The sequence below is a fragment of the Schistocerca piceifrons genome, chromosome 2 (genome assembly GCF_021461385.2).
Source record: "Schistocerca piceifrons isolate TAMUIC-IGC-003096 chromosome 2, iqSchPice1.1, whole genome shotgun sequence".
NCBI classification, from domain to species: Eukaryota; Metazoa; Arthropoda; class Insecta; order Orthoptera; family Acrididae; genus Schistocerca; species Schistocerca piceifrons.
In genome coordinates, this window is record NC_060139.1 from 680,165,698 (window position 1) to 680,237,786 (window position 72,089).

The following is a 72,089-nucleotide window of genomic DNA, read 5'->3' on the forward strand; positions in this document are numbered from 1 at the left end:
CTTCCTTTGAACTTCATCAATGTTCTTCGTCAGTCGGATCTTTTAAGGATCCCCTACCGTGCAGCTATACTTCATCAGACAAAGGACAAGCTTAGTACAGGCAGACCTTTTAGTAGATTTGTTGCATCTCCGAAGCGCTTTGACAATAAAACGCTTTGGTTTGCCTTTCCCACAACATTTTCTAAGTGATGGTTCCAGTTGAAATTGTTCGTAATTGCAATCCCTAGGTATTTCGTTGATTCGACAACCTTTAAATTTGTATTTTGTATCGTGTAACCGAAATTTAACGGATTCTTTTTAGTACACATGTGGAAAACATTTGAACTCTGGTGCTTCTACTTTCATTTCAGGGTTATATCCATGCTACATTTCTTCAAGGAATGGAATAGACTAGTGGTCATAAAGTGACACTTACACTGAGCTATACACTCACTGATGGAAACAAAACTCTCGGAAAATAATAACGAGACAGAAGAAGACTGGTTTCAAGAAATTGGCAAATAAACGGTCGAGGCAATGGAAATAATTCAGAAATATGTCAAAATACAACAGGTTGCTACAGTATTAACTTTGATGATACCTCACCAAAGTTTTACGATTATACTTCATGTCTGTGGATAACCAACTACTAAAAACTCAGGGATCGACGACAAGCAAACATACAACAGTTATCTGATCAATAACCCGACATGTAAAATGAACAGCATAGTTTTTCCGAGAAGCTACATAATTATAATATTGCAGAAAGTACAGAAAAGTAACAGCAACAAACATTGATATAAAGGTTTAGCTACTTGTCCATGTCATTCACCAGTAGGTTCCCTCATAACTTTAAGTTCCTAATATAACAGGCTGTAGTCTAACACGATAATTTTTTCAGATATGCTATAACGCGTTTGGATATGTGCGGAGTTTCTTAATATATTACTGCCTGGCATCAAATACCATTACTTTTATCTTGTATTTACGGTCGCACGGAAGGAGTTAAAGATTAAGACTGTAGTCGATCGACTTCAGCATTTAATAATAATTAAAGCGCAATCTGCATTGTTATCATTACTATTTCCGGAACTCCCACTAGCATTTGAATCAGTTTTCTGTTGCATCTGATGCGTTTTGATGTTAACTGATATTAACAGCAAACTGCCAGTAGTTTTCTACGTTATTTACGGTAAAGTAACTGTAACTTAACGAACCCCTACAGCGTTGGACAGAGTGTACAGCTGTACTAGTGTGTAAGAAGCACTTAATAACTTTCTTCATTTGAGATGTGTCAAATATCGCATCAAAACAAAGTAATATTAGGCGAGAATACATGCAGTAGCTTACGTACAAGCTCTCCATAAATTATGAAAGCGCAAGAAGTAATTACGACGTTAGAGCACTTACGTTCAGTTTTGCGACGCATACGCATTTTCTTAGAAACTTTGAGAGTCCGCCTGCCATTTTGTAGGTATCTGCAAAAAGAAACAGAATTATATGTGAGAAACACAAATTTGTAAATGACTTTATTGCATGTACTAAATGTACCAGAAGGAATTTGTAACTTAGAATGAGCGTTCTCGGCGTTTGCATTCGAAGCAGAAAAGAGAGACAGAGAGAGGGAGGGAGAAGAAACCGTAGTAGCTAAGTAGATTACATTCATCAGCTGACTAAGCAGGCAGTGGAGCTTCCTGAACTCACCTGTGAAATCTCACTGCAGTCTCTGTGGAAGTCTATGCAGCTCTGCCAGATAAATGTCAATATATATCTTCCTGTTCGCTGCCAGTCTTAATCTTATCTGTGTGACGTGACGCAGATTCGTACAGCGTGGCTGCTTACGCCATTTCGCGTGTATCTGTTTCGATTTCGAAAGATCTGCACCTCACTGAGATTAGCAGGATACTTCCTGTCCGACATCTGTTGGCAAAGGACAGCTACTTCGTGACGAATATTTTCCAATTTTGGACTTACTGCTGAGTGACAATTTTGTAAACTCTGTATCTAGACGGTACATGTAACGAGTTTCCAGGCGACTTAACGATTGTATCGGCTGCCACTGAAAAGCGTATCAGTTGTCACCATCTCCGAAAAACCACGGAAGTCTACTTCCCTGTGATTTCAGTAGTTTACAAATCAGCCCGATATGAAATGGTAGCGTTGATAGTGATTTAAGACTCCGTCCCTTGCTTCATTTTACTGTCAATAACAGTCACAACACATACAAGCGCAAAACTCCTTATTTCCGTTACTCACAGCGACAGCACCTCGCCAAGTGGTCTACTGTGGCACCTGGCAAATGCCGGCTGCATTGTTGAATTCGTTCGCATAGTACTTCTTATAAGTGAGTGTGTAATGCTATAAATTGTAGAAACAACAAGAAAATACCATATTGGTCAGTTTTAGGTTCCCTAAAGACGATGAAACCCGCCTTCATAGCCACTACTGCACGTCCTTGAGGAAGCCGCTCAGAACACCACTATGTAGAAGAAATTTTCATCGCTAGTTCTCGGCTGGCAAGTGGATGAGGTGCGTTGGCGTACAGTTAACGATCACGACTTTGCACTCAATGTCCTGAATTAAATTCAAAGCCTCTCCACAGTATCTCATTAATGATGATGCGTCCGTCGGATGATCGTGGCTGTTGAACTCGGCGGTACCCTCACTGGTGTTCGGGAAGAGTTGGCTAAGTGTCCACAGTGTATTTCACTTTCTCTCCACCCTTCGTCCAGAACAACAGAAACACAACACTAGACGGCAAGAGCACTGATCTAATATACGCGTAAGACAACCATATATTGATGAACCAGAACATTTTAACCATTGCTCATAGCGACATTACTAATCATGCCGACCCTGTGCCGATGACGGACAAAGGAATAAAAAAAGTAAGTGTTTCTTCGTAAGGATTTTGTAGTCTCCGTTACTTGATTCATATGTTTGAGCTGCATTGAAGTTTAATTTGTAACTACACGCGTCTCCTAATACTAATATAATTAACGCATGACAGTCCAAAAACATCATAGCTGATGTGCAGGAAGAATGAAACGAAAACATAAATTTTGTACGGGAGTCTGGGTTGTATGTACTATGCCGTGTTGTAAACGTCCTTTTACTTACCATGTTCAAAAATTCCACAACGATCTCTGGGACGTACTGCAGGCAGATGTGTTGTTAATCGGAAATTATGTATAATATTTTTATTTGAGGTGCCTATAATGCTACCGGACAACTCATCCGTTATTTGCTGTTTATACTGAGTACTCTAACTTACTGTACAAAAAATGACTATTTTCCTAGTCAGATCGGCGCCTTGCAGGAAATAACGTAGCGGTGGTTTTTCTCTGAGCGTAAGTATGGTTGAAGTACTGTGGCACTGGTTGCGAGGAATTCGCAGCAGTTTCTGCGTGTCGCCAGAACATTCCAGCTCTAGAATTCGAAGGGTGATCCCATCAAAAAAATGGTTCAAATGGCTCTGAGCACTATGGGACTTAACATCTGAGATCATCAGTCCCCTAGAACTTAGAACTACTTAAACCTAACTAACCTAAGGACATCACACACATCCATGCCCGAGGCAGGATCCGAACCTGCTACCGTAGCGGTCGCGCGGTTCCGGACTGAAGCGCCTAGAACCACTCGGCCACCGCGGCCGGCGAGATCCCATCCTCAGAGTGCTTCAGTAACAGATTCTGCTAGACAATTACGAACACAGTAAGTTCCAAAGAGGTGTATCTCGCTAACTGTTGAAAGTAATGCATTTGTTTATAGGATGCCTCCCTTCCAAATAGGCCTATACTGTAGATCCATTAACATCTACAATCCTCTGTGAACTGGATGGCAGAGGGTGCTTCCCACTGTGCCAAGTTCGTGTCGGTAGCGCGTGAAGAGCAACTGCTAAAATGCCTCTTTGCACCCTGCAATTAGTCCAATCTTGTCAGGAAGTTGTTCAGTTTCCCATACCTATTACTCTGGTTCTCTGACGTCATGCGTAGGGTACCAAAGTGTTCAAATGGTTTAAATGGCTCTAAGCACTATGGGACTTGACATCTGAGGTCATCAGTCCCCTAGACTGAGAACTAATTAAACCTAACTAACCTAAGGACATCACACTCATCCATGCCCGAGGCAGGATTCGAACGTGTGACCGTAGCAGCAGTGCCATTCGGGACTGGAGTGTCTAGAACAGCTCGGCCACAATGGCCGGCCGTTACGAAAGTGTAAATGACGGCTATGTTGCATCACTCAACCGTACATGCGATATAATTTAATATTTAAATTTGTTTATTAATATTTAAGTTTGTCTGTTTTTATTTACATGCATTAATTTGTTGTAAAGTGTTATGGAAGTCTGACGCTCCGTATAAGAAATAATTATTCCATGAATTTCTGATAGAAACTTTTGAATTGTGGTCTTGAATCAAGTTTGTGGCTGAAACTGTGTGTTGTGAATGCTGTTTATAACAGAACATGTATTAATAAATCTTAAAAGACGCTACCGCTGAACACAATTTTACTAATACTTGCACTTATAGCCTTTTGTATGTATTGGTCGACTAAATCGTTCGTGAGACTTATTTCTACAGAATTGAGTAGAGAGAGGGCTATCTTGTCGCCGGCCGCGGTGGTCTAGCGGTTGTAGGCGCTCGGTCCGGAACCGCGCGACTGCTACGGTCGCAGGTTCGAATCCTGCTTCGGGCATGGATGTGTGTGATGCCCTTAGGTTAGTTAGGTTTAAGTAGTTCTGAGTTCTAGGGGACTAATGACCACAGATGTTAAGTCCCATAGTGCTCAGAGCCATTTGAACCATTTTTTTTTTTTTTTTTTTTTTTGCTATCTTGTCACCGATCTTCAAGCGTCTACCAGTACAGGTTTTTCAGTATTCCCGTGACGCTGGGCGGGTTCTAGGCGCATCAGTCTGGAACCGCACAACCGTTACGGTCGCAGGTTCGAATCCTGCCTCGGGCGTGGACGTGTGTGATGTCCTTAGGTTAGTTAGGATTAAATAGTTCTAAGTTGTAGGGGACTGATGACCTCAGATTGTAAAGTCCCATAGTGCTCAGAGCCATCGTCCTTGGTTGAATATCGGTGTATAGTAATCGTAGTTACTGGACCCACGCCAATATTCTAGGATGAATCGCACGTGTGTTTTGTAGACTGATTGATAAGGTATGTCCGATTCCCCTTGAGACACTCCATGTCTATGACGTGCGTGCTGTTACGCATTTTAACAAAATATGCACGAAACCATTTCCTCCTTGTATTACCTTTATTATTTTAGCCTTAGGTTAGTCGCTGCACGAATATTCAGATCGGCACAGGGTGCTGGTCCGGTTATAGACTAAACACTTGTCGAACATCCGAGAGCACGCCTCCTGCATCTGAATACACATGTCCTTAGTGTATTGTGATACAGTCCACCCCTGGTAGCTGAGTGGTCAGCCCGACGGAATGTCATACCTAACGGCCCGGGGTTCAATTCTTGGCTGGGTCGGAGATTTTCTCCGCTCAGGGGCTGGGTGTTGTGTTGTCGTTATCATCATTTCATCCCCATCGACACACAAGTCGCCGAAGTGGCGTCAACTCGAAAGACTTGCACCAGGCGAACGGTCTACCCGCCGGGAGGCCCTAGCCACACGGCATTTCCATTGTGATACAGTCAAACACCAAGTACTGCTTGATCTGCAAAAGGTACGTACTACTTCTGTATACGACTATACTAAAGCGAATTAGGTATCGTTTATATTATAAGAATATGGAGTCGTTACTGATCCCAGTGACTGATTCGGCGGATAGTACACTGTTCTGCAAAACTTAAGAACAAGATAGATAAAGTACCATAACATATTAACTACCCAGTGGAAACGAATTAGAATGATGGATCATGTTAACAGAGGTCTTACAGTTGTGTACAGAATGCCCGATGTCACGGAACACAACTTGTTGGTCGTTAGGCAATGAGTCCATCCCCTATGGAGTCCCTGTGCCGCTGTCAACTACAGCAGCGGATGGCCGCTACATTGTGCAACAGACAAGAAGGGACTCATTTCAAACAGCAGATGCAATTTCAACCATATTTAACAGGACTGTGACGTTCGCGAAGGTGCCAAGAGCGTAGGAACTGAACCGACGAAGAGTGGGCTCTCGTGTTCGGATGAGAGCGACAGGTGGGAGCACGTAATTCACAAAGGAACATTATCGTTTAGGTGGTCCAGGTGGTGTGGGGAGGCATAATGTATCATGAGGGCACTGGCCTCCAAATATTTGAATACGGTAACCCTCACCGGTCGGCAGTTTTGTGACGCTGTACTCCTTCCTCAGGGCTGAATTCGGGCCTGACTTCATTTTTATGGACGACAATGCGCGACCGCATCGAAAGCGCAGGCGGAGGAACTCTTGGAACAAAGGGATATTCGACGAACGGACTGGCCTGCCAGTTCCTCCGAATCAAATTCCATCGAACGCGTATGCGATGCAATGGGGAGACTTATTGCAGCGCATGAACTAGCTCCAGCGACTATCCAGCAGTTCTCAACAGCGCTGGTGGAGAAATGGAACGCTCAACCACAAAAACTCGTCACTAACCGTATGGCAAGCATGGCAGCATGTTGGAAGGCGTCCATTGCCATCTGTGGTGATTCACACACCCTCTTAAGAACCAGGACCGACTTTTTGTAATGTCCAAGGGACCAATGTAAGTCTCGGTGACTTCAATGTAATTGTTGTCTTTGAACAAAAGCGTCATATCTGAGGGTCTCTTTGCGTATTTGTTTAAATTACCTTCTGCACCATACTGAAGTAGTTCGCAGATATATGGCCCAAGTTTCATTAATTTATGTTACTTGGTAGTGAGACATCAGTTACTTTCGTCCTTACGTTTTGCACACGAGTGTACGTCAGCAGTGTGAAGTACTTTTCCGCAGACAAAACATACATACGTCGGAAATGGAAAGCGCGACCTTCTCCTTGGAGAACTTAATAACACGATACACTCAGCTGATCGACCGTAGTGAGTCACGGAGTATTTCTCGGTGTAAACAGGTTAGCCGCACAGTTCATTCACGACGAGTGATGAGGTGAGTCACCGCGCGTCAGCCAGGCGCATGCCAGCAGACGTGCTGTCTCCCGGAGCCGTGACGTCACCAGCCAGTAGAAGCTCTCGAAACTCTGCCGCAGCGCGCGTCATCGAGGTCCGCCTATACAGTGGAGATAGCGCGGGCAGAGGTCGCCGTCTGAGGCTCCGTGTCTGCTGTCAGGGAACAGACTGCGGTGGTACCTGCGGACACGTATTGGGATCACGAATCAAATGCAAATCTGCTACGTCCAGGGACTTTCACAATTTTCAGTCTAGAAACATAATTTGGATGTCTGCTTCCAGCAGCTCTTGCAGCAGCAGACAAAAATTTGGCTGTAATTGTTTTCATTTGGACTGGGTTCATTAAGTCAATAACTCGGTTTAAAAATATGAGATCATATAAACATATAAATCACTATATAAATAGTTTGAGCAGTAATTTCTGATTGTTTTGCAGTGTCCACTGACGTACAATATTTATAGATAACGAATCTGTATATATCAACTGTAGATAAAATAGAACGTAAATCAGAACTCAAAGGATATTGGAAAGCATACATCTGGATATTAGAGGGTTTACACAACCACAAATAGAATACCAAATTTTATATACGCGCTTTACCATTTCGTACAAAATAAAAAAAATAGTGGTTTGTGTATTTGAGGGTCTTTGTGACGTAATAAAATAGGAGCACTTGTTGGAATCGGAACCTTCAATTTCTCGTGATTTAGTAGTAAACTGTTTTGCTGTGCTTCATAGAAACTGTAGAAAAACATCAAATAGTTTCAATCTCTGTTTTCTTTCTCCTGGCAGCAGCAGAAAGGGTTATCCATAGGTTATCCCTAGGAAGGAAGAAATTGACGGTTGGCACGCATTTCTATCAAGGTGTGTGTATGTGTGTATTGAACCGGGGACCTAGAAACGACGGAGAGGCTTCGTCCGGCCATATTCCTCAGTGGTTCACAGCCCCACAACAGGCCACAGCAGTCCACCCACCTCACCGCCCCACACCGAACCCAGGGTTATTGTGCAGTTAGGGCCCCAGTGGCCCCCCCTGTGAACGTCTCATACCAGACGAGTGTAACCCCAATGTTTGCATGGTGGAGTAATTATGGTGTACGCGTACGTGGAGACACTGTTTGCGCAGCAATTGCTCACATAGTGTAACTGAGGCGGAATAAGGGGAACCAGCCAGCATTCGCCGAGGCAGATGGAAAACCGCCTTAAAAACCATCCACAGGCTGGACGGAACACCGGATCTCTAATCTGCCAGGCGAGTTTGTGCCGGGGACCGGCACGCCTTCCCGCTCGGGAAGCAGCGCGTTAGATCGCGCGGCTAGCTGGGCGGGCTCTACCAAGGTAGTTATCAGCCTCGTGATAGTCTGAAAGTTTCGAAACCAGGGCAGGGTTTAATAACAGGTTGGATCGCAGCATACATTAGGATATACTAAACGAATTGTCGAGGATGCACGAGATGAAGTAATTAACACAAAATGCTAAGAAACAGGCTACGGTTGAAAGGCTTTCGTAACACCGAGGACTAAAAAAATTCTTTCTTCGTACTTCCTCACGACATCTGTAGTTTTCGGTAGTCCATTTTACCAGGGAAAGGAGAGTACATGACATTGTATTTTGTCTTTGTTAAATTGGTACAAGTCGCGAAACAACGCAAACCAAGCTTATTTTCTTGAGCCATGGCGCTCCATGCGAGGGGACGTTTTCGTTCGTGACGGTCTTTGCGAGAATTTCAAGAGGTCGAGCAGAGAAACTAGCCGCGAGAGGTTGGGGTTGCGGCGCAAACGAGGAAACGGGTGCGGACGGCGGTCGCGAGATACAGTTTGGAGGAGCGCTTTGGGCCCGGACGGGGTGTGGAGACCGGCCCGTGGTTAGTCGGCTGCTGCTGCATTAGTCGGCTGCGGTTGTCTTTCGCTGAGGTGGTCTGTCGGGATGTGAAATGGTGGTCTCGTGCCTATTGATACCGCTGCCTGATGGGACCAGGTCCGGCGATTGGAAACGGTGAACCTTGTTGCGCTTCGGACAAATTTGAGTGTAACGAATGTCCGTAAAGTGGCGAGTTGGATCACAAGCTGGTTGTAAATGTTTCTCATGAAAAGAGCTTAATGTTTGGTGCTGTACACGCTGGTTCAAGGTGTCACAAGTATTGTAGGCTCAAGCATACGTTTTCACGTGACTTAGTGGTGCAGCTTGGTCAGCTGAGTTACACGGGCTAGTCTGTAAAGATTCATAACACTAAACGCTCCATTGCCGTGCCGCGGTCGCTGTAGTTACATGCATTGAACCTTATTAGTGCAGACTGGCAGTAGCTTGGTACATTCAGGTTTCATTCTTGTCAGTATAACATTGTTGTCAATGCTCATATGTCAAGCAATATAAGCGTTCTGTTTGGCCAACTATTGCTCCTTAGTGATGTTATAAACTTAGTCTGCCTTAGTGCACTACTCCTCGGGTCTTGTAATTGATCGCCTTATCCTCCACGTTGTTGAACAAGCGGGGTTGTTGGGTTGTTTTTGGGGAAGGAGACAAGATAGCGAGGTCATCAGTCTCATCGGATTAGGGAAGGACGGGGACGGAAATCGGCCCTGCCCTTTCAAAGAACTATCCCAGCATTTGTCTGGAGCGATTTAGGGAAAATTCAATATGAGATGATGTCAGCTAGAAGATTCGCTTGTGACATTGCTACCCTCTGTGAAAATGAGGAAGAATTTGACCTGTTGTTGAACGCAGTGGTCTAATGAGTACAGACTACGAATTTTGTCTATGCCAAAGAAAGCTGACATCACTGAGGAGTAGCAGAAATGAGATTAGCACACAAGAAAGAAGGAAGATCAGTGTTTCACGACTCGTTGCAATGAGATTAGCGCAGACGTGTCATCAAAATTGGGAACCACACCGAAAAGAGGAAGGAACTCTGTTACTTCGGAAGTAAAACGACGAAGCGGACTAGCACAGCCAAAGAGAAGTATGTTAGTATCAAACATAGGAAAGAAATTTCTGAGACCCCAGAGTTCGATTAGGACTGCGTATAAATGTGAATCACGAACTATAGTAAAGCCGTAAGAGAATGGAATCTCAGTGTCTGATGTATAGTAGTGATGAAAATTAAGAGCTGTTAAAATATTGTTTCCACCGACCCGGACAGGAATATGAGGAGAACGCTGGTGGACTGGGTGACAGGATATCAGGGAATAACTGCCACGCTTCAAGGGTAAGTCGTAGATGGAAAAAGCGATAGATGAAGACGGACTGAAACATATGCTTCAAATAATTGAGATCATTGGGTGAAACTGCTAATCTGACAATGGGACCACGCCTATTCATCACCGATTCCGTCCAAATCTTTGGCGCAAACAGGACTTGGCCAGAAATGAAAGTGACAGAAGTAGGAGTTCCAAATGGCCAAGCGTTAACAGAAAATAGCATTTCTTGTGCGGATCGGGAGAGTCATGAGCCGTCTATATTAGCGTAATTTCCAGTCAGTGGTGTGGCGCAGAGGGAAGAGTGAAGAATAGTAGTTACTATTTGCATAAAAGGTATGAAAAGGAAAGGCAAAGGAAAACCGGGAGTGCAAATAAATTTCTGAGAAGGAATTGCAGCTATAGCGTCCACGAAGACTCTACAAATAACTTTCCAAGAACAGACTACAATTATAGCGTACAGGACTTCGCATTCCATTAGCTTCATTTTGACTTTCGAGCAGTCTCTGGCAGCTAATACCGAACGAGGTGGTGCAGTGGTTAGGACACTGGACTCGCATTCGAGAAGATGATGCTTCAGATCCGCTTCCCGCCATCCAAAGTTACGTTTTCAGTAATTTCCCTAAATCGCCCCAGGTAAATGCCGGGATGTACCTTTGAAAGGGGGTGGAAGATTTCCTTCCCAATCGATGGAATGTTCCAAGCTTGTACTCCATCTCTGATGACCTTCCTACAGCAGCTAATGCAAACCTGCGATATCCATATTTACCGCCAGGTAGTATTTGATCAGAAAGTTTCAAAGCTACTCTTATCTCAACGAGAGAGGAAAGGGAACACATACCGATAAGAATACGGCAAAACACATTCCATTGTATATCACCAGCTATCTCCGGCAACATCTGAGTTAGGTGTCGTTTACTGCCAAGCTGTGCGATGAGACACAACATAAACCAAGTCTGTTTTTCTGCAGAAACTTCAAAACAGTCATGCAATTGTAAAAAATGACCGTTTTATAACGTGCGCAAGATGCCTAGAAAATTACTGTTTCCCCTGTTTTATGATGAATATCACCGCTGCAAGTGTAAATCATCAACTATAAAATAATAAAAGAAATTTTACGTACGAAGTTCTCGTGTACACCGTAGAATCCCGTAAAAGCCCTGGAATACGTTTGCAATTCCAATTTTTTTTAAATTTTCAACTCCTTCACGGAAATATTCATAAATACAATGTACTGAGCGTTATTTAGATTTATTTGCAGTGTAACTGAAAGTTAAAGTTTACAGATAGGGATGCAATTCAACGATCCCCGGATTGCCGTTCTGTACTCCTTCCGGTGCTCCAGCTGCCGCTCGCAAAATACGCTAATAGAAATGGCTCATGCCTAAACGCTTGGGCATCTGGAGCTTCCACTTCACTTTCATTTCTGGCTAGGCCTGCATATATCACGAATTTGCAGGAAATCTGTGGTGACGAGTAAGCGCGGTCCTCCGGTGATGTGAAGAAGTTCGCTTGGGACAGCAATACATGGCGGATGCGCCAGGATTCTCTCTTCACCATACCTACGTTTATGTCGTTGCATCTCAAATCGCTGCCGCGCGGGATAGCCGTGCGATCTGAAGCGCCTTCTCACGGTTCGCGCGGCTCCCCCCGTCGGAGGTTCGACTCGTCCCTCGGGCATGGATGTGTGTGTTGTCCGTAGCGTAAGTTTGTATAAGTTTGATTAAATAGTGCGTTAGCCTAGGGACCGATGACCTCAGCAGTTTGGTCCCATAGTCCTTACCACAAATTTCCAATTTTTTTCTTAATTCGTTGATGTGTGACACTCCTCGACGCTTGACGGCTGTGGCTGATTTCAGCGGCTGAAAATCGAGCTTGAGGTCAAGCTGTATAAGACGTTTCCGTCTATTTGATAGCAACATATAATTATAGTTTGAGCTAACTGGCCGTTTTTGAACCATTATCACCTACCACAGATGAAAGTGTTGAGATATTTCCCAAGTGAATATTGGACTGTAGATGGTTAAACGTATCTAAAATTGGTGTTTCCATTGTCATCTTAGAAGTACCGCAATACGTTCTAGGTAAAGAATTAGCTATGACAATGCCGTGGATAAGATTGATAAGATTAATACTATATTCACTGAATACGGAAACAAAGCATTCACCTCTGAAGCCAAAGAAAATCAGCTCAGTGAGAGGAAGGACGTAGACCTATACCAAAGAAAGAGAGGATTATGATAGGGGTATTTTAAACGAACACTACGGAAGTCTTATAGGCCAAACACAAAAGGTACTCTGGAAAAGACATGGAACAGAAAAGGAGAAAGACAAGGTCATCTTTCATCAGGGAGATGTCCCTGTACACAGGTGGTTTGATAACGGAGAAACTATGCGATTGAAAACGAATTTCTGGAACATTAACTCTGTTTACCAGGTATTACACCGTCTAATTTGCTTCCAGTTCCATGGAAATGTGTGTGGAAAATTCTTGAGTACAATAAGTAGTAAGGATTCAAAAGAAATTTATTTTCTAATAACAAATTAGCTCTGACATTCTCGTGTCATTTTTGAAATTCTGTTTCTTGTTTACGATAGCCTGTCATACGGGAATTTAAGACCCTAGTGTAGTAAGCATCAACGGTTCTCTCTCTCTCTCTTTCTCTCTCTCTCTCTCTCTCTCTCTCTCTCTTTCTCTCTCACGGACCACAGATCATGCGTTCTATATCAGATCTGCTTTCGTTTCGTGTCCCATGTAACATTTTTCTGCTTTCATTATTTCTATGTCTTCATCTGTAAAATTTTACAGAACTGTAAAGACAAAATAGCCGAACGTGTAGTTTTGTGGGGTCAGTTCCATTTTAGATTGAAGTACTCGGCGTTTCACCGTCCGCACCATCATTCAACGCTGAAGTGCCAAAGAAACTTGTATAGGCATGCGTAGTCAAATACAGAGATACGTAAACAGGCGGGAATCCGGCGGCTCAGTTGGCAACACCTATATAAGACAACAAGTGCCTGGCGCAGTTGTTAATTCAGTTACTACTGCTACAATGTCAGGTAATCAAGTAAGTTTGAAAGTGGTGTTATAGTCGGCGCACGAGTGATGCGACACAGTATCTCCGAGACAGCAATGAAGTGGGAATCTTCCCATACGACCATTTCACGAGTGTAACTTGAATATAAGGAATATCGTAAAACATCGAACCTCCGACATCGCTCCGGCCGGAATAATATCCTGCTAGAACGGAAACAACAACGTTCAACGTGACAGAAGCGCAGACCATCCGCAAATTGCTGCAGATTTCAATACTGGGTCAACAACAACTGTCAACGTATGAACCATTCAACGAAACATCATCGATATGGGCTTTATGAGCCGAAGGCCCACGCGTGTCTCCTTGATGACTGTATGACACAAAGCTTTACCCCTCGCCTGGGCCCGTCAGCACCGACAATGGACTAGAAACATGTTGCCTGGTCGGACGAGCCTCGTTTCAAATTGTATCGAGCGGATAGATGTGTACGGGTATGGAGACAGCTTCATGAATCTATGGACCTACATGTCATCAGAGGACTGTTCAAGCTGGTGGAGGCTCTGTAATGGTGTGGGGCGTGTGTTGTCGGACTGATATGGGACCCCTGATTCGTCTAGATACGACTCTGACAAGTGACACGTACATAAGCACCCTGTCTCATCGCCTGCGTCCATTCATGTCCATTCTGCATTCCGACGGCCCTGGGCAATTCCAGCAGGACATTGTGACACTCCACACGTCCAGAATTGCTACAAAGTGGCACCAGGAACACTATTCTGAGTTGAAACACTTCCGCTGGCCACCAAACTCCCCAGCCATGAACATTATTGAGCATATCTGGGATGCCATGCAACGTGCTGTTCAGAAGAGATCCCCATCCTCTCGTACTCTTACAGATTCATGGACAGCCCTGCAGTGTTCATGGTGTCGTTTCCCTCCAGCATTACTTCAGACATTAGTCGAGTCCGTGCCACCTCGTGTTGCGACACTTCTGCGTGTTCGCGGGGGCCCTACACAATGTCAGGCAGGTGTACCAGTTTCTTTGTCTGTTCAGTGTACTATAACAGGTTCCTTTGTAACGCATTTATTGTTCGCCATTTTCTCTGAGACTTTTGGACAGTTGCCCTATTGCGAGGCATAAGCCTTCATACATTGTAAATTATCCCCGTCCTTGAATCGTCTATTGACGGAGGGCCACAGTAACAATAGGAAACTATGCTCCTACTGTGCAAGAAGCTTGCCTGTTAAGATGCCTCGCCATTTTATGCTGGCGTGCAGTGTATGACTAATTAACATTGTGTGCAACCGGCTGTTCCGATACTATCAGGGGAATACAGTTAGCTGCTTTAAGTGTAGTGATAATTTGATCCAGTCAGGCCCTTTATCTTTCATTTTGCCTGCTTCCTCCTAACAGACGTTTGATAGCGTGCTCTTAGAAAAGCCGATAATCTCGTCAACAATAGTCTCAGAACAATGGTCTCCCACTTTTCTCAGGGTTCTCATATTCAGGTCCGTCCGTGTCACCCAATGTCCTTTTTCGGTTTGAGGAAATAATCACAATATCATTTTACAGGATTTCATGTCTCTGTATAGTTCTTAACTATTTTAGTATGTATTACAAAATTGTCTTCTCTTTTGGGAGGAAATACCATTTCTGACTCTTTAATAAACTATGGCTGCTCACTCGCCTATGACGACGCACCAAAGCTTACGCAGCTGCGACCCACGCCTCAATTCCCCGAATCGTTACTAAATCGCATCAGTAGTGAAATACTGTACGATTCGTGTCCACTCGGCGGAAGAGACGAGTTGCTGTGGAGCAGTGAGGTAGAAAAAAACAGTGCGCCAAACACAACACTGTCTGTAAACGTCTGCCCTTCTAGCAGTCAGCATCCTCTCAGCATATTCCTTGTTGCACTTTCTTCGTCCTTTGTACCTTCGAGAAAAGATCATTTGTGTATCTAAGGGCCAATGTTTTCGATATCACTTTGCAGGATAACCCTGAGATGAGTTTCTTACCTTCTACCGATTTACCTGGTCAGCTATAGGCTAAAGTACATTTTAACGTGAACTTTGAATTCCACGAACTTGCAATTTTTCTCGTACACAATACATTGTCAGTGATGAGGAACGATAAGAGGTAGAAAACATTCTAGGATAGAGTGGGTGTTGAACTTCGAGCTCATGGATTTGTAGCTTACATTTGCGTCCTCCATAAAGTAGCAACTCGTTGTTTCAAAACGACTCTCTTTTTCGCTCATTATTCTCAGCCACGTTTCTAGTAAATACATTAGTGTGCCGTTGTTATGTTACTGAATTATTAGGAGGTGGGGATAAAACGGCTGAATGATTTCCGTTACTAATCAGGCTACTGTACATCACACTCACATCGGTTCTGCCTAAACACGCAAGATCTGATAGATAACAAAGCCTGACGGTCACTGAATGAGTCACATTTCTGATACTCCACCACGAGAGATGCCTCGTGCTTGCAGCAGTGAGTAATACAATCCAGGTGCGCAGCTCTCGACTAGCGGGGCAGAATATTGACGAAAAATCAAAGTAGCGACCGGCTACTTGGCAACCACCGGCTAGAGCTTCATTTTCCAATAATAATGAGATCCAACAATTTTCTATTCATTACAAAGTACTTTAGAAATTAGAAACAATTGGGTCTTGCTGCTTGTAGCAATTACGTTGTAATCGCGTTGCAGCAGAGAAGTTGGATAGCGACTCGTTATCGACAACGGTAGACAACAGACTACTCTGTCAACAGACATTCAAAGCAGAAACTAGAACTGTCGACCAAGACCATCAAAGGAAAATTAATGCCACAGTGACACCATTCACTAGTGTCAAATAATCACGAATCACAGTGCTACTATCGAAACAATTTCTAAAATTCCAGGAGTGATTAAAATTGTAGAGTGCGCAGGATGCGAATAAGGGACTTGGACCTTCAATGGAAAATGTGTCAACCTGTAACACTACGACCATGTCTCATGAAAGTAAAATTTTGCTAACCGAACTGCGTAAAAACTGTAAGAAGTTTTATTCTGATGTGAAGTCAGTACCGGTAATCGGAACGAAATCACTTTTTCCGTCGCTCAGTGAAAACACTGACAGAGAAACGGAAGATGCAGAGAAAAGGCCGCATACTGAAGTCGGTCTACCGAAACTGTCCCACTGTGGTAGTCCGTAATACGGGTACTCTTTCCAGTCTCGAACGCTGAAATGGTACGTAATGAGGTAAGTGATGGCACAATAGAAAAGCGACTACAATGATTTAGCAGTGGAAAGGTATATGGACCAGATACCTGAAAGGTTCTACAACGATCATGTGAAATAAGTTACTTCCGTTCTATCAGGAGTTCATCGTAGATCGCAGGAGTAACGCGGGTACATACTGACTGGAAAATGGAGGTGGTCATTCCAGTTATCAAGAAGAGCCGAAAGACAGATATACATAAGTGTACACCTATATCGCCGATGCCAGTCTGTTGTAGAATTATGGGACGTGTTAAATACTTACGTTTTATGACGTTTTTGGAGAACAAAAGTCTCCTCTATAAGAATAAACATCGGTTCTGCCATTAGAGAACCTGCCAAACTCAGCTAGCTCTGTTAGTTCATGAGATCCAGAGCGCCGTAGCCATCCAGAAAGCGTTCGGTACAGTTCCTCACTATCATTTACTTGAAAAATACACGAGCCTACCGAGTTTCGGTCAGTGTACGGGCTTGTTGGGGCTTGATCAAGTTGGCGAGGATGTGGGCATCCGATCCAACAAAAGAACTGGTTGAAAATTAAGAAAAGTCAATGCATTCATTGTACGGGGCGCAAATAGGGACGCCCAGATTGGCCTGCTTGGCCATTAGCCAGTCATGGGGGTGATAAGATGAAGTTTTTTGTGTCGAACCAAGGTCGTAAGAAAGGTGTAGGAGAGGATTCACGTCTTTGCTAGCTGGAAGCCAGTGACTGAGAGAGCGTCCAGCTTGGAGCAGACACTCCAGGCGGCAGCCGCAGTTGTCACGTGATTTGCTTCCTACGCCCCCTATTGCCCACCCAGATTAGTGTATATTGTGCATCTTGTGAGCTGATCACGTTCCAGAGAACTAACAATCTCTAATGAAGCGACGTTCCTACTTACACGTAGTCCACAATGATTGATACTTGAACACCGTAGTAAGGCAATAAAAGAAATTAAAACAAAATAATATTTTAATAATATTTCTTTGATATGTGACTGGATGTGACTGGATTCGGTAGTTCCTTGCAGATAGAGCTCAACTCGCCGCTCTTAACGGAAAAAAGTTGACGGATGTAAACCGCAAGGAAGTGTGACAGGACCGTTACTGTTTACGTTACGTATGTGTGATCTAGTGGATAAAATGGAAGTTTCCACGAGGGCTCACAGACGAAGAGATTTTCTATAAGAAGGTAACAATGCCAGAAAACTGTAGCGAACTGCAGGAGCAACTGCAGAGGATTTTTAATTGCCTCAGGGACAGGCAGTTGACTCTGAACTTAGACAAATGTAGCATGTTGGCCATATATAGGTGAAGAAACCTACTATTGTACCATTACACTGTTGGTGATAAATTATTGGAAACGGTATCTGTCGCACAACACGTAGGAGTAACCAACTGGAACGACCTTAAGTGGAAAGACCACATAAAACTGTAGGAATAGCAGATACCAGGCTCAGATTCGTAGGAAAAATCTTAATTAATTTTATTTCATCGCCGGCCGCTGTGGCCAAGCGGTTCTAGGCGCTTCAGCCCGGAACTTAGGTTAATTACGTTTAAGTAGTTCTAAGTTATAGGGGACTGATGACCTGAGATGTTATGTCCCATAGTGCTCAGAGCCATTTGAACCATTTGAATTTTTCTATTTCATCTAAGAAAGGAGGGGCTTGAAAAACGGTTCTTCTACCAATTATTGCCCATTGCTCTGGGATCCTAACCATGTTGAATTAATAGAAATCGTTTATTCTGTGCTAGAACATTATAGAGATGTTCAGCAAACTCCACTGACACACGTTAGAAGAGAGGCGTTCTGCAATGGTTCACTAGTGGAACTCTGAGAGAGTATGTTCCAGGAAGAGTCGAGAAACATGTAAATTTTTCCCACATACGTCTCGTGAAATTAACACAACCAGAAAATTCGATGCATTGTAGTCAATACGTTTACCGGTAATCATTGTTCCCACGCGTCATTCGCCAATTGAATAGGAAAAGGAAGGAGGGGTTGCGGGGGGTGGGATTGGGCAGTTAGTGGTACCAGAAGAACACTCCGCCACACACTATCACGTAGTTTGCGGAATATACAGCGGGTCGACAAAAATATGAAAACACCAAAAACACGATACATTACCACTCCTAACAAGGTGATGGAAACCGTTGGCATTCACAACAGCTTCAGGTCTTTTCGGAATCGGTAAATACAGGTGCTGTATGGTTATAAAGGAACTTTTATATAGTACTCCTCCTTCAAAACAGTGGCAGGTTCAGGTCACTGTGATGGAGGTGGATAGTGATCACGCACCCTTCTCTCTAAAGTAGACCGAAAACGCTCAATAACTTTGAGACCTGGTGACCGTCGTGGCCAGGGTAGATGCAACAGTTCATCCTCGTGCTCACGAGTCCAGCCCTGAACGATGTGAGCTGTGTGAAAAGGGATCCTGGCCTGACTGGTGCGAGCAGTTGGACAAGATGATCTCAAGTGGACATTATTTGTGTGTCAAAGGCACCCCGAATCCTCCCGCGGTCAGAAAAATGGTACCGAATCCTCCCAAGCCCGCAAGGGTCTGAAAAACGATAGGACCGAATCCTCCCGTTGGAAGTAGATAGCAGTTCTAAACGTTATGAATACTCCAAGCAGGCAAAGGAAAGCATATGAAGCTACAGTAGAAGATATTAAAATTTTTTCGCGTGTATTGTATGTTTAAAAGTCTTATCTTTTATCTTATTGAGATAAAGTCCAGCCGGCACAGCGCCAGCGACTAAGTCCCACTCAAGGTGAAGCGCAAAGCGTGCATAAGTGAATCAATATTTTTTTGTTTAAAATATGGGAGAGGCAATGGAAGGAGATAAGGAACATGGCAGAGATAATTATATTATTGTCTATAATACAACATATAATGTGTCAGTTTGGGAGGATTCGGTCCTGTTACCCGCTTACCTACCTGGTTTCGGGAGGATTCGGGGCTGCGCCCATGGAAAGATGCTGCGTGAACTACGTGAAAAACCTTCTGTCTCGACAAGGCATCTTAGAGCTTTTATGGATACTAACATTTAACACTGTCATCGCAGGGGTCATTATGTGATATTAAGAACTAATTAAATAAAAACTTGCACCAGTGGTCTAGGAGTAGCGTCTTTCATTAGTACGCGACTGCTACGGTCGCAGGTTCGAATTCTGCCTCGGGCATGGATGTGTGTGATGTCCTTAGGTTAATTAGGTTTAAGTAGTTCTAAGTTCTAGGGGACTGATGACCACAGATGTTAAGCCCCATAGTGCTCAGAGCCATTTGATTAGTAATCAAAACGTCCTTGGTCCTGGGTTCTAAACCCGCCACCGCTTGAACTCTGATTAATAATCATTATTGGCGGCTGACGACTTCCGGCGTGGTCAACGGTATGTGGATGCACAAAGCAATGGAAACCACACATAATGTGTTTCCACAGGGCATATAGCCATGTGGTATGAAATTGAAAAAAATGAAAAAAATTATTTCTCCATTGGCAAAATATTCCGGAATAGTCCCCCATTCGGATCTCCGAGAGAACGAGAGGGGACTGCCAAGTGGGAGGTGACCATGAGAAAAATATTGATTAATTAACGAAAGGATAACGTTCTACGAGTCAGGGCTTGGAATGTCAGAAGCTTGAACGTGGTAGGTAAGATAGCATATCTGAAAAGGAAAATGAAAAGACTCACTCTAGATATGATAAGGGTCAGTGAAGTGAAAAGGAAAGAAGACAAGGATTTCTGGTCAGGTATCAACAGCAGCAGAATATGGTATAAACGGAGTAGGATTCGTTATGAATAGGAAGATAGGGTAGAGATTGTGTTACTAAAACAGTTCGGTAATAGTGTTGTTCTTATCAGAATCGACAGCAAACCGACACCGACAAAGATAGTTCAGGTATACATACCGAGGTCGGAAGCTGAAGATGAAGAGATAAGGAAGGTATATGAGGATATTGAAAGGGTAATACGGCACGTAAAACGAGATGAAAATCTAGTAGGCATGGGCGACTAGAACGCAGTTCTAGGGCAAGGAGTAGAAGAATCGGTTACACGAGACAGTGGGCTTGAGACAAGGAACGATAGAGGAGAAAGACTAATTGTTTTCTGCAATAAATTTTAACAAGTGATAGATAATGCCCTGTTCAAGAATCACAAAAGGATGAGGTATTCTTGAAAAAGACCTCATGATACGGGAAAATTTCGGTTAGATTACACCATGATCAGACAGAGATCCCGAAATCAGATAGTGGCTTGTAAGGCGTGTCCAGGAGCAAATATAGTCTAAGATCACGATTTAGTAGTGATGAAGAATAGGCTGAAGATCAGGAAGTTAGTAAGGAAGAATCAATATGCAAAGAAGTGCGATACGGAAGCACTAAGGAATGACGAGATACCCCAAGTTCTCTAAGGCTATAGTAGGCAGTACAGTTGACGAGGAATGGACATCTTCAAAAAGGCAATAACAGAAGTTGGAAAGAAAAACATGGGTACAAAGCAGTTAACTGCGAAGAAACTATTGGTAACAGAAGAAATATTTCAGTTGATCGATGAAAGAAGGAAGTACAGAAATGTTCAAGCAAATTCAGAAATACAGAAATACAAGTCACTGAAGACAGAAGGAAAGAGGACGTGCGGGGAAGTTAAGACGAAATGGCTACAGGAAAAATGTGAAGAAAAAGAAATGATTGTTTTGTTGCAAAAACTGACTCAGCATATTGGGAAGTCAACACAAATTTCGGGGAAATTAATAGTAAGGGTGGTAAAATTAAAGAGTGCAACGGGAATCCCCCTATTAAATTCAAAGGTGAGAGCGGTTAGATGGAAAGAGTACATTGGAGACCTCTATGAGGGAACACCTCGTCTGATCTGATAGAAAAAGAAACTGGAGTCGATTTAGAAGAGATAGTGGATCCAGTATTAGAATCAGAATTGAAGAGAGCTTTGGAGGACTTAAGCTTATGCATCCAAGAATAAATACAGAAGAATGGAAAAGAAAATTATGTGCTAGATGGCGATCAGTTTGGCAGTAGAAAAGGTACTGGCACCAGAGAGGCAATTCTGACGTTGCGGTTGGTAATGGAAGCAAGACTAAAGAAAAATCAAGACACGTTAATAGGATTTATCGACCTGTAAAAAGCGTTAGACAATGTAAAATGGCACAAGATGCTCGAAATTCTGAGAAAAATAGGGGTAAGGTATAGGGAGAGACGGGTAACGTAAATATGTACAAGAGCCAAGACGGAATAGTAAGAGTGGACGACCAAGAACGAAGTTCTCGGCCAAAAAGGGTGTAACAGGGTTCCCCCCCCTACTGTTCAATCTGTACGTCAAAGAAGCAATGATGAAAATAAAAGTTCAGTTGTGGGATTAAAATTCAACGTGAAAGGATGTCAACGATACGATTCGCTGATGATATTGCTACCCCGAGTGAAAGTGAAGAAGAATTTCGTGATCTGCTGATTGGAATGAAATCTCTAATGAATACAGAATATGGACTGAAAGTAAATCGAAGAAAGACGAAAGTAATGAGAAGTAGTAGAAATGAGAACATTGAGAAACTGAACATCAGGATAACGGACACGACGTAGATGAAGGATTTGTACTACCTAGGCAGCAAAGTAATCAATGACGGACGGAGCAAGGAGGACATCAAAAGCAGACTAGCACTGGCAAAAAGGGCATTCCTGGCCAGGCGATGTCTACTAGTATCAAACATAGGGCTTAATTTGTGGAAGAAATTTCTGAGAATGTACGTCTGGAGCATACTAGTGAAACACGGACTGCGAGAAAACCGGAACGGAAAAGATTCGAAACAGTTGAAATGTGGTGCAACAGATGAATGATGAAAATTAGGTGGACTCACAACGTAAGAAATGAGGAGGTTCTTCACGGAATCTGAGAGGAAAGCAATACGTGGATAGATCTGAGAAGGAGAAGGAACAGGATAATAGGACATCTGTTAAGACATCAGGGAATGACTTCCATGGTACTAGAGGAAGCTGTAGAGGGCAAAAACTGTAGAGGAAAGCAGACATTGGAATACATCAAACAAATAATTGAGGACGTAAGTTGCAAGTGTATCTCTGAGATGAAGAGATGGCACGGGAGAAGAACTTGTGTTGGGCCGTATCAAAACAGTCGAGAGATTACTAAAGTAGAAGAGCTTCTGTGAAGCTTACCGAGCGAGGTGGCGCAGTGGTCAGCACACTGGTCTCGCATTCGGGAGGACGACGGTTCGAATCCGCATCCGGCCATCCTGATTTAGGTTTTCCATGATTTCCCTAAATCGCTTCAGGCAAATGCCGGGATGGTTCCTTTGAAAGGGCACGGCCGACTTCCTTCCCCGTCCTTCTCTAATCCGATGAGGCCGATGACCTCGCAGTTTGGTCTCTTCCCCCAAAACAACCCAAACTTGTAAAGTTAGGAAGGTGCGAGACGAGGTACTGCCAGAACTGAAGCTGTGATGAGTGGTGATGAGTCGTGCTTGGATAGATCAGTTAGTAGAGCACTTGCCTGCGAAAGGCAAAGGTCCCGAATTCGAATCTCGTTCCGGCACACAGTTCTAATCTGCTAGAAAGTTTCATATCAGCGCACAATCCGCTGCAGAGTGAAAATCTCATTCTAGAAGAGCTAACTATGCTATACTTAAAATTTCAATTATTTATATGTCCCCTACGGACCACTTTATGTTACCTGGAACACGCTCTTGTTTAATACCCTGTTCGTGAATGGTAGCGTCACACCAATGAAGAGGTATCCTAGGATACGCTACACCTGATATTCAGAAAGCAATAGTAATTTGCATTCATGAAATCTGTTTGCTTCATGAGATCTGTTCTCAGTAAGTTGCATAACTGCAATAAAGATTCCCCGCCGTCAATACTTACAAGTCAATATTTCAATTTCAAGCAGAATATTAATAATTATTGAGTCTTTATAACAACATGGAAACATGTTCCATAACTGTATTAATATTGGTATTACACACATATAGGCTTTCTTTCAGCGTATCTGCGAGTGTCCTGCACTAACTGCATGATTAGAGTAGTATACGCTATACAATGCATAGAAGTTGATATTCTTAGGAAGTACAAGCTATTATGACGACGAAACACTATGTTTTTCTGAGTCGGTTCAAACTTGTTAGAATCATTTCAGAGATGTAAGACACCGTTGTATCTGATTACTCATTTTCGTGGCTATTAGCAAACGAATCATTAAACGTAAGCTAAGTGTTTGTGTCAGTTAAGGTACTGCAAGTAACCAAGTGGTGAATATTATCGTACATTGAACTGGCCATTTAAACTGCTACACCAAGAAGAAACGCAGATGATGAACGGGTATTCATTGGACAAATATACTATACTAGAACTGACAAGTGATTACATTTTCACGCAATTTGGGTGCATAGATCCTCAGAAATCATTGCCCACAACAACAACCTCTGGCCATAATAACGGCCTTGATACGCCTGGGCAATGAGTCAAACAGAGCTTGGATGGCGTGTACAAATACAGCTGCCTATGCAGCTTCAACACGAAACCACAGTTCATCAAGAGTAGTGACTGGCGTATTGTGACGAGCCAGTTGCTCGGCCACCATTGACCAGACATTTTCAGTTGGTGAGAGATCTGGAGAATGTGCTGGCCAGGGCAGCAGTCAAACATTTTCTGTATCCAGAAAGGCCTGTAGAGCACCTGCAACATGTGGTCGTGCATTATCCTGCTGAAATGTAGGGTTTCGCAGGGGTCGAATGAAAGGGTAGAGCCACGTGCCGTAACACATCTGAAATGTAACGTCCACTGTGCAAAGTGCCGTCAATGCGAACAAGAGGTGACCGAGACGTGTAACTAATGGCACACCATACCATCACGCCGGGTGATACGCCAGAATGGCGATGACGAATACACGCTTCCAACGTGCGTTCACCGCGATGTCGCCAAACACGGATGCGACCATCATGATGCTGTAAACAGAACCCGGATTCATCCGAAAAAATGACGTTTTGTCATTCGTGCACGCAGGTTGTTCGTTGAGTACACCATGGCAGGCGCTCCTGTCTGTGATGCATCGTCAAGGGTAACCGCAGCCATGGTCTCCGAGCTGATAGTCCATGCTGCTGCAAACGTCGTCGAACTGTTCGTGCAGATGGTTGTTGTCTTGCAAACGTCCCCATCTGCTGACTCAGGGATCGAGACGTGGCTGCACAATCCGTTACAGCCATGCGGATAAGATGCCTGTCATCTCGACTGCTAAGGATACGAGGCCGTTGGGATCCAGCACGGCGTTCCGTATTAGCCTCCTGAACCCACCGATTCCATTTTCTGCTAACATTGGATCTCGACCAACGCGAGCAGAAATGTCGCGATACGATAAACCGCAATCACGATAGGCTACAATCCGACCTGTATCAAAGTTAAAACGTGATGGTACGCATTTCTCCTCCTTACACGTGGCAACACAACAATGTTTCAGCAGGCAACGCCGGTCAACTGCTGTTTGTGTATGAGAAATCGGTTGGAAACTTTCCTCATGTCAGCACGGTGTAGGTGCCGCCACCGGCGCCAACCTTGTGTGAATGCTTTGAAAAGCTAATCATTTGCATATCACAGCATCTTCTTCCTGTCGGTTAAATTTCACGTATGTAGCACGTCATCTTCGTGGTGTAGCAATTTTAATGCCCAATAGTGTACATTACACCATAGACTATATGCCTTACAGTGGTGTAAGTGTCGGGAACATACGGTGAACAACTTATTTTGATCTTAAATAAAAATATGTTCGATGGCTTATCTAACTTGTACATCTACAGCTGTATCTGCTTCCACGTATTTACTACTCAGGTAACTGTACAGTGCTTGGAACGAAGTTCGTCGCCCTATAGTGTCGATTTACCTGTCTATTTCATTCGCGTATTAACCGGGAGACGACTATCTGCCCTGTCTCTGGATGTGCTCTAATCTCTCTTTTTTTTTCTCCTGATGCCTATGTGAGATGAACTATGCTGATAACATAAAGGCAATGATAAATCTTTTCTAGCCGGCCGCAGTGGCCGAGAGGTTCTAGGCGCTTCAGTCCGGAACCGCGCGACTGCTACGGTCGCAGGTTCGAATCCTGCCTCGGGCATGGACGTGTGTGATGTCCTTAGGTTAGTTAGGTTTAAGTAGTTCTAAGTTCTAGGGGACTGATGACCTCTGATGTTAAGTCCCATAGTGCTCAGAGCCAAGCCATAAATCTTTTCTAACATCGGTTCTCTAAATTTAGCCAACGAGGTTTCACGAGAATACGTCGTATTCCTTCGAGCGATACCCATTTAAGTTCCCCGAGCACTTGCGTACAGGATAAATCTGCCTTTTGCAATACAAGCACTCATCTGTGAATGTCTGCTATCATGCCATCTTGATAAGAATCCAACTACTAGAACAATATGACTCATCGTACTAGCGTCTTTGCTGTGGTTTCCTTTACAGATAAACTGCGTTTTTCCAAAACCGTTGCAACACATCTGTTTTCCTTTCACTTTCAGTAATGCTGATTGTATGTGATCATACGACGTTACATCGCTTCTTAATACGAATCTATTGTGAGTTTGGGAAAATAATGATGTAGCAAGTTTTAGTAATACACTTGTCCCTTGTGACAGAAAGAATCTAATTATCCAATAGCAATTGAGTACGACTACCACACGTGGGTTTTCCGTGACAGGACTTGAAAAAGAAAATCATAGAGCAAACAAATCATTATAGCAGACCACAAGGGGCTCATAGTTTGTTTCTCAAGCTTCAGTCTAGAAGAACTTCTCTTTTACAGAACCTAATGTTGAAAACAACGTCAGCTGCAAAACTGAACCAATTTTTTTCTGCCAGTTTGGATCAGGTATGGAAACAATCAAGATAGCATTTCTTTTCATAAAGCAGTCATAAAGTTGGAAATGACCAAGTACACCGAACCAGTTACTAGGTCAATCAGCTTAAAATTTCTTTTTACTTGTTAGTAACCTACTTATTCAGATACAAGCTAGAATTGTGTAATGGACTTCATTAATTCCTGCTTCATATAAAAAGTAAATAAAATGTAAACCATAATTATTTTAAAAGAGAGAACCTACAGCATGACGAAGAAGTAATTAATAGAATCCATGACATTATCTCAGCCTGTATTTGATTATAGACCCATGGCAAAATAAAGTGATTCATCTTAGCTACTGTTTTCAAAATAACTTTTTAAACGTCTGACAGCTGCGGAGTACCGCTTATCGAAAATATCTCTCAGTTGCCTTGAAACGTCCGTAAAATTCCCGGATAATCCCTCTGATAACCAAGTATTGCTGGGAATTCTGGATTCAAATCCTGATCCAGCATCCACTTTAACCTTACTAGTACCACTGCGGTCAGTATTACTCGTTAAGCACGTTTGAAACATATTTCTGCTTTATTTTAAAATCCATTATTTTCGAAACATATTAGCTTCTCATTGTGAGTGAATTGCATCCAGTTTTATATTTACAACAGATTAAAACTTATTGATGATTTGTGGTAGTGAATGCCACTGGAATCAGTATGACTCAAATCTAAATTGTTTTCTTTTTTCTTCCTTAAAACGTTATAAGATTAGAATGATGACTGTTACGTTCAAGAGCTGTTAAACGAAACACCTGCATCAATGAAAATAATATTTCCCGCTTGTTTTTGTACTCATAGTTAGGATTTCTTGCCTCAGCTGTTGTTGTGTATTGCCTCAGTTAGTGTTCTTCTTCTATGTGTCGTAGAATTACATTATCAGCAGAAAACGAGTGAAGTCCTGAAAAACAAGCAGTTTCGAATGAAGAAGAAGAAGTGAAATATAATCTGATGACGATGGAGAGATTGACGCTATTATTTCTGAATAATAATAAATTTATGTAAATATTTAAAATTATATCCCATTGTTTTCAGGTCCATAAATGGAAAAGCAACACACGGGAAAAGCCTGTTAGATTTTGTGGGCAGCACCCATACTAGAGAAATACGGTATATTGAAGACGGCTCCAGGTTCAAAGCAGCATAGTGTAATGAATGTAAATAATGTGCAGTCAGCATTTTCCAGTGTATCTTGTCTTGGACTAACAAAGAAGGGAACAAATGGATAGATCATGACAGAGACAAATTTTAGTGCCTTCTTGGCCTGCTTATACTTGCAGGAGTGTAGAAAGGTCGTAATGAGGGATAGTGAATTTATGGAACAAAGAGCATGGCCGATCTATTATCTTCAGTATTCCTACGACTAGGAACCGCTTTACTTAAACACAGGGTGAGCCAGGAGTAAATGAAGACGCTTTGAAGGGTGACAGTATTAGTGATTCTGAACAAAAAACTCCATATGGAGGTATGCGCTATTCCGAATGGTTTCCGAGACAGAACACATTTACTGTCACTATTTATTTCCTTGAGTAACTCGAAAATCGCACCCTCCAGGGAAAATGTGTCGCAGTGCAAAATTAAACCCCATTAAATTTCTTACAAAAAAATATCTTATTCATTTTTTCTCTAGGAACAGTGACACTGTTTGATTAATACAGAACTTAAATAAACAATATACATTAAACGTTTTTTATTTCGGAATCCATTCAGAATCACAAATGACGTATACTTTTTCTTGTGACTCACCCCGTATTACGGTGTATTCAGTTCGATGACGCATAGCAGCGGCGATAGAATCGTAGCCCTGATACACTGTCCCCTAAAGGGGGTATATTTGAACAATGGCTAACCACGTTACATACGAACTACATGACAATATTGCCGTTGATGAAGGACTGATAAACTTTAGGGGTAGGTGTCCCTTACATCAGTATATTCCCTTAAAACCTGGAAAGAATGGGCTGCTTGTGACAGTACAAATTAATACGTCACATACCTGCAGGAGTGTAAAAAATGGTCAAGACCAGCCTAGATCAAGGAGAAGGAGTAGTATCGGAACGGAAAGGAAATGTATGCAGGAGTGATATAAGAACAGATAATTCATTCACAAGTTTGGAGGCGACAAACGAATTAGATCGAAAAGAGATGACTCTGCTTGGAACAATAAGAAAAAGATCGTCGTGAACTACCTGCAGAATTTGTCGTAGTAAGGGGAAGCTCTGCAGATTCAAGTCCCTTCGGATGCCAGAAATCAGCTACGATACTGCCTAAGAAAGGGTGAGATAGTGGCGCTACTGACTACTGTGCGTTTCGAAGAGGAAATAGTGAAGCAGCAAACGCTAGATTATAACACGACTAATTGAGGTGTAAGTGCAATGGACAAATCAGTCAGGACCCAACTACAAAATGTATGACGGGAAGACGTCCCAAAGCTATATTTTATAATATTTTGGATGTTAGTATCCTCAGTACTTTCATAATTTGACTTGATTTTGATCCTGATCGGAACAAAGAAACTAACACCAAAAGAAGAGAATTTCTTCTTGGACTGGGAACGGCTCTAGTACAGAAAAACACAAGTCTGCGTAGCGAAGTTCAACCTCTTCCTGCTTCTTCTTCAGCACAAAGGCAAAGCGGGACAAAATGTTGGCCTAGCTCTATGTGCGAATATTCTATGGATAGGAAACATCCAGAAAAGTGCAGAAGATGTCTTTATTTTGTCCTTAATCAACATTGAGACTTACTTTGTTATAAGTGTAAGCATGTTTAAAATAAGGGATGAAGACAACATCTGTGTTTATACACTTAGTTTCCCATTTTCAGTTCCGTAGTGTATGTTTTTAGGTGAGTTCCTTGAAATAAATTACTTGGTGTCTTTATTACCTGAGTGGATCTCAGTGAAATAAGTTTCATTATACCTACAGCGTGAAAACAAAATGACAGATTCACATCAAACAATGAGAAAACAATCTCGAAATAACATTGAGTCCTAAAAACAAACCGTGGTTTCTAGTAATAAAATACATCACACCGACTAAGTCGAATAAATGCTGAGGAAGCAAAGGCTGTTGCACTATCGGTTCAGAAGTGGATGCGCAAACGACGACAGGCAGAGATTCGTGCGTCTGTGGAGAGGTCTATCTGCGAAGCATACAACGGCTTCCACCGTCGCACCTTGGCTAAAGACCTGTCGGACAGTCCTAAAATATTCCTGTCCTGAGTACAGTCTCTAAGCGGATCTAAGGCTACCATCCAGTCGCTCGCTGACCAGTCTGGTTTCGCAGTAGAAGATGGCAAAAGGAAGGCCAAACTTTCAAATTCCACGTTGAAGTAATTGTTCACGCAGGAGAATCGTACAAACGTACCGAAGTTTGACCATCGCACGGTCCCGTGTGGATGACATAGTGCCGGCCGCTGTAGCCGAGCGGTTCTAGCGGTTCTAGGCGCTTCAGTCCGGGACCGCGCTGCTGCTACGGTCGCAGGTTCAAATCCTGCCTCGGGCATGGATGTGTGTGATGTACTTACGTTAGTTAAGTTTAAGTAGTTCTAAGTTCTAGTGGACTGATACCTCAGAAGTTAAGTCCCCTAGTGCTTAGAGCCATTTGATGACATAGTAATAAACATCCCCGCATAGATAAACAACTGGAGGAGTAGAAAACAAATAAATCGCCAGGTCTGTATAGAATCCCAATTCGGTTTTACAAAGGATACTCTACGGCATTGGCCCCTTACTTAGTTGGCATTTATCGCGAATCTCTCGACCAGAGCAAAGAACCAAGCGATTGGAAAAAAGCGCAGATGACTTCTGTATGTAAGAAGAAAAAAAGAACGGACCCGCAAAATTACAGACTAATATCCATAACAACGGTTTGCTGCAGAGTTCTGGAGCCTCTTCTGAGTTGGAGTATAATAAATTTCCTAAAGCCCGAAAAGCTCATGTCCACGAATCAGCACGGCTTTAGAAATCATCGCTCGTGTGAAACCCAGCTTGCTCTTTTCTCACATGATACACTGGGAACTATGGATGAAGGGCAACAGGCAGATTCCGTATTTCTAGATTTACAGAAAGCGTTTGACGCCACTGCAGATAGTTAACAAGGCACGAGTGTACGGAATAGCCTGCCAGATATGTGAAATGCTCAGAAGACTTCTCAAGTAATAGTACCCTGTATGCTGTCTTCGACGGCAAGCGTTCATCTGAGACAAGGCTATCGTCAGGAGAGGTCCAGAGAAGTGTGATAGGACCGTTACTATTTTCTACGTACATAAATGATCTGGCACACAGGGTGGCCAGCAACCTGCGGTTGTTCGCTGAAAGTGCTGTGGTGTACAATAAGGTGTCGAAGATAAATGACTGTAGGTTGATGCAGGATGACTTAGACAAAATTTCTAATTGGAATGATGAATGACAGCTAGTTCTTAATGTGGAAAAATATAAGTTAATGCGGATGAGTACGAAAAACAAACCATTAACGTTCGGGTACATCGTTAGCAGTGACCTGCTCGACACAGTCACGTGGTTTAAATATCTGGGTGTAACGTTGCGAAGCGATATGAGACGGAATGAGCATGTGAGGATTGTGGTAGGGCATGCTAATGGTCGACTTCAGTCTATAGGGAGAATTTTAGGAAAGAGTGGCTCACGTGTAGAAGAGACCGCATGTAGGACATCAGAGCGACCTATTCTTGAGTACTGCTCGCGTGTTTGGGATCCGCACCCGGTCGGATTGAGAGAAGACATCGAAGCAATTCAGAGACGAGCTGCTAGATTTGTTACCGTAGGTTCGATCAGCATGCAAATGTTTACGGATATGCTTGGCGAGCTCAAGTGGCAATCCCTGGAGGGAAGAAGACATTCATTTCGAAGCACGCTATTGAGAATGTTTAGGTAACCGGCATTTGAAGCTCACTGCCAAACGATGCTACTACCGCCAACATACATTACACGAAAGGATCACGAAAATAAGATACGAAAAAGGAGGCCTCGCACGGCGGCATGTAGACAGTCATTTGTCCCTCCCTCAATCTGCGAGTGGAACAGGAAAGGAAACTACTAACTGTTGTGAAGGGTAACCTCCGCCACGCACTGTACGGTGGCTTGCGGAATATGTATGTAGATGTGGATAAGATTTTTGGCTCTTATTCAGAACAAACGGGGTTCAAATACGCGTCCAGCCATGCAGGTTTTGGTTTCCTGAGATTTTCTTAAGTCGTTTTTCAAGATGGCGCAGCTGATTTCTCCTCCCATTCTTGTCCAGTCTGAACTTTCGCTCTAGTGACGTCGACGCCGGTGTGTCCTTCAACCACAGTCTATTATTGCTACACTCAGAGGTCACTGTAGAAACAGTTCATAAAATTCTGTCATTTGATAAATTATAGAGCATTGCTGAAAGTTGTGCTTCGCACACTGCAGCATACGCACAAACAGAAATCTTCCGTATATCCCTGTTTACTAACAACTTTGGAAGTCTTTTAAAGGGAACTCTGGGCTAATGTTAGATCAATACGAGTTTCCGCTTAGGTGGAGAGGAGTTCGGCCTGCGTGTTGTGCAGATGTTGGGCTTAATTTAGCATTTAATTTACTAAACATGAAAATACTTATGGATAACAGAAGAGTAATGCAACTTCGAAAAAACAGTGTACCTTTCCATCGCCCATAAAGATCTTTAAGCAGGACCGAAAACAATCAGTACAGTAAAATAACTTCCTTGCAATAAAACAGAATGAAAAGCCAACCTCTGTCCTAGGATACATAAGCGGAAAATAACATTAACAATTTACCATGCATGACCCATGGCCATACAAAGCAATTATAACGAATATAACTTCTGCAATTAAATGTAAGATGCCAACACCATAACTAGGATGAGTTCCAAAATACATAACTACACATTAGTCTAGTACTACCACCGTCATCACATAGCTATCACAACACGCTGTTCACAAGCTCTACCAAACTACCTATGTATGTACCCCAATAAGTCCATGCACAATAACACATACAGCTGATCATTCACATTGAACAATTAACAAGGTAGATTTGTAACACACATTGTGTCATCAAATTAATTACCATTACGGTAGTAAAACCACTTTCAGCCTAGTTCAATAAATTACGCTCACAGTAAGTAATTTAACAATTTCGTCTGCTCTTGACCACAGCGCACACTCTTGCGCACCCTGCGTGACACTAAATAATAATCGCACAGTCACTACAAAACGGAAATCCCTATGTCGTCGATGAGTCTGGTCAAAAAGTCGTTTTTTTCCTTAGTGTCAGAGCTTGCTTGAAAGTTGAATGTTTACAACACTTTTCCAGCATCAAACCACAATTTATGTTCAGCTGTTTTGCGAAGGGTAAAAATGTTCCTCACTGCCTGCTTACTCTTGAAATAAACTATTACTTTATTTCATCATGACCTGCTTCTTATTGTCATATAGCCACTTGCAAGTGAAACACGTCACTTTTGTATCAAATAATTTTACGCAGATAGCTATTTATGTAGAATAGTTACGAATGAGAAGCCGTACATATTATTGTTACACACTTGAGTATTAACCGCTTTATCGATCATCATCTCGAATGGTGTAATTAACTATTGATGACTGATGTGCGTAACAACATCTGCTTTTGATACATGTGTGATGCATGGGCCAAAGGCCTTGCCTCAGCCCTAACTCCGGTTCCCGTCAGATCACAGAAGTTATGCGCCGTCGGGCTGGGATGGGTGACCGTCCACTCTGTTGAGCACTGTAGGCAAGCGGGGTGCACTCAGTCCTTGTGAGGCAAACTGAGGAACCACTTGATTGGGAAGTAGCGGCTGCGGTCACGAAAATTGACAACGGCCGGGAGAGAGGGTGCCGGCAACATGCCAATTCCAATCCGCATCCAGTGATGCTTATCGGTCGACACGGCAGTCGGTCGTATACCTTGGGCCTTCAAGAGTCCTGCTCGGACGGATATGATCCCTGGCGCGACACTTGTTCCGCCTGATGACGCTCATCTGTGTGAAATTAGCTAGTCGTGGGGGAGTAAAGTAATGTAATTTTCCAAGATTCAACAGTTGGAGTGCAAATACAGTTTTAACCTTTGCGAAAATTCGTAACAGCTATAGAACACAGGATTTATCAGTTGGAATTTGATCAAGAAGTTACCTGTAAGTCAAACCTACAAATATTCTGGACTGTGTTATTCTGCACATTAAACAATCTTATACACCATAACTGTACACCGTAAAATCTTTGAATTGTCTGATGTGTACTAGACTGTAAATCGCGAAATACATGAATAATCTACGAATTCTAGAACTTATAGAACTTGTACTGTTGTATGTTTTACGCTGAAGAGCCAAAGAAACTGGTACATGTGCCTAGTATCATGTAGGGCCCCCGTGAGCACGCAGAAGTGCCGCAACACGACGTGACATGGACTCGACTAATTCCGAAGTAGTGCTGGAGGGAACTGACACCATGAATCCAGCAGGGTCCATAAATCCTAAAAGTACGAGGTGGTGGAGATCTCTTCTGACCGGCATTTTGCAAGGCATCGGAGATACGCTCAATAATGTTCATGTCTGGGGATTTTTGTGGCCAGCGGAAGTGTTTAAACTCAGAAGTGTTTTCCTGGAACCACTGCGTAGCAATTATGGACGTGTGGGGTGTCGCATTGTCCTGATGAAATTGCCCAAGTCAGTCGGAATGCACAATGGACATGAATGGATGCCGGTGATCAGACAGAACGGTTACGTACATTTCACCTGTCACAGTCGTATCTAGACGTATCATGAGTCCCATATCACTCCAACTGCACACGCCCCACAGCATTACAGAGTCTCCACCAGCTTGACAGACCCCTCCTGAGGTGCAGGGTCCATGGAATCATGAGGTTGTCTCCATACCCATAGACACCCATCCACTCGATACAATTTGAAACGAGACTCATTCGCCCAGGTAACATGTTTCCAGTCATCAACAGTCCTGTGAGCGTTGGCGTGCCCAGGCGATGCATAAATCTTTGTGTCGTGCAGTCATCAAAGGTACACGAGTGGCCCTTAGGCTACGAAAGCCCATATCGATGATGTTTCGCTGAATGGTTCGAACGCTGACACTTGTTGATGGCCTAGCACTGAAATCTGCAGCAGTTTGCGGAAGGATTGCACTTCTGTCACGTTGAGCTATTCTCTTCAATCGTCGTTGGTCCCGTTCTTGCAGGATCCGGCGGCAGCGATGTCGGAGATTTGAAGTTGGACCACTGATATTCACGGTACACTCGTGAAATGGTCGTACGAGTAAATCCCCACTTCATCGCTGGCACAGAGAAGCTGTGTCCCATCGCTCGTGAGCCGACTATAGCATCAAGTTCAAACTCTCTTAAATCTTGATAACCTGCCATTGTAGCAGCAGTAACCGGTCTAACAACTGCGCCAGACACATGTGGTCTTATATAGCCGTTGCGGCATGTAACGCCGTTTTCTGCCTGTTTACATATCTCTATATTTGAATACGCATGCCTATACGAGTTTCTTTGACGCTTCCGTGTAGTCATGTTACGGGCTAGCCAGTTCTGACAAAAGAGTTGCATGTGCGGGCAGCTAGCTGTGGTATGGGTTGTCCAGTGCCGCGGCGAGTGCAGAGTGAGGAATGCTTACTCAACAAGAACAATCTTTATTACTTCGACGAGGGCGGCCTAAGAGCCGGTCGTGTCCAGTAGAGAGCAAGAGATGTCCCATGCGGAATACTGAGGCAGCACAGAGCAGCATCTGGCCACGACGGCGCCCTTGCTGACCCACTAGTTCCACAGCGCGACAAGTCCAGAGGACTGCGTCTGCTGCTTGCGGCCCAAGGTGGCTGGCAGAAACGTGCAGGCGTGACCCTCGAGATTAACTTAGGACCTTCGGGGGCCGGCTAGTGTGTCAGGCGATAGATACCCCTGAGTGGCTTCAATTCCGTGTGTTCGATTCGAATACCAGAATCGTTACGTCTAGCTGACAGCCGCTAGATCAGTGGCCTCGAGAGGTTGTAATAGTTAGCTGTGCATCTTATCAATTACTAGCGTTCGAATGAGCACATCGAAGAGATGCTGCTACCGGCTGTGCTGGGAACATTTATATTCCCTGTGGCTGGGTGTGATATGAAAAAACTAAGCTCTCATCATAAACTCAGCAGTGGAAGTTTCAAGTCGTTGCAACACCATGCAGTTACTCGCATTGCAGAGTGCTGTCGCAACGCCCAGCTGAGAATTATGTCTGTGACAGGCCCGTACATTCCTTGCCTGGTGTCAAGGTCTGCCTGAATCACAGATCATAACAGTTAGCTTAATTTAGGTGCGTAAAACCCTAATTACATGTTATAACGTCAGATTTCTTTATATACACTCCTGGAAATTGAAATAAGAACACCGTGAATTCATTGTCCCAGGAAGGGGAAACTTTACTGACACATTCCTGGGGTCAGATACATCACATGATCGCACTGACAGAACCACAGGCACATAGACACAGGCAACAGAGCATGCACAATGTCGGCACTAGTACAGTGTATATCCACCTTTCGCAGCAATGCAGGCTGCTATTCTCCCATGGAGACGATCGTAGAGATGCTGGATGTAGTCCTGTGGAACGGCTTGCCATGCCATTTCCACCTGGCGCCTCAGTTGGACCAGCGTTCGCGCTGGACGTGCAGACCGCGTGAGACGACGCTTCATCCGGTCCCAAACATGCTCAATGGGGGACAGATCCGGAGATCTTGCTGGACAGGGTAGTTGACTTACACCTTCTAGAGCACGTTGGGTGGCACGGGATACATGCGGACGTGCATTGTCCTGTTGGAACAGCAAGTTCCCTTGCCGGTCTAGGAATGGTAGAACGATGGGTTCGATGACGGTTTGGATGTACCGTGCACTATTCAGTGTCCCCTCGACGATCACCAGTGGTGTACGGCCAGTGTAGGAGATCGCTCCCCACACCATGATGCCGGGTGTTGGCCCTGTGTGCCTCGGTCGTATGCAGTCCTGATTGTGGCGCTCACCTGCACGGCGCCAAACACGCATACGACCATCATTGGCACCAAGGCAGAAGCGACTCTCATCGCTGAAGACGACACGTCTCCATTCGTCCCTCCATTCACGCCTGTCGCGACACCACTGGAGGCGGGCTGCACGATGTTGGGGCGTGAGCGGAAGGCGGCCTAACGGTGTGCGGGACCGTAGCCCAGCTTCATGGAGACGGTTGCGAATGGTCCTCGCCGATACCCCAGGAGCAACAGTGTCCCTAATTTGCTGGGAAGTGGCGGTGCGGTCCCCTACGGCACTGCGTAGGATCCTACGGTCTTGGCGTGCATCCGTGCGTCGCTGCGGTCCGGTCCCAGGTCGACGGGCACGTGCACCTTCCGCCGACCACTGGCGACAACATCGATGTACTGTGGAGACCTCACGCCCCACGTGTTGAGCAATTCGGCGGTACCGTCCACCCGGCCTCCCGCATGCCCACTATACGCCCTCGCTCAAAGTCCGTCAACTGCACATACGGTTCACGTCCACGCTGTCGCGGCATGCTACCAGTGTTAAAGCCTGCGATGGAGCTCCGTATGCCACGGCAAACTGGCTGACACTGACGGCGGCGGTGCACAAATGCTGCGCAGCTAGCGCCATTCGACGGCCAACACCGCGGTTCCTGGTGTGTCCGCTGTGCCGTGCGTGTGATCATTGCTTGTACAGCCCTCTCGCAGTGTCCGGAGCAAGTATGGTGGGTCTGACACACCGGTATCAATGTGTTCTTTTTTCCATTTCCAGGAGTGTACTTTGCAAGAATTGTCAAAATTTTTATTGTTTGCAGTCTAGTAGTAAGCCTTTTAGTCTCCAAATCTATTAAGAACTGTCAACCATCATTTCAAATTAGTTAATAATTTTATTGTTTTCGGCGATATTCATTAGTTTTAGCTACATAAATGTCGTTTAATACGTTTAAAACTGTCTTTTCACAGTGGTAAATACGGGAAATTTGTGGTGAAACGGGCAGCGTTCAGGGCAGTCGCAATTGTAATTCTTGTGACTTACCGCAGCGGCTAATGATCTGGATAATAGGGAAAATGCGGATGTTGTTTGTAATACTCCGTGCATCATATACGAGGGTAAAATAAATAAATACCTGCAGTCAATTTTTATAATTTATTACAACAAGAGTATACAGTTCGTACTGATATCGTTTTTCAACAGAGTTACCCTGCTTTTCAATGCATTTGGCCCACCGTTCCGCAAGCATTCCAATGACATCTGAAAGAAAAAAAAAAGATTCTGGTTACGCAGTAATCCACGTTTGCACCGCTACCTTCATCTGTTGATCGTAGCTCAATCAATGGCCTCTTAAAACGTCTTTAAGTGGACGAAACAGATGGCGGTCCGACGGGGTGGTATCAGGACTGTAAGCGGGATGCCCCAAAAGCTCGAAACGCAGCGTCTGAAGAGTTTCGGCGGTGTGGGTGGCGGAGGCACGATGTCGTGCAACGAAAGGACGCCTTCCGACAGTGTTACGCATGATTTCGTACGCAGAAACAAAAATAATTTTCAGATCGTTTGAAACGTCATGAACAGTCACTCGTCTGTTATTCTGAACCACGTCACGGACTTGTTCAATGTTGGCATCAGTTGTGGTTGTAGCTGCTCGTCCCGCTCCTTCCTCACTCTCGTTTGACAAATTTTCAATTGTTCAGTCCAATGAAAAACAGTTCGCCGCGACGATACATTGTGCCAGTATTGTACCGAAATTCATCTACGGATTTCCGCTCCTGCCTCGTACCTTCAGGCTGCAAAAAACGGACTGCGGACGCTGTTCTTCTATGGTGAAAACTGAGAGTAACGCGGCCATTTTTATGTCGTAGCAGCATTTAAGATGTGTTCTTGTAATTCCGTACTGTCACATGGTTACGTAAGATAATGCTTCGAACACTTTCGTTGGAATTAGCATTATCTACAGGAAGACAAGATTACCGTGCTATTTATTTGCCGCGTATGGCCATCTGCGCATCAGATGTGACTATGTCTTTAACAGTACGCAAGCAAAGAACAAGATTGCTAGGATTAGGAAAAGCTTCCTTTATCGTGTAGTCCGATTCTAATTACGGAATAATTTTAAATGAAAATCCCAATTTAGATGAGCCTTATCACTTGCTAATCAAACAGCATACCCACCGAACTTCTCAGATATCTCCTTACAAGAACTCTGAAGATTCTTAAACATGATGAATAGAAATAAACTGCTAAAATTAGTGCACTACAACCATGAAATTAGTTCAATGGTACTACGGCGAGTTAGAACGAGACTGTCCGGTCTATTGGTAATGTGTTACACGGAAAAATGTTACACATATTATCGTTACCACTGACTGAAACTTTTCTCCATTTCTTATGGCCACATCGTGAGTAGGGGTGGTTGTGAATGTGCTGCGTTGTGACAGTGGTATGGAGGAACAGAAAATACGTTTTGTAGAGACCTCCGCAATTCATGCTTTTAATAGAGGTCTGAAAGTCTTGCGTGTGATGTAATGACACCGACTGCTGTGCTCTGGTAGTCAAATTTCAACAATAATCCGTAATGTAATTGCGGCTCAAAACGGCTCTGAGCACTATGGGACTCAACTGCTGAGGTCATTAGTCCCCTAGAACTTAGAACTAGTTAAATCTAACTAACCTAAGGACATCACAAACATCCATGCCCGAGGCAGGATTCGAACCTGCGACCGTAGCGGTCTTGCGGTTCCAGACTGCAGCGCCTTTAACCGCACGGCCACTTCGGCCGGCTAATGTAATTGCGTAACTACCTGTCTATGTTCTGTAATGTCAAACGATATTAATAATAGTAACAATAATAATAATAATAATAATAATAATAATAATAATAACAGTCTCATTCCCAGTGAAAACAGTAGCACACTGTTGAATCGTTAACTTTGTGTGTGCTTCTGAGAGTGATATTGGTCGATTAAAGCAACAACGGTGCGCTTCAGATGGCCTAGCTCTTTCCATTGACGTGTTTAACAGCATACAGTTTCTTTAGTTCTCTGCTCACTTTTGCATTCTGATCAGTAATTTTTCCTCCTCTAGTTCGACGACAGCAGTTTGCGCAAGGTTAGATAACGAAATTTCCTAGGCTCTAAGAAGTATTGCAGAACGCACTGACGCTCAGGTCTATCAGGTTCGGTACACGTCTCTCGCATTGACGTGGAGATATCGACCAGGAAACAAAACGTTAGGAAAGGTGGTTTGCGCAAAATGGGACGTCGGGCACTCGTCAGGATACTAGAATCGTATCCGGACGAAGCAGTCTTCCGTAACTCGTTCCCATCATCCTAGACGATTTCTTCAACAATTCCCTCTCCTATTCTCGTCTAAGCGAACGTGGCTTGCACCTCGAAAATGAAAATCAACCTTACTACCTTCCTCTGAAATAAACTGGTGAAACAGCCGTGCCATAACGTTTGACTTTCCCTGCTCAACTGACATTTTTCAGTGACACGGCCAGTGATCTCAATACTAAGAAAACCTTAACTAGTGGGGAGCCCATACGCCATAAGGGAATTATAGCTGTTGATGTATTTGGCAGTTTTGTGAACTTCTTTGTCTTGAATTATTAAGCATGTGGGAAATGTGAAATATTTTCAGGTTTCCTTACCTCCACCTAGAAGGTACCACGAAAGAACGCGACTGAAAATGGAAATACTAGTACAAGTTTTGAGGTCACCGCTGCTGCATCTCGATCGATACGAAGGCAATTGCAATCTCTGTGAGGCGCGACAACGCACAGTTAATAAGAATGTCCGACCTCAACAACAAGGACTGGTTGCTTGTTCTGAGTGCGCGCCAGCACTTCAGCATCTAAGGTGGAATCTTCAGATTCAGATGTGCTCGATAACGAACACAAGGTCGGAGGAAGCATCCGACAAAAATTAAAGTATTGTTCTGAATTTTACAATCTCGTGTCGGAGGAATATTGAACAGTAATTTGTAATTTCATGAAAATTGAAGTTTTATTCGAATACCATAGCGTGGTTTCGTTACTATAAATAATACCTTTCGACAAAGGTTATAATAGTGGAATTCCAGTCTACTGTGCATAACGAACTTCACTCAACCAATCATTAAGTAATACTAATAATCTAATACTCCGTCACCGAGCGAGGTGGCGCAGTGGTTAGACACTGGACTCGCATTCGGGAGGACGACGGTTCAATCCCGCGTCCGGCCATCCTGATTTAGGTTTTCCGTGATTTCCCTAAATCACTCCAGGTAAATGCTGGAATGGTTCCTCTGAAAGGGCACGGCCGACTTCCTTCCCCATCCTTCCCTAATCCGATGAGACCGATGACCACGCTGTCTGGTCTCCTTCCCCAAACAACCAACCAACCAACCAATACTCCGTCATCAAAAGAGAGAAAAAGTTATAAGCGAGCAACGAGAAAAACCTAACAGGGATGAACTGATATTAATAATTTTGTGAGGCTGAAAACCATTTTGTATCTTCGCCGCCTTAAACGTCAATGTCTTTCTCATTCACTTGTGCTCCATCAGCTCACTTCGACACGTGCTCATCACCCGCCACACCAGCCGGCCACAATGGCAACTTGAACGGTATAGCTGAGTATGCAATAGATCGTTTTAAAGCATTAGCTCACCTGGTAATTGTTTCATTGACAATCATTTAAAAAAAAATATTGCCTACGTAATACACTTCATCACTGTGATTCCTTTTTGGGCTCTACTAGACCACGGGATATAGAGCGAAGTCAATTTAGAATTTTGTTGGCCAAATTATCTTCAATTTTTTAAACGGGCATTTGTTCGACCTCAGACGAAATGGAACCACTCGTCTTGGATTTTTCTTCCCTGTCAAATATTCAGTCGCGAATTTTCCGCCAGTTACGGTCTTCTGTATTCCTGGTTCTATTTTATCTGCTTCTTTCAGATGTTGTTTTACTGCTGCTATCCAATTTACTGCCTCTATTTTAGTTTTTACTGATCGTTTCGTACAGTTCTACGACTAGCCGAATTTGAAAGTTTAAAATCTTCTTGTTATGTGGAAATGAGATATCGACATTTCAATATGGTCTGCTTGGAATTCCGATAAATTTTTATTTTGTGCCTCCGTTTCTTTTTTTGTGAAGACTAGTTCTTAAGATCAGTTCGGATAGATTTTCTGATTTTTCCGTGTTTCAGTAAGTGCGCATTCAAGTCACCTATTAGATTTTTCACAGGAACTGCTACAATTTTGAAGATTATATGTTCATTTAATTTTTCAGTACTTGTTTTGTTATCTTGGTTGATCGGTAAAAGTGCCCTAATTAATGCGTATTTTCTAACTGAAAATTTCAAATAAAATGTCATTAATCTGTTGCTCAGAGGATTTACCTCGGTTGTAGATACTAGAATCGTGAAATTGCAAATGGTGTGTGCTTTTAAGGATTCTGTTGTCTGTCTTGCTTTTGAACAGTCTATAATTTCCAGATTCATGGTGTTCGATATCAAAATGTTTCTTGCGTGACTAGAATTTCAATTTTTTGCTCTTTTAGTGTGTCCCCTAAGGCGCTGAGTTACGTTGGCGTTAAGAGGGAGCTATGTAGCTCATGCCAAAGAAAGGGTTGGTTTTGGGATATACTGTCTCAGCCTAGTATCCTGAGAATCCAACAGGCAAGGTGCGCCACTGCTGAAGAAAGGTTTTTTGCCCCCTGTGGTAATTTTGTGATTGCTAAAACACTTCAGCAAAGAAGTAAAAATTGTGTGGTTGAATGTGCAAAATATTCAGCTGTTAGCACTGAATGGCTTGAGTTCCAGAATTTAAATTGTGGCCGCACCTGAGGTGAACGAACGCCGACCACTGTGTTGTTTGTTATAGGTCAGATTCATAGTGAATTTTGTGGAATTGGATGCCTCTATCGCCACAGAAATGGAAATACCGTGTGGTTAGGGCCTCTCGTTGGGTAGACCGTTCGCCTGGTGCAAGTCTTTCGAGTTGCCGCCACTTCGACGACTTAAGTGGCTATGGGGATGAAATGATGATGATAAGGACAACACAACACCCAGTCCCTGAGCGCAGAAAATCTCCGATCCAGCAGGGAATCAAACCCGGGCCGTTAAGTATGACATTCCGTCGTGCTGACCACTCAGCTACCAGGGGCGTACACTATCGCCACACTGAGATACAACTCTCTTCTTCTCTTCACCTTCGTTACCTACGGGATCCAACACAATATACGGTTATCACAAACAGAGAGTAACATGAAAATTAATTATTAGATAGTTGTACAGGTTCAGTGCACAACAGCTGTTTATCTCTGGTAATGTATTGCTTGACTAATTGCATAGCCCTGTAGATTCTTCTTCAGCGTGGTATTTCCATTGTTAGCGGTAAGGCATCATACTAGAGAGTACATATTTTACTTGCTAATATCATCTCACACCTAGTACAGCTTCAGCACGGGTGAGTATGTTTTACTTTATATGGTTTTTTAACAGGACAGCCAGTGGCATTGATAAGTTACGAACGGCATCCATGCGGATTTGCAAATCTCCTGAATTACATCGACTACTGGGTGGCGATAACTGACCCGTATGAATAAAAAAAGTATATCCACTTCATTTTATATTTAATGCAAGTGTATCCTATTACTTAACGATTGTATACAACGTAACTTTGATTATCATAACCGTAATTCTTCTTCGAGGAAACAGACGCGACCAACGCCTGGTTGTACGTAGCTCCCACTGCTACTCTGTATGAAGTGTTGCCTATCGAGATAGGCGGTTAATGCAGCTTCGTAACTGCTTCTTTACATACCATTCGAGGCCATAAATCTAAATACGTGAGAGAGGATGCACTTCATTTTTCTGTGGCTGGATCCTTAATCATCACTAAGAAGGTGATTTACTTCACGCAAGACTGTTAACTAATAGAATTACGCCTAGCGGAATCATTATTGAAGTAGCTACTCCAGGACACTAAATCTGTCCTGTAGAAGATCGTAGTTTGTCCTGGGATCGTTGTTTGCTGTATTTGTATTTCTTCAGTTATAAGTCAGTGTTTCAGTTTTTACAAACATTTTTCAGTATCATCAAATCATATCATGTAGAATTCACACCCTAAATTTTTAATGAGAAAAATCTCTCAGATTCCATCATAGTTTACTTCTTTTAAATTTACAAACACAAGACATTTATTTGCACTTCAAAATTGTTGTGTTGGAATTTTAAGCTATCTCTGAAGGACTAATATCAAAATGTAAAGAAACAATCTTAGTCTTTTGGCAACGAATGAATCTTGCAGTACTTCGAGCAGCAGTCACATCTTCAAATATTAAATTATTCAATGGCTCTGTTTTACCGTAGGAAGAATATGCTGTGGTGCAAGTGATAAGTACAAAACAATTTCAAACGAAAATAAAATGAACAATTAAAGGGAAACATATCTCCTGTTGTCCAAAAATGTACGAACCTGGCGACATCATATTTTAGAGCATAACCAAAAACAAATTGTATACAAATAAAAATTATGAATTTTCGTTGGCACCCGGATTTGCTTAGAACTTTTTTATTTCTATTTTATTTTTACAGTCATGGTCCTCGAAATATAAACCTTAGACTGGATAAAACATACACTCCTGGAAATTGAAATAAGAACACCGTGAATTCATTGTCCCAGGAAGGGGAAACTTTATTGACACATTCCTGGGGTCAGATACATCACATGATCACACTGACAGAACCACAGGCACATAGACACAGGCAACAGAGCATGCACAATGTCGGCACTAGTACAGTGTATATCCACCTTTCGCAGCAATGCAGGCTGCTATTCTCCCATGGAGACGATTGTAGAGATGCTGGATGTAGTCCTGTGGAACGGCTTGCCATGCCATTTCCACCTGGCGCCTCAGTTGGACCAGCGTTCGCGCTGGACGTGCAGACCGCGTGAGACGACGCTTCATCCAGTCCCAAACATGCTCAATGGGGGACAGATCCGAAGATCTTGCTGGCCAGGGTAGTTGACTTACACCTTCTAGAGCACGTTGGGTGGCACGGGATATATGCGGACGTGCATTGTCCTGTTGGAACAGCAAGTTCCCTTGCCGGTCTAGGAATGGTAGAACGATGGGTTCGATGACGGTTTTGGATGTACCGTGCACTATTCAGTGTCCCCTCGACGATCACCAGTGGTGTACGGCCAGTGTAGGAGATCGCTCCCCACACCATGATGCCGGGTGTTGGCCCTGTGTGCCTCGGTCGTATGCAGTCCTGATTGTGGCGCTCACCTGCACGGCGCCAAACACGCATACGACCATCATTGGCACCAAGGCAGAAGCGACTCTCATCGCTGAAGACGACACGTCTCCATTCGTCCCTCCATTCACGCCTGTCGCGACACCACTGGAGGCGGGCCGCACGATGTTGGGGCGTGAGCGGAAGACGGCCTAACGGTGTGCGGGACCGTAGCCCAGCTTCATGGAGACGGTTGCGAATGGTCCTCGCCGATACCCCAGGAGCAACAGTGTCCCTAATTTGCTGGGAAGTGGCGGTGCGGTCCCCTACGGCACTGCGTAGGATCCTACGGTCTTGGCGTGCATCCGTGCGTCGCTGCGGTCCGGTCCCAGGTCGACGGGCACGTGCACCTTCCGCCGACCACTGGCGACAACATCGATGTGCTGTGGAGACCTCACGCCCCACGTGTTGAGCAATTCGGCGGTACGTCCACCCGGCCTCCCGCATGCCCACTATACGCCCTCGCTCAAAGTCCGTCAACTGCACATACGGTTCACGTCCACGCTGTCGCGGCATGCTACCAGTGTTAAAGACTGCGATGGAGCTCCGTATGCCACGGCAAACTGGCTGACACTGACGGCGGCGGTGCACAAATGCTGCGCAGCTAGCGCCATTCGACGGCCAACACCGCGGCTCCTGGTGTGTCCGCTGTGCCGTGCGTGTGATCATTGCTTGTACAGCCCTCTCGCAGTGTCCGGAGCAAGTATGGTGGGTCTGACACATCGGTGTCAATGTGTTCTTTTTTCCATTTCCAGGAGTGTATAAACTCCTACTTAAAGCATGCAGCTTCATGAGGTTAGATTTCAGATGTGAGCAGTACGTTAAATTATAAGAAGAATGTTGTTTACCTCGTAGCTAACATATAAAAATGCTTTGTAAACCGTTAGATGTATAAAAACCAACCGCTTAATACGAGGGTTGTCCAGAAAGTAAGTTCCGATCGGTCGCGATATGGAAACCACAGTGAAAATCAGAAACGTTTTGTTTGCAACAGTTAGGTACACCTTTCACCTACTTCTCTACATAGTCGCCTCACCAACTTCGAGTTTTGTCGTAGTGTTGTATCAGCTTTCGAATATCCTCGTCATAGGAAGCAGCCACTTGTGCTTTCGGCCAGTTATCTTCACTGGTCTACAGCTCACTGTCTGTGTAAAAATTTTGTCTTCATAGGCAGCTGTTCTTGTGAGCAGAGATGAGACTCAGGGGGAGCCAACTACGGACTGTATTGTGGGTGATCAAACACTTCTCATCGGAAACGCTGCAGGAGCATCTTCGTTGCCCCTGCAGTGTGTGGCCGAGAATTGGCACGAAGAAGAAACTGCTCGACAGTTGTGTTATGTGGGCTGCATGACACAGGCGAAACCTCTAACCAGGCCCTCATACTTGGCGGGAAACGCTATTCCCTACGCATCTTCACGTGCTCACCGTTCACTCAAAACTGAAAAGAGCGACGCGACACGATCGACGGGCATACTACAGACACTGCCCAACACATCTGTGCAAAGCTTTACCGGATTTTCCCAGTAGTTTCGATTTCGCGACCGATCGGAACTTACTTTCTGGACAACTCTCGTGAATAAGATGAATCTATCTTGGGTAGAAACTCCATTAAAAATGCGTTTGCAAGAGACAAATAAAAGTTATTCTTACATTCGAGAAAGCAACAGTCACGTGTGCATATAAAAAAATCACGAGATTTACTGAAAAATTAGAGACTGTTCCCCGTGATAAACTGATTGAAAGGCTATGTCATAGAACATCCATTTGTATAGTGGAACATCTGCTAGCAAGCCATACTTTTATGTAGGAAGTAGAAAAGTTGTTTGTGAATAAGTAATCTGATTAATTCTTTCCCACAAGTTTAGTCTCATATGACATTATACAGCTAATTGTATCGACTAGGATACAAAGCGAATAGACGAGTGTAAAACTAATTTTCCATGCAATGAAGCAGGTGCTAGAATGATAACCATTAAATTATAGACGGTATAATTATTTCAATAACAAACATTAAGCTGCTACTCTGAATTTTTGAACTATCTACTGTTACGGATGTCTGAACGTAGGTAACGTCTCTTGAAGCAAACTTCAGCACTTCTGCTTGAAATATTGTTTTATCTGGGAGCCCTTCCCCGCATTCCACTCTAAAATATAGTCGAGTGTCATTACGAAATAACAGGAAACTGAGCCGCATCCGCGGCTAGATCTATTCCTGTGTTGAGGAAACTCGACGTAGCGTTGCTTAGCTTCTTCCTTCTTGTCGCCCCGAGTGGTGGCGCCCGGGACAACTCCGCAAGGGATTGAAGCACTCGCGCAGCTCAGACGTGAACGGATGGGGTTTGGCTGTTTCAATGGGACCCCGTGTAGTGCAGCGGCTTGTACCTCAAAGCCTTGATGGTTGCTCATCGAGTCGGCACGGTCGATGTTTACTTCGCGGACCGAGCCTTCGCCCAGTAGGAATTTGCAACTTTACCCTGCCTGTGCACTATTGGGCCGTATTCTGGAGTTGGACTCCGGGTGTGTTCCAGCTGCCTTGACTGATGTACATGGACGTATACGTCGTCCATGATTTGCTTCGGCCGGCCGCGGTGGTCTAGCGGTTCTAGGCGTGCAGTCCGGAACCGCGCGACTGCTACGGTCGCAGGTTCGAATCCTGCCTCGGGCATGGATGTGTGTGATGTCCTTAGGTTAGTTAGGTTTAAGTAGTTCTAAGTTCTAGGGGACTGATGACCACAGTAGTTAAGTCCCATAGTGCTCAGAGCCATTTGAACCATTTGATTTGCTTCGGACTTATACAGCAACGACGGTGAATAAAACGTTTAGTGGGAGTTCACTGTTGGTCAGGGTTCGAGAAACAGTTCCTCCTCTCTGTGCTTTCACTTCTAAGTGCCGCTTGTTATAATGACATTAAACTGATTCGGATCGTTCTACTTACCGTATTTGCTCGATGGCTTTGTATGGATCATAATCCTAGTGACAAAATTCTGTCTAAAGCAAATTCTCAATTGTTTGTAAGAGGGCATCAGGTCGGCCTAAGTCAAGCCGTTGCTACACTTCCTAATTTGTATACCCGAGGCTCTTCACTTGTCTGGGATTTCGTTGCTCGTAAAAGCTGTTACTATCCCCCCAGCCTGCATTACAGACGTATGCATCGTCGTAAATCCACTACCTGCTATGATTATGGACATAAAGACATATTAATTCCCTTTGGCTGCTTCACAGCCCTGTATGTAAAGCTTTAACTTTTTAGCACTAATTTCCCATCTACTGATTAATATTATTTGGTGCAAACGTTTGCTTCACAGACGTATGTACATTATTAGACATGCCAGCTTTTTCTGATGAGCATCTCAGAATCTGTTAGAGCGAATTCTGATAATTTTTTTGGGTATTTATCAGAAAATACTTGTTTTCAGACTTGGTGTTTGTGAAAATATATCACTTGGTTTTGTAATTTAAAAAGAATTATCGGCCTCTGAAATAAATCAATAAATAATTTTACTTCTAACATTACTTTATTTTCTCTTAGCAGCTAACTTCTCCCATATCATAGCTCTCTACTAGTTTAGAAATGTTGAATAAGTTGGTAACTTACAGTCTGCTATACATGCTGCAGAGTGTAAGTGATGCCAGGTACCGTACGGCATAGCTGCAGTACCAGTACAGACAGTGTAAATTACACTGATATGAAGTTCGCGTTTAAGTTAACATATGAAGAAAAGGACAGATGTTGGTTATTCCTAATTGCTGAATATTAGTTAGAGCCAAAGTCGACGGTTGGAAGAAGTACTGGCGTACACAGCATTGCTTGCTAGTTTTTACACTCTTCGAAAGATAGCAAAAATGATAAGAAAGTAGAAGCTGAGATACTGATACAGATGTCGCTGGTTCGAGAATCGGTGTGGAAAGCTAATTGTTATTGGGACAGACACAGAGTAAAAATATGGAAAAGAAAATACAATCCCATTTTGAATTTACAACAATAGATCGACATCATAAAAAACTGGATATGAAGTTGTTCTGTGGAAACTATGCGAGGGACCTAGAGAGAATGACGAAAATCATTGTTCGCGAGAGGACAGACATCAGTTCGGAGTCCCTCAGAATCGATGCGAGAACCGAAAACCAGAGAACTTGGGTTTCTCGTCGGAGGGCTCGTCGTACGTCTTGCGCAGCTCCAGGCGAGTGCGGCCGTCTTTGCTGGTGTGTATCGTGCGGACCACACCAGCGTCGTCACTGCGGTTAACTACCTGAAAGACCGGCAAGCACAAAAGATTACGACATGAGATGGGCGCTTATTTGGACCAACTTGTTACAACAAAGAAACACTTATTACAGTTCCAGTACGTATTAAGTTTGAAATACATAAAGAGCAATAACATAACTACATAATTATACAATAACAACAGACAAAATATCAACCCTTTCACTGCGAACTACTCTGAGCGGTCGCGTGGCATGTGGTGTGTACATATACGACTATAAGCAGTCTATCGTTGTTACTGAGAAAAAAAGACGTACACAGCAACATTATGGTGTTAAATTGTTTATTTAATTTTAATCTTCATTAGAGGACTACTTATTTTCTTCTAAAAGTGACTTTATTAGAAGAAAAAAAAAGACATACCTTATTACATTAATAAAACTTCAAAGTGTGGTATGTTTTTGATTTCAAAAATTCAAACATAAAGGTGCGTTACATTTGATACAAATGTATCTAGTGTCACATTGGTTTTCATGTTTTACACATACAATACACTTTCTCTGCGCGGTCTTGGACATTTCTGAGGTTAGCGAGATAAAGTGGCGCTCGATTACAGTGTAAAGCAATATCACAATCGGCCGATCACCCTCTGCGACGGCCCTCTGTTTTCGGTCGGTGGTGAATGTCTAGGGTCTCCTTGATGAGTTTCTGCCTAATGTCAGATACTCAAATGTTTCTTCCCGTTTTAGTTCCACATAATGCATGCGCATTCAGGAGAGACGGATACACCAAAGGAAAAAATACTTTTTTATGCAACTTTACAGTTTTTCGTACACATTCCACTGAAATTAGCATCATGTCGCTCCTGTTGACGGCCTCCATATTTTCAGTGTAGCTTACCACGCATTCCGGTTTTCTTTTTGTTTCATTTGTGCTTTTTTCTTTTTGTTACATTTGTGCTTCTGTAAATTTTGGCAGCCGCTATAATTTTGCTTTTAGGAAGAGCTCATAGAATCCTCACTTCCCACTTTTACTGCCTGTTGACATTAACTTAACCTCAACTGTTTAAAGTTGTATATATATATATATATATATATATATATATATATATATATATATATATATATATATATATAAAACAGGCATGTCTTTATGGTTTTTCCTTACAGATCCACAAGCATTAACCACCCTTCCATGAAGATAAGAGAATAACGCTGGGCTAGTTCACCAATTGTCAACATACAGTGTACGATCTTTTCCAAAGTAGCGTTCTAGTGATATTAACGTGAAGTCTCTAACGGGTGACAAATATTTTGTTCGATATATTTATGTATCCAGTGACGGTTGTCAGCCTCTCGTCTGGCAATCTACCACACTATTCGGACTGTTGAACTTCTCACCAGTGACTGAGCGACGTGACGAGTACAGCTTAATATATGACACTCGCATTCGACACCATTCCCAATTGGGTCATCAAAGTTTTCCTACACCCAAGATGTCACTAAGTCAATTAAAACCACAGCTTTGTAGGTTCTTTGAAAATAACATGGACGATATTTTTACCTACTCCTTCCCTGTCCGAGCTTGTTTCTTGATTCCAAAGACCCTACTGTCAATGGGACATTAAACCCTAACCATCCTTCCCTTACTTCGTCTCTGGAAGATGATGAGCAGGGTGAAGTGAACAAATAATGAAAGATCTTTCTTAGAGCGCAGTCACTTTCCAGCGATTCTTAGATGTATTCCCGCAAGCATGCCTTAGCAAAAATATACACAGAATAGCGTGTACGCAACCATCGAAATCTTAGAGGGGTAATAATACCAATAAAAGAAAACGAATACGACACATATTGTAAACTTAAATTAGGATTAAGCGGGGAAAAAACATATTAAAAATTATTCTCATAATGATTTACATTAATCTAAATTTTGATCTGTGACGATCTAATTGGACTCAAATGAAATATAAATAGATTGATCATAAAATTGGTACAAGATCTAGTCATCACAGATTAGGTACGTCAGTAGCTTGCCGACTGTTAAAGCTCCTGGTTGAAAATTGCTTCTCGACGCTAGAACAATACCTGTCACATGTACGACATCTGTCTAAGATAGGCCCTAAGTATTTAGGTGTAAATCTGTCTTCCATCTGTCTTGTCTGTTTCCTTTAACTTTACTGCGAGACACCTACTGCACATTTCGCTACAGCGCTGAACACCAATGGTGCGCCTAGTTTGGTGTGAGAGACTCCAACAGATGTAGAAACAGCTGGAGATGTGGAAACAGCAGATGATGAAACAGGATTAAGAATAACTGAGCTTAACGATCCTTGTGCGATACGTGATAGTAATTTACCAACCACCACTTTAACGGTGGACGCTGGGAACGATGTTACTATAGTCACTTGATCCTTATTAGCGAGACATCGATGCCTCAATTTTTAAAACACATTAGTTGCCCGATTAGAAATACATATTGCAGGAAAATCATGAATCAGCTGTCACTCACTATATGGAAGCAAAACGTAAAGGAAAATACCCAAAATCGGACCAGCTGGTAATATTTACTTTATAGTGTCATGCACCATTTACATTTCACTCTTATAAAATATAATTAAAATTTATTGTAAAAAAATCTTTCAAAAAACTTACACCTATTAGTTAAAATATAGGCCAAAAGCGGATCCCTTGAAAAATAGTCAAAATAATACCAACCAAATTACACACGGGACTAAATCAGCGAAAACATAATCTAGTTTCAATACACAAACCTAACAATCACAGGTTTTGGTTTTAAAAACAAGATACAGAAAGTATTAAAAAATACTGAAATGTGTATCAGAATTAAATTCTTTAGCGACAAAAATTGGAGACGTGTACTTCCTTTCCTGCTCCGCCACAATCTACATAGTTCCATAGCGAGCACATGACGCACACGTCCCAAAGTTCCCCTTTAGAATCCACCAAACATTCCTGCCACAGAACGTAATTCAACATAAACTTTTGGTAAGGAAACGTCCGCGAGAAGCTGCAGTTCATATGTTGCAGACGACAAGCTGCTTTTATCTTCAGTGCTCGATTCTTCGACATTTTCTCAAAACTTTGACCTATCTTCAGGAGCTCTTTTCTTTTTCTTGAAAGCACTATTGCTGATTCACAACATCAGCCTATATTGTTTTGCGTGCTTTGTGTTCAGCTTCCTTGGCTTTTATACCATTTTTAGTTCTCACCAAATGGGCTGCATAGTGTAATGGCAGTAGAACTGCTGGGTTTTCGTCCCCTATTTGAGATTCTGTTTTTGATTTTTGGAATGGGAATAATATCATATGGTCTTATTTTAGAAGATAAAGAACCTCGAGGATCCTCAAGTGTAGCTGATGTCAGAGGAGCACCCAGATTAGCCGAAGATGTTAATGACTGATTTGGGTCGAACTTTGCAGTATGCATGAATCTTATTTTCCAGAGATTTTAATCCTTAGGCAGCCGCTGTGTGTGATCTGCAGTGGGTGCTGGTGTAGTCCTGGGAAGTTTTACTAGTCTAGCTGGGCAACTCCATAGCATGGAGAGTCCTCCTCGATGAATTATGCTCTAAAATAAATAGAAGGACGCACCACGAAAGAATGATTATAGTTACAGAAAAATTGGATTATTTATTGAAGAGAAAGAGCTTCACAATTTAAGCAAGTCAATAACGCGTAGGTGCAGTCCTGACCCTCATACAAGCACTTATTCGGCTTGAAATTGATTGACAGAGTTGTTGGATGTCCTCCTGAAGGATGTCGAGTCAAATTCTGTCCAATTGGCGCGTTTAATCGTCAAAATCCCGATCTGTTTGGAGGGCCCTGCCTGTAATGTTACAAACGTTCTCATTTCGAGAGAGATCCAGTACCCTTGCTGCCCAAGGCAGAGTTTGACGAGCGGAAGAAATTCTGGCCGTGTGTGGACTGGCATTATCTTGCTGGAATACGCGCGGGGTGGCTTGCCTCGAAGTGCAACACACAGGGGCGTAGAGTATCGTCGAGTTACTTCTTTGGTGTAAGGGTGTTGCGGATGACAACCAAAGGGATCCTGCTATAAAATGACACGGCTCCTGGTTGTCGGGCCGTATGGCGGGCGACAGTCAGGTTGTATTCCACTGCTTTCTCGGGCGTCTCCGGACAAGTCTTCGGCCTGAAATCTCACTCACTGGATTAGAAATATCTTCAGTGATGAATACCGTTTCGAAATGAACCGCAATGACCGGCGGAAACGCGTGTGGAGACGCCCTCGACAGCGGTAAGATACCATTCTAATAATTCCTTCGTGGAGCGTCTATTTTTTTCTTGTCTTCGAACGTATAACGAAGTTGTGTATGTCACCATTCGCGATGAGTGCCACTGCCGACATTCTCCCGGTATTCCAGTATATCTTGTAGCCGTGTCATGTATTACAAGTTGGCACTGTACACATTTTGTATTTCATCGTTGAGCTTCATGTTGATCTTGAAGATTCCTTATAGACAGTGTAGTGTTTTAGAATTATGAGCAACAGCAGTCTGAACTATCTAAACTTTTTTCCCAGGAAGCGTCACGGATTAGAATCTTGAAGGTTTAAAGGTAGCTCAGTTATTGGAGTCCCATATCAGAATACACAGACTACAGAGAAAAAGTTCGAACGTGTCCTTACGATGAAAGTGAGTTAATCTTTAGAGGATATGTGGGCAGATAGTATGACGTGCGATGGTGAACACAGAGTAGCCACACTTACCGCAGTGACGTTAGGCCTCGCGTACTGAGGATCCCGCTGTGCACCAGCCAGGCAAGCTGCAAGCCAAGTCACCAACAACATCACGGACAGCTTCATCTTCTGCTCAGGAAGCGTTTCTATCTTCTCTCCACTGAACAGAAGGAAAACAGAAGTCAGCCATTAATACAGCCCGTTATCACAATCCTTTGGAATTTCTAAAACCACAGGGGGAAGCCGTAAGCAAATGACTACTCAAGTTGCTATGTAGCAGCTATGAGACTGGAGACATACCACCATACTTTCGGAAAAATATTATTAACAAAAGCCCGAAAATAGGAAGGCAGGTAAATGTGAGAACTACCACACAATCAGTATAATGACTCACACATCCAAATTACTGTCAAGAATAATATACTGATGAATGGAAGACAAAATTGAGGATCTGATAGATGATGATTAGTTTGGCATCTGTGCTGTTGTGCGTGATAATGAAAGCAATACTTAATAATAATCAATACACCTTCATAGGACTTGTTGACCTACAAAAAGCGTTCTAAAGTGTAAAACGATGCAAGATCTTTGCAATTCTCATAAAAATAGGAGTAAGCTGTAGGAAAAGACGGGTAATATACATTACTAGAGAACCTGGCAAGGCTTCGCAATTGCTAAATATATCTGACAATAGCCGCGCGGAGTGGCCGCGTAGTTTGAGGCACCATGTCACGGTTTGCGCGAGCCCTCCTGCCGGAGGTTCGCGTCCTCGCTCAGGCATGGGTGTACGTGTTGTTCTTAGCATAAGTTAGTTTAAGTAGTGTGTAAGTCTCGGGACCAATGACCTCAGCAGTTTAGTCCCTTAGGTATTCAAACACATCTGAACATTTGTCTGACAACAGGATATAAGACCCAATGTCCATCGCTTCCTCCTTCATCTCTTTGTCCGTCACGTCCTCCTTGTCGTCTCGCTATCCATCACCTACTCCCCTTCTCTCACTCCATCTCCTCCCCCCCTCCCCCTGTCCATGTCCTCCTTCCCCCTCTCTACGTCCTTTTCATCCCGCCCCTTCCCTGTACATCTCTATTCCCCTTACCTGTGATCCCGTGTTTTTTTATTGCTATTGTAAACAAAACTTTGATTGGGAATCGAAGTCATGGCATTTTCACAGTCAGATTTAATAGGACACCTGTACATCTCTGTTTAAAAAAATGTATAACTTATGTCCATCTGAATGTTTATTAGAGTATCGTGTCACAATTTCAAATAAATCGCTCAAGAACTTTTTGAAATTATTGCTAACAACGTTCCTTTGTTACGTATACATTTCTATACGATATACGTATATTAAAATGACGTAGCCTATGCCCGTACAAACGTTTTTTACAGTGTAGTGTACGACTTTTAATAAAACGGTTCACAACTTCTCGTAAATTTTGCTGACAGTGTTTCACCTTTATATATTATGTATGTATTTACATATTATACCTATTAAAATATGTAGACTTATCCGTCAGAATATTTATTAGAGTATCATGTGAAAATTTTAAATAAACTGGTCAAGAAGTTTGCGATATTTTTGGTAACAAAGTCAAACAACACCTTGTCTTTTCATAGTAGTGTACAAACTATGTACATGTAAAACATGTGGCCTTTGTCAATCCGGACGTTTATTGGAGTATCGTGTAAAAATTCTAAGTGAAACAGTCTAGATTTTTTGTAACAGAGTAATATAACGTGTGGAAGACCAAGAACGGAGAGCTCAGAATAAAGATAGTGTGAGAGAGGGATGCAGTCTTCCGCCACGACTGTTCAGTCTAATCGAAGAAACAGCCACGTAAATAGAAGAAAGGGTCGAGAGCGGGCATTCAAATTATGATGAAAGGATATCAGTGATAAGACTGAATGATGATACTGCGATCTTCAGTGAAAGCCATGAAGAACTGCAAGACCTCTTGAATGGAACGGTCTAATGAGCACAACGCACTATGGATTGAGAGCAAACCGAGAGAAAACGAAAGGAATGAAAAGTAGCAGAAATGAGCACAGCGACAATTTAACATTAACATTGGTGACCAGGAAGTTAACGAAATTAAGGAAATCATGACGCACGATGCAAGGAGGGCATAAAAAGCAGACTACCAGCTCATGCAAAGCCGGAGTACCTGACCAAATGACTTCTACTAGTATCAAACATCGGCATTAATTTGACGACGATTTTTTTTTGCAATGTTAATTTGGAGCACAGCATTGTATAGCTGTGAATCATAGACTGTCGAAAAACCGGAAAAGTTTAAGATATGATGGTATAAAAGGACGCTGAAAATTATGTGGACTGAAAAGGAAGATGACTCTCCACAGAATCGTCTAGAAAAGGAACATATGGAAAATACTGTAAAGAAGAAGGTACAGGATGACAGGGCGTATGTTAAGACATCAGGGAATAACCTTCATGATAACAGAGGGAGCTGCAGAGGGAGAAAACTATAGGATAAGGCAGAAACTGGAATACATCCAGCTAATAGTTAAGAACGTAGGGTGCAACTGATTCTCTGAGGTGAAGAGGTTGGCACAACAGAGAAATTCGTGGCTGGCAGAATTACACCCGTCAGAAAATTAATGGCTAAAAAAATAAATAAATAAAATAAAGTGAAAGTTGGATTCGACCAGCTGTTCATCAGCAAACCTATCTACACTGCTGCGTATCGCTGGTAATGTTCAACTAACGTTGCTGGAACAAAAAACAAGAGGCAGAACCGAGCAGTAATGAACGCAAGCTAGATTTCGAGGAGTAAATTTGACATTATTGTTATCAATAGCAAGTACCGTCGGTGGAAGCAAGTTTATTTCCAAACAAGACACACAGCGCATGCTGTCAACATTTGCACTACTGTGAAGATATTTTCAATACAGAGCAGTTCAAAGTTAAACGGGGATGAGAAATCCTACGAAACTCATCGAGAAACCACGGGTCCCTCGTGCCAAAATACTCTGGAAGTATACCTGAAGAACCTCCGAAATTTCTTCTGTGGAGTTCGGACAACGAAAGTTCAAGCTATTGTAAAACACGATGGTATATTTTCAGGGCTTTAGCTGAGTTGGCGATTCCATTTTGTGCTCAATCTTTCTACGTCTTCTTTAAGCGTACCGACCAGTAGTTTTATGTGTGATCGTCACCCAGATTCCAACCACTCTGTAAGTGCAAACAAGACCACTGGCTACAGAAAACGGAGAGCACCAGTAAGACAGTTGGTGACAGATAGTGCGCTAAGAGAATCCTAAACTAGGCTATACGCCATAAAATATTCCTCCAGTCAACTACGCAAAGCGCTGATCGAAAAAAGAGGTTTCAATAAACGAGAAAATTATTTACAGTGAAACAAAACTAGAATGCTCATTACCTGAAAAGTCGCTCATTCTTAATCTGCTATATGACTGTAATGGAACTGAACCGTTGTATTACAGATTACCACCGGTACAACAAACTAAACTACTGTGTAGTTGGTTAGACTGTCGTAGCTTTAGCGTGATACCTGTTCGTGCTTACCGCTTGTTGCCTTCGTGAAATGCTAGAGGATTCACGCTCAACGTCTGCTTGAACAATGCGACGATCAGAGACAAAAACAAGAGCATATATATACACGCGTCACAAGGTTTGCTTACCGATGCACGTGTGCTGGGGCTTCCCCAACGACAGAACCAAGGTCATTGTGCAAGAAGCATTAGTCAAGAGACGACTATTGAGCATACAATAGTTACAATGATACAACTAGCACACTTGCGTGACGGTTAATGCAATGTTTGTACCATCTTACCTCTGTTATAGCATGTCAGTTTTTCGTAGTTAAAAGCTACCGCTCTAAGCCATTTAACAATACCAGCTTACCAAAGTCGCACGTTTCGTGACTAACAATGATTAGAGACCTGGAAAGCGTGAAGTAATGTTTTCAGAGCCTACAGGGCGTCTAAAGGCTTTACTTTCCTGAGGGCTATGGTGGCGAACTAAAACTGTAATCATTGTCACCCTAAGATGGATGTAAGTGGCCAAAATGTATCGTTACTGATCAGTAAATATTTTAGAAACCTTTTCGGAGTGTTTTGTTGCTTTAACATGATCAATATCCTCCAAAATCTGCTTTACATGTCCTAGTCTTCATCTGATCTTATGAATAGTTTCCTATACTGGTCCTTCCAGAGTCAATTATTCTGTAAGCACTAACAGATTTCTACTAACCTATTGCTCCCCCTTTATTTCGCATATAGTTGTACCCGTCGACGATGTAAATTTAGTTTTGCTTTGGATTTTGCATTTACTGAAGATTATCGGATGCACTGACATTTTACTCCCATTTGACTCAATATTTCGAATACGTCATACCTTCACAAGCTTTTTCTAGGTACAAAATTTGCATGAAGCTATCCAGATTTTTCTTTAGTTTGCCCTATGTTAATAAGGTACAAATTTAGTATCGCTTGTCTACTAATTTTTCATTTTCTGCAACCGATTTGATCTTCGCCCATTCCTATCTTCTTTCTGTTTTCGTATTACTCTTGTAAGGAGTGTACGGCGGTAAGATATATGATTAACCGTCCAATAGTTTTGACACTTCTTTGCTCGTGCTTTGCCCAAAGATTTGAAATCTGATGGCTAGGCTTCTGTTCCGTGGACTTTTGATGTTAGATCAAGGAACGTGCCTACACCTCAGTGACGTCGGAGGCATATCATCCACTCCTACTATTTTCTTTGAGGACAGATCTCTCATCCTTCCGTTATATTCCGACCGCATTACTGGATCACTTATCTCTTACACATCAACTTACTCCTCTTCTTTAATCGCGCTTTAGGAAAGTTGTTTTCCATCGTACTAACCTTCTTCCATTTGTACGGCTCTCGTCTACTTTTACCTTTGACATTTCGTAGGTCAACAGCTTTACGTTTTACAACTGAGAAATTAGTTTAACCATTGAGCACTAAATGGTGGAAAGTATTACATTGCTACTAAACCATCGTAAATTGTTTTACTTAAGATTTATTCAAAGGAAGTCATAATTTATAGGTTATGCATTAGTTAATTAAAATTATTAGAGCTCCAGTGGTACGTTACAAACGAAATTAAGTACAAATTGTCCTGTTTTATGTCCTACTACAATCGTAAATTTTATGATGGTTTAATAAACTAGAGTTAATCATCGTGGAACCGAGGTTAATTTATCAGTTATCTCTGACTTCTAAAGTTTTCACGTGTTTACCTCACCCATCATGATTTCGCATCTTTGTATTTCTGTTACTTTCAGCAACCTACACTCCTAGTTTCGTATATTTTTTCCTCGAATCCCTATACATACTTCTGTAGATAAAATGAGGTATTTCCTGTATTATTTACGCCTTCTTTGCTTCTGCTTTCCTCCTTCTTTCGTGGCCGATCCTGTCTAACGGCATTTCTGCCACCACCGGAGGTAATCTTCACTTTCCCCTCACTCTATTCAGAATATTCTGTATTATACTTAATAGTACAATCACTATTTTTTAAATTGACGTTTGTGTTCTCTTTAGTTTTGGGTCGTCTGAAATAATGAAGATCTTCGCATATAATGCTGATTGTAATTCAGTACTTACCGTGACAATGAGGAGCGCTTTTTGTTTCCAGTGAAATTCACGTGAAGCGAAACATGTTTTACAGAACGGAAAAAAAGTGTGCGAATCGGCTACATCACCCTCCCATAAAGGGTGTTGGTCGCAATGATACTCTTAAACCTCTGTGTCAGCCAAAAGGGAAAGTACCAGAGATGTTTTCAAGGCTGGGTTTACTTAGGTGAGGCGTTCTGCGTACCACGTAATGAGAGCGAAGCGCAAACACTGACGCTCGAAGCACACCCAGCGGCGGTGCAGCCCCGAGCTTCCTCTCTGAAGGCCCAAGGCCGTCCCTTTATTTGTCAAGACGTTAACGGCGGAGGCTCTAATGACGCTTAACCGCAGTCGCAAATTGAAATTTGACGCTGGCGCGATACGGCTCTCTCAGCAGGAATCTACTTTGCAATAACAGCAATCCCCTAAGAAACGCGACACTGTTAACGTGATTTCAGATTCGAGCAAAAACAAAACACGCCTTTTTCATCTACTCTGTGATCTGAAAATATTTATTTTGATAGATATTTGCAACTTTTTACTGGGTGTTCTGATTGACGAACGTAAATAACGACCTTATCTTTTATCTTATTTAGGAAACTTCATCATTATTAACTGATTCATACAAAGGTGTGCTGTCGCAAGATATGTGGATGGACACATGTTCAGGAACCACTACTTTTGAAAATCTTTCATACATCTTACGATTTCTCTCCAGCCACCAAAACAGCATCACTCCACTTCTTGGGCTCACCAAGTGGATGTGTTCCATAGGCGTTCCTAAATAAAATACTATTGCATCAAATGGTGTGTCACGTGATGCTCTACACGCTGTTGTCTTGGATTCATTTTCCCCACACTGTGTGGTTCTTTCTGCATATCACATTTTTCTGTTTTTTTTTCTTTGCGTCCAGCCGTTACTTGTAGGACAGAAATTTGTCTCAGACTTTTACGGTCAGTGATAAATAGATACGAAGCCCACACCTACTACAGTAGTACAAGTTTATATGCCAACTGGCTCTGCAGATGACGAAGAAATTGAAGAAATGTATGATGAAATAAAAGAAATTATTCAGATTGTGAAGGGAGATGAAAATTTAATAGTCATGGGTGACTGGAATTCGAGTGTAGGAAAAGGGAGAGAAGGAAACATAGTAGGTGAATATGGATTGGGGCTAAGAAATGAAAGAGGAAGCCGCCTGGTAGAATTTTGCACAGAGCACAACATAATCATAACTAATACTTGGTTTAAGAAACATGAAAGAAGGTTGTATACATGGAAGAACCCTGGAGATATTAAAGGTATCAGATAGATTATATAATGGTAAGACAGAGATTTAGGAACCAGGTTTTAAATTGTAAGACATTTCCAGGGGCAGATGTGGACTCTGACCACAATCTATTGGTTATGACCTGTAGATTAAAACTGAAGAAACTGCAAAAAGGTGGGAATTTAAGGAGATGGGACCTGGATAAACTGAAAGAACCAGAGGTTGTACAGAGTTTCAGGGAGAGCATAAGGGAACAATTGACAGGAATGGGGGAAAGAAATACAGTAGAAGAAGAATGGGTAGCTTTGAGGGATGAAGTAGCGAAGGCAGCAGAGGATCAAGTAGGTAAAAAGACGAGGGCTAGTAGAAACCCTTGGGTAACAGAAGAAGTATTGAATTTAATTGATGAAAGGAGAAAATATAAAAATGCAGTAAATGAAGCAGGCAAAAAGGAATACAAACATCTCAAAAATGAGATCGACAGGAAGTGCAAAATGGCTAAGCAGGGATGGCTAGAGGACAAATGTAAGGATGTAGAGGCCTATCTCACTAGGGGTAAGATAGATACTGCCTACAGGAAAATTAAAGAGACCTTTGGAGAAAAGAGAACGACTTGTATGAATATCAAGAGCTCAGATGGAAACCCAGTTCTAAGCAAAGAAGGGAAAGCAGAAAGGTGGAAGGAGTATATAGAGGGTCTATACAAGGGCGATGTACTTGAGGACAATATTATGGAAATGGAAGAGGATGTAGATGAAGATGAAATGGGAGATATGATACTGCGTGAAGAGTTTGACAGAGCACTGAAAGACCTGAGTCGAAACAAGACCCCCGGAGTAGACAACATTCCATTGGAACTACTGACGGCCTTGGGAGAGCCAGTCCTGACAAAACTCTACCATCTGGTGAGCAAGATGTATGAAACAGGCGAAATACCCTCAGACTTCAAGAAGAATATAATAATTCCAATCCCAAAGAAAACAGGTGTTGACAGATGTGAAAATTACCGAACTATCAGTTTAATAAGTCACAGCTGCAAAATACTAACACGAATTCTTTACAGACGAATGGAAAAACCAGTAGAAGCCAACCTCGGGGAAGATCAGTTTGGACTCTGTAGAAACACTGGAACACGTGAGGCAATACTGACCTTATGACTTATCTTAGAAGAAAGATTAAGGAAAGGGAAACCTACGTTTCTAGCATTTGTAGACTTAGAGAAAGCTTTTGACAATGTTGACTGGAATACTCTCTTTCAAATTCTAAAGGTGGCAGGGGTAAAATACAGGGAGCGAAAGGCTATTTACAATTTGTACAGAAACCAGGTGGCAGTTATAAAAGTCGAGGGACATGAAAGGGAAGCAGTGGTTGGGAAGGGAGTAAGACAGGGTTATAGACTCTCCCCGATGTTGTTCAATCTGTATATTGAGCAAGCAGTAAAGCAAACAAAAGAAAAATTTGGAGTAGGTATTAAAATTCATGGAGAAGAAATAAAAACTTTGAGGTTCGCCGATGACATTGTAATTCTGTCAGAGACAGCAAAGGACTTGGAAGAGCAGTTGAATGGAATGGACAGTGTCTTGAAAGGAAGATATAAGATGAACATCAACAAAAGCAAAACAAGGATAATGGAATGTAATCTAATTAAGTCGGGTGATGCTGAGGGAATTAGATTAGGAAATGAGACACTTAAAGTAGTAAAGGAGTTTTGCTATTTGGGGAGCAAAATAACTGATGATGGTCGAAGTAGAGAGGATATAAAATGTAGGCTGGCAATGGCAAGGAAAGCGTTTCTGAAGAAGAGAAATTTGTTAACATCCAGTATTGATTTAAGTGTCAGGAAGTCATTTCTGAAAGTATTCGTATGGAGTGTAGCCATGTATGGAAGTGAAACATGGAAGATAAATAGTTTGGAAAAGAAGAGAATAGAAGCTTTCGAAATGTGGTGCTACAGAAGAATGCTGAAGATTAGATGGGTAGATCACATAACTAATGAGGAAGTATTGAATAGGATTGGGGAGAAGAGAAGTTTGTGGCACAACTTGACCAGAAGAAGGGATCGGTTGGTAGGACATGTTCTGAGGCATCAAGGGATCACCAATTTAGTATTGGAGGGCAGCGTGGAGGGTAAAAATCGTAGAGGGAGACCAAGAGATGAATACACTAAGCAGATTCAGAAGGATGTAGGTTGCAGTAGGTACTGGGAGATGAAAACGCTTGCACAGGATAGAGTAGCATGGAGAGCTGCATCAAACCAGTCTCTGGACTGAAGACCACAACAACAACAACGATAAATAGTTCTTCACCAACGGCCTTCTGTGGTATTCGGTGCGTCCTCCGTTCCGTTGAAACACTAATAGAACCTTTACTCTCATTTTCTGCCGTGCTCAGTTGTGTGCTTGAGGCTGGATGCGTTTTACACACAAGCACGTTCTGGTAGTAATCCATTTTATGCTTGAACTTCTACGACAATTTGAATTGTGGTGTCCCGGAACAAACACGAGGAGCAAATTTCGTACAACACGTTTCTAACGATGCCACGAGACTTCCAGGATATAAGTGACAGACCTAGAGGGGAGTTTGCGCTCGTCATTGTCTCAGCAATTTAAGTGAAAATGAAATTTGTTTAGTCTTGGAGGGCAGCATGCTACGTTCATTGTTTCAGGTTTAGACTCGTGCTATGGGGAGCTCTCAGTTGGCCCCATTGGAAGCGTATTTTCCCCGAACTGCAGATGTTTCGGTTCGAATACTAGTCCGTCATACACTTATCACCAATGATCAACGCTGACGCCTGCCAAGAAAAGTACTTGAGCCTTATTTGATATCTGGATCGAGATTATTGTTCTGAGTTATGATCTTCCATCACCTCTCCTCAAGCCCACTTGAAAATTCCTTACACTACCACTTTTGTTGTGACCACTGTCTATATTAAAGCAATACACTGACGTGACAAAAGTCATTGTTTAGCGATATGGACATATACAATAGCGGTAGTATCGCGCATGCAATGTATAAAACGGTACATTGTCATTTTTATTGTGGAGATTCACGTGAAAAACTTTCCGACGTGATTATGGCCCCACGACGGGAGTTAACAGAATTTAGACGTAGAATATTAGTTGAAGATAGACGCGTTGGACATTACATTCCGGAAATCGTTAGGGATTTCAGTAGTCAGAGATCCACAGTGTCAACAGTGTGCCGAAAATACCAAATTTCCGGCATTATCTCTCACTACAGACAACGCTGTGTCCGACGACCTTCACTTACCAACCCAGAACAACTGTGTTGTCAGTGATAACAGACAAGTAACACGGCCTGAAATAACCGCAGAAATCAATGTGAGGCGTACGACGAACGTATCAGTTAGGACATCGCGGCGAAATTGCTGTTAATGGGCTATGGCAGCAGACGAATGACGCAAGAGCCTTCGCTAACACCACGATATCACCTGCAGCGCTTCTCCTGGGTTCGTGACCATGTTGGTTGGGCTCTAGACGACTGGAAAACCGCACCCTGGGCACAAGAGTCCCGATTTCAACTGGTAAGAGCTGACGATAGAGTTCGAGTGTGGCACCAAACCTCAATAAGCCGTGGATCCAAGTCGTCAACAAGGCACTGTGCAAGCTGGTGATTTCTCCATAACGGTGTGGACTGTGTTTACACGGAATGGACTGGGTCTTCTGGTTCAACTGATACGATCACTGACTGGAAACGGACATCATTTGCGCCCATTCATGGACTTCATTTTCATGGATGGCGATGCACCATGTCACGAGGTCACAATTCTTTGCTATTGGTTTGAAGAACATTCTGGATAGTTCGAGCGAATGATTTGGCACCCAGACCACCCGACGTGAATCCCTGTGAACATTTATGGGTCGTAATATAGAGGTTAGTTCATGCACTTTCGTAATTATAGACGGCCGTAAAGGCAGCATGACTCATTGTTTCTGCAATGGTTTTCCAACGACTTGTCGAGTCTGCCACGTCGAGTTGCTGCACTACACCAGGCAGAGAAGACCAAACTCCTTAGCAGGTGTCCCATGTGTTCCGTCTTCCCCTCTCCCCCCCCCCCCCCCTAGTGTATGCTACTGCTGTACTGTCGTCAATAAATACTGACGAATGTGATGAAACTTTACTTTGATGTTTCTAATTTATCTCTAAGCGGAATGTGTAATAGCCATAAAAATGTAGATATCACCATAATGCCATAATATTAATAAAGGGTGTTCGGGAAGTCCCGTTATCAGTCATAAGTGGCCTAGAAGTGGGAAACTGCCCCTAAAGGCGGAAGAATCTGCAATGATCAACGGCATGAGGATGCACAAGGCAATGGAAACCACTGCATTAACCAGGCAGAGGAGACCATACTCCTTAGCAGGTATCCCATGTGTTCCGTCTTCCCCTCTCCCCCCCTAGTGTATGCTACTGCTGTACTGTCGTCAATAAATACTGACGAATGTGATGAAACTTTACTTTGATGTTTCTAATTTATCTCTAAGCGGAATGTGTAATAGCCATAAAAATGTAGATATCACCATAATGCCATAATATTAATAAAGGGTGTTCGTGAAGTCCCGTTATCAGTCATAAGTGGCCTAGAAGTGGAAAACTGCCCCTAAAGGCGGAAGAATCTGCAATGATCAACGGCATGAGGATGCACAAGGCAATGGAAACCACTGCATTAAAGACACGTAACGTGTATCAGTAGGACATGTCGCATGTAATTGAAGAAGTGTCATGATGATCTCTCCATTGACAAAAGAATTCGAAATAATCCCACATTCGGATCTCTGGGAGGGGCTGCCAATTGGCAGGTAACCGTTAGAAAAAGATTGAACAATGAACGGAAGGATAACGTTCTAAGAGTCGACGCGTGGAATGTCAGAAGTTTGACCGTGGTAGGGAAACTAGAAAATCCGAAAAGGGAAATGCAAAGGCTCAATTTACAGACAGTAGCGGTCAGTGAAGTGAGGTGGAAAGAAGACAAGGATTTCTCGTCAGATAATTATAGGGTAATATCAACAGCAGCAGAAAATGGTGTAACAGCAGTAGGATTCATTATGAATAGGAGGGTAGGGCAGAGAGTGTGTTTCTGTGAACAGTTCAGCGATAGGGTCGTTCCTGTCAGAATGAACAGCAAACCAACACCGACAACGATAGTTCAGGTATACACGACGACGTCGCAAGCTGAAGATGAAGAAACAGAGAAAGTGTATGAGGATATTGAAAGGGTAATATACTATGTAAAGGGGGATCAATATCTAATAGTCATGGGGGACTGGAATGCAGTTGTAGGGGAAGGAGTAGAAGAAAAGGTTACAGGAGAATATGGGCTTGGGACTAGGAATGAAAGAGGAGAAAGACTAATTGAGTTCTGTAACAAGTTTCAGCTAGTAGTAGCGAATACCCTGTTCAAGAATCACAAGAGGAGGAGGTATACTTGGAAAAGGCCGGGAGATACGGGAAGATTTCAATTAGATTACATCATTGTCAGACAGAGATTCCGAAATCGGATACTGGATTGTAAGGCGTACCCAGGAGCAGATATAGACTCAGATCACAATATAGTAGTGAAGAAGAGTAGGCTGAAGTTCAAGACATTAGTCAGGAAGAATCAATACGCAAAGAAGTGGGATACGGAAGCACTAAGGAATGACGAGATACGTTCGAAGTTCTCTAAGGCTATAGATACAGCAATAAGGAATAGCGCAGTAGGCACTACGTTTGAAGAGGAATGGACATCTCTAAAAAGGGCCATCACAGAAGTTGGGAAGGAAAACATAGGTACAAAGAAGATAACTGTGAAGAAACCGTGGGTAACAGAAGAAATACTTCAGCTGATTGATGAAAGGAGGAAGTATAAAAACGTTTCGGGAAACACAAGTCGCTGAGGAATGAAATAAATAGGAAGTGCAGGGTAGCTAAGACGAAATGGCTGCATGAAAAATGTGAAGAAATCGAAAAAGAAATGATTGTCGGAAGGACTGACTCAGCACACAAGAAAGTCAAAACAATCTTCGGTGACATTAAAAGGAAGGGTGGTAACATTAAGAGTACAACGGGAATTCCACTGTTAAACGCAGAGAAGAGAGCGGATAGGTGGAAAGAATACATTGAAATCCTCTATGAGGGGGAAGATTTATATGATGTGACAGAAGAAGAAACAGAAGTTGGTTTAGAGGAGATAGGTGATCCAGTAATAGAATCAGAAGTTAAGAGAGCTTTGGAGGACTTAAAATCAAATAAGGCAGAAGAGGTAGATAACATTCCATTAGAATTTCTAAAATAATTGGGGGTATTGGCAACCAAACGACCATTAACTTTACTGTTTAGTATGTGTGAGTCTGGCGACATACCGTCTGATTTTCGCACAAATATTATCCACACAATTCCGAAGACTGCAAGAGCTGACAAGTTCGAGACTTATTGCACAATCAGCTTAAAGCTCATGCATTCAAGTTGCTGACAAGAAGAATGGTTTTGGGGTTGATAACGGAAGCAAGACTAAAGAAGAATCAGGACACGTACCTAGGATTTGCCGATCTGAAAAAAGCGTTCAACAGTGTAAAATGGAGCAAGATGTTCGAAATTCTGAGAAAAATAGGGGTACGCTATAGGGAATGACGGGTAATATACAATATATATAACAGCCAAGAGGGAATAATAAGAGTGGACGACCAAGAACGAAGTGCTCGTATTAAAAAGGGTGCAAGACAAGGATGTAGCCTTTTGCCCCTACTGTTCAATCTGTACATCGAAGCTAGCAATGATGGAAATAAAAGAAAGGTTCAAGAGTGGAATTAAAAATCAAGGTGGAAGTGTATGAATGATACGATTCGCTGATGTATCAATGATACGATTCACTGATGCCATTGCTGTTCTGAGTCATGGTGAAGAAGAACATGATCTGCTGTACGGAATGAACAGTCTAATGAGTACCCAGTATGGACTGAGAGTAAATCGAAGAAAGACGAAGGTAATGAGAAGTAGTAGAAATGAGAACAGCGAGAAACTTAACATCAGGATTGATGGCCATGACGTAGATGAAGTTAATGAATTCTGCTACCTAGGCAGTAAAATAACTAATGACGGACGGAGCAGGAGGACATCAAAAGGAGACTACCTATGGCAAAAAAGGCATTCCTGGGCAAGAGAAGTCTACTAATGTCAAATATCAGCTTTAATTTGAGGAAGAAATTTCTGAGAATGTTCATCTTTAGTACAGCATTGTATGGTAGTGAAACATGGAGTGTGGGAAAAACAGAACATAAGAGCTTCAGTTGAAGCATTTGAGATGTGGTTCTACAGACAAATGTTGAAAATTAGGTGGACTAATAAGGTAAGGAATGAGGAGGTTCTGCGCAGACTCGGAGAGGAAAGGAATATGTGGAAAACACTGATAAGGAGAAGGGACAGGATGATAGAACATCTGTTAAGAAGGGAATGACTTGCATGGTTCTAGAGGAAGCTGTAGAGGGCAAAACTGTAGAGGAAAACAGAGATTGGAGTACATCCAGCAAATAACTGAGGAAGTAGGTTGCAAGCGCTACTCTGAGATGCAGAGGTTAGCACAGGAGAGGAATTCGTGGCGGGCTGCATCAAACCAGTCAAAAGGCCGATGACAAAAAAAAGAAAAAAAAAGAAAAAAAATTGGTGATGTACGTAGTTGTTTTCTCAGTATCCATTGGCAAGACACTAGCTAAATTTCAAGTACCGCGGTCAATAATGCACCGAAACATTAGAAAATATCTGAAAGGATTTAGATCGACATATTTAATGAATTATCTGGTAGCTATATGATACAGGGATTTCCAGTCCATTGAGCTCTGTTGGCACAATTTCCAAATGCCACTTCTCGTTCAAGAATGTTATTTTTTGATGCACTGCCGTATGCAGCAGTGATCAGTGTTCCGTGGATTAACTCGGGATCGGGCAAATGTTTTGCAGACGACGGAAAATATCACCCAGTAAATTTTCTAGCAGAAATTGGGGCGAAAGAAGCATTTAATGAATTATTTTGGGACGAGTACGAATGAGGGGTGGCTCGAACAGGATATGTGTACCCTAGAGATGGAAGAGAAGGGGAAAGTAGATTAAGAAATAAGTGTATCTGTGTTTAGAATATAAGATTATTTAGAGGGGTAATTTGCAATGTTTCATTTCAGGATTTATTGTAACTTGTTTTTTGTTTAGTCACATAAGGATTTTTTGGGCACAAGGTCTGTGCAATTATAAAGAGATAGTTTAGACGCACATTTGGGTGGAAGGAGGTTGGAGGACTCAGTTATTTGGTGAATGGTACCAAATCAAAAATCAGTGCACAGTATGCATATAAATTAGGTTTTTGGGGATATATAAGGGATTTATTTATGTGTGTGTGTATCTTTTAGATTTAAGTATTTGGATGGTTTTATGTTAGTTGTAATTTCCAAATTATAAGTTCTGGTCACGCCCATTTGGGTGCATGGAGGTCAGAGAAATTTGGAAAATGAAAATTAATAATGCTTACTTAAGAATAAAGATGTATGTTTATCAACTTCTTTGATAATATTTTGGGGGAATAATTTATTGTTGTATCGAATAATGATTTGTGCACACGCTCACTGCATGGAATTAAACGAAGGGGAGATTTGTTCATATTTATTGTTAGTTTTTAGTCCAAGGGAGTTATTTAAACTAAAAGAAAAAAATAATTTGAAAATTAAGTCGATTGGGAATCTGTCACGAGATGCATGTCTTCAGTGGGACTTGAATAACGTGTCAGAATCATTGAAGAATTTACGAGCATCTTGCAAACGTTGTAAATCAATTGTTTACTGTGTAAATCCGTTTGTATTGATTCCACTGGGGGAAGCGTTCACTGCAGATCCTGGGTGGTTTCGGAAAGAGTTTGTTTGCTGGTATCAACAGATTTGTTCCCGAAAAACGTTGGCGATGGAACACAGAGTCGTACAGAATTTCGGCGGGGTACTCGGATCCGAAGCTGTGGAGCGCCGCTGGAGACTTCGTTGTGACGAAAAAGCTCTGTGAAACTGAGCGCAGTGGCGCCGATATTTCTGCGGTATTTCAATAGGCAGTCTTTTTTGATAGATGTATAGTTTTATTTGGCATTTAATTAATATGCCACAATGCATAATTTACGTTAGATATTGTTGTTGTTGTGGTCTCCAGTCCTGAGACTGGTTTGATGCAGCTCTCCATGCTACTCTATCCTGTGCAAGCGTTTTCATCTCCCAGTACCTACTGCAACCTACATTCTTCTGAATTTGCTTAGTGTATTCATCTCTTGGTCTCCCTCTACGATTTTTACCCTCCACGCTGCCCTCCAATACTAAATTGGTGATCCCTTGATGCCTCAGAACATGTCCTACCAACCGATCCCTTCTTCTGGTCAAGTTGTGCCACAAACTTCTCTTCTCCCCAATCCTATTCAATACTTCCTCATTAGTTATGTGATCTACCCATCTAATCTTCAGCATTCTTCTGTAGCACCACATTTCGAAAGCTTCTATTCTCTTCTTGTCCAAACTATTTATCGTCCATGTTTCACTTCCATACATGGCTACACTCCATACGAATACTTTCAGAAATGACTTCCTGACACTTAAATCAATACTGGATGTTAACAAATTTCTCTTCTTCAGAAACGCTTTCCTTGCCATTGCCAGTCTACATTTTATATCCTCTCTACTTCGACCATCATCAGTTATTTTGCTCCCCAAATAGCAAAACTCCTTTACTACTTTAAGTGCCTCATTTCCTAATCTAATTCCCTCAGCATCACCCGACTTAATTAGACTACATTCCATTATCCTTGTTTTGCTTTTGTTGATGTTCATCTTATATCTTCCTTTCAAGACACTGTCCATTCCATTCAACTGCTCTTCCAAGTCCTTTGCTGTCTCTGACAGAATTACAATGTCATCGGCGAACCTCAAAGTTTTTATTTCTTCTCCATGAATTTTAATACCTACTCCGAATTTTTCTTTTGTTTCCTTTACTGCTTGCTCAATATACAGATTGAAAAACATCGGGGAGAGGCTAAAACCCTGTCTAACCCCTTCCCAACCACTGCTTCCCTTTCGTGTCCCTTGACTCTTATAACTGCCATCTGGTTTCTGTACAAATTGTAAATAGCCTTTCGCTCCCTGTATTTTACCCCTGCCACCTTTAGAATTTGAAAGAGAGTGTTCCAGTCAACATTGTCAAAAGCTTTCTCTAAGTCTACAAATGCTAGAAACGTAGGTTTCCCTTTCCTTAATCTTTCTTCTAAGATAAGTCGTAAGGTCAGTATTGCCTCACGTGTTCCAGTGTTTCTACGGAATCCAAACTGATCTTCTCCGAGGTTGGCTTCTACTAGTTTTTCCATTCGTCTGTAAAGAATTCGTGTTAGTATTTTGCAGCTGTGACTTATTAAACTGATAGTTCGGTAATTTTCACATCTGTCAACACCTGCTTTCTTTGGGATTGGAATTATTATATTCTTCTTGAAGTCTGAGGGTATTTCGCCTGTTTCATACATCTTGCTCACCAGATGGTAGAGTTTTGTCAGGACTGGCTCTCCCAAGGCCGTCAGTAGTTCCAATGGAATGTTGTCTACGCCGGGGGCCTTGTTTCGACTCAGGTCTTTCAGTGCTCTGTCAAACTCTTCACGCAGTATCATATCTCCCATTTCATCTTCATCTACATCCTCTTCCATTTCCATAATATTGTCCTCAAGTACATCGCCCTTGTATAGACCCTCTATATACTCCTTCCACCTTTCTGCTTTCCCTTCTTTGCTTAGAACTGGGTTTCCATCTGAGCTCTTGATATTCATACAAGTCGTTCTCTTATCTCCAAAGGTCTCTTTAATTTTCCAGTAGGCAGTATCTATCTTACCCCTAGTGAGATAGGCCTCTACATCCTTACATTTGTCCTCTAGCCATCCCTGCTTAGCCATTTTGCACTTCCTGTCGATCTCATTTTTGAGATGTTTGTATTCCTTTTTGCCTGCTTCATTTACTGCATTTTTATATTTTCTCCTTTCATCAATTAAATTCAATATTTCTTCTGTTACCCAAGGATTTCTACTAGCCCTCGTCTTTTTACCTACTTGATCCTCTGCTGCCTTCGCTACTTCATCCCTCAAAGTTACCCATTCTTCTTCTACTGTATTTCTTTCCCCCATTCCTGTCGATTGTTCCCTTATGCTCTCCCTGAAACTCTGTACAACCTCTGCTTCTTTCAGTTTATCCAGGTGCCATCTCCTTAAATTCCCACCTTTTTGTAGTTTCTTCAGTTTTAATCTACAGGTCATAACCAATAGATTGTGGTCAGAGTCCACATCTGCCCCTGGAAATGTCTTACAATTTAAAACCTGGTTCCTAAATCTCTCTCTTACCATTATATAATCTATCTGATACCGTTTAGTATCTCCAGGGTTCTTCCATGTATACAACCTTCTTTCATGATTCTTAAACCAAGTGTTAGTTATGATTATGTTGTGCTCTGTGCAAAATTCTA